Source organism: Pseudophryne corroboree, chromosome 8, assembly GCF_028390025.1.
Source record: "Pseudophryne corroboree isolate aPseCor3 chromosome 8, aPseCor3.hap2, whole genome shotgun sequence".
Lineage (NCBI taxonomy): Eukaryota > Metazoa > Chordata > Amphibia > Anura > Myobatrachidae > Pseudophryne > Pseudophryne corroboree.
The window spans coordinates 246,675,026-246,747,114 of NC_086451.1; the positions used below are offsets into that span (position 1 = coordinate 246,675,026).

The 72,089-nt window shown below is 46.9% G+C and overlaps 1 protein-coding gene across 1 annotated transcript; it reads right to left on the reverse strand.

Annotated features, from left to right (window-relative positions):
- Positions 1 to 39,630: 39,630 nt before the first annotated feature.
- Positions 39,631 to 51,645, reverse strand: LOC134947673 (cis-aconitate decarboxylase-like). Its single transcript, XM_063935644.1, has 6 exons — positions 51,625 to 51,645; positions 47,758 to 47,812; positions 43,100 to 43,287; positions 41,253 to 41,357; positions 40,964 to 41,169; positions 39,631 to 40,552 (listed from the first exon to the last, which is right to left on the reverse strand). Exons 1-6 carry the CDS (start codon positions 51,643 to 51,645, stop codon positions 39,631 to 39,633), a joined length of 1,497 nt encoding a protein of 498 aa, XP_063791714.1.
- Positions 51,646 to 72,089: the final 20,444 nt, after the last annotated feature.

Below are 72,089 nucleotides of genomic sequence, written 5' to 3' on the forward strand. Positions count from 1 at the left end.
GTCGCCGCCATTTTCACTCGTGCATTGAGATTGATAGGGAGAGGACGTGTCTGGCGTCCTCTCCATTAGAATAGAGATAGATAGATTAGATAGAGAGAGATTGTGCAGAGTCGCAGACAGAGTTAGTTTACCACAGTCAGTGACCAGTGCAGTTGCTAGTTAACTTTTATTTAATATAATATATCCGTTCACTTCTCTCTGCTATATCCGTTCTCTGCCTGAAAAAAAAAACGATACACAGCACAGTCAGTCACACAGTGTGACTCAGTCTGTGTGCACTCAGCTCAGCCCAGTGTGCTGCACAGTCATCAATGTATAAATTAAAAGCTTATAATTAATTGTGGGGGAGACTGGGGAGCACTGCAGGTTGTTAGCAGGAGCCAGGAGTACAATTATATTAATTAACAGTGCACACTTTTGCTGCAGGAGTGGTGACCAGTGCCTGACCACCAGTATAGTATTGTTGTATACTACTAATATCTCTTTAAATATCAACCAGTCTATATTAGCAGCAGACACAGTACAGTGCGGTAGTTCACGGCTGTGGCTACCTCTGTGTCGGCACACGGCAGGCAGTCCGTCCGACCAGAATTGTATTATTTATTATTATATACCTACCACCTAACCGTGGTTTTTTTTTCATTCTTTATACCGTCATAGTGTCATCCTAATTGTTACGAGTATACTACTATCTCTTTATCAACCAGTGTACAGTGCGGTAGTTCACGGCTGTGGCTACCTCTGTGTCGGCACACGGCAGGCAGTCCGTCCGACCAGAATTGTATTATTTATTATTATATACCTACCACCTAACCGTGGTTTTTTTTTCATTCTTTATACCGTCATAGTGTCATCCTAATTGTTACGAGTATACTACTATCTCTTTATCAGCCAGTGTACAGTGCGGTAGTTCACGGCTGTGGCTACCTCTGTGTCGGCACACGGCAGGCAGTCCGTCCGACCAGAATTGTATTATTTATTATTATATACCTACCACCTAACCGTGGTTTTTTTTTCATTCTTTATACCGTCATAGTGTCATCCTAATTGTTACGAGTATACTACTATCTCTTTATCAACCAGTGTACAGTGCGGTAGTTCACGGCTGTGGCTACCTCTGTGTCGGCACACGGCAGGCAGTCCGTCCGACCAGAATTGTATTATTTATTATTATATACCTACCACCTAACCGTGGTTTTTTTTTCATTCTTTATACCGTCATAGTGTCATCCTAATTGTTACGAGTATACTACTATCTCTTTATCAACCAGTGTACAGTGCGGTAGTTCACGGCTGTGGCTACCTCTGTGTCGGCACACGGCAGGCAGTCCGTCCGACCAGAATTGTATTATTTATTATTATATACCTACCACCTAACCGTGGTTTTTTTTTCATTCTTTATACCGTCATAGTGTCATCCTAATTGTTACGAGTATACTACTATCTCTTTATCAACCAGTGTACAGTGCGGTAGTTCACGGCTGTGGCTACCTCTGTGTCGGCAGTCGGCAGGCAGTCCGTCCATCCATAATTGTATTATTATTATAATATATACCACCTAACCGTGGTTTTTTTTTCATTCTTTATACCGTCATAGTGTCATACTAGTTGTTACGAGTATACTACTATCTCTTTATCAACCAGTGTACAGTGCGGTAGTTCACGGCTGTGGCTACCTCTGTGTCGGCAGTCGGCAGGCAGTCCGTCCATCCATAATTGTATTATTATTATAATATATACCACCTAACTGTGGTTTTTTTTGCATTCTTTATACCGTCGTCATAGTGTCATACTAGTTGTTACGAGTATACTACTATCTCTTTATCAACCAGTGTACAGTGCGGTAGTTCACGGCTGTGGCTACCTCTGTGTCGGCAGTCGGCAGGCAGTCCGTCCATCCATAATTGTATTATTATTATAATATATACCACCTAACCGTGGTTTTTTTTTCATTCTTTATACCGTCGTCATAGTGTCATACTAGTTGTTACGAGTATACTACTATCTCTTTATCAACCAGTGTACAGTGCGGTAGTTCACGGCTGTGGCTACCTCTGTGTCGGCAGTCGGCAGGCAGTCCGTCCATCCATAATTGTATTATTATTATAATATATACCACCTAACCGTGGTTTTTTTTTCATTCTTTATACCGTCGTCATAGTGTCATACTAGTTGTTACGAGTATACTACTATCTCTTTATCAACCAGTGTACAGTGCGGTAGTTCACGGCTGTGGCTACCTCTGTGTCGGCAGTCGGCAGGCAGTCCGTCCATCCATAATTGTATTATTATTATAATATATACCACCTAACCGTGGTTTTTTTTTCATTCTTTATACCGTCGTCATAGTGTCATACTAGTTGTTACGAGTATACTACTATCTCTTTATCAACCAGTGTACAGTGCGGTAGTTCACGGCTGTGGCTACCTCTGTGTCGGCAGTCGGCAGGCAGTCCGTCCATCCATAATTGTATTATTATTATAATATATACCACCTAACCGTGGTTTTTTTTTCATTCTTTATACCGTCGTCATAGTGTCATACTAGTTGTTACGAGTATACTACTATCTCTTTATCAACCAGTGTACAGTGCGGTAGTTCACGGCTGTGGCTACCTCTGTGTCGGCAGTCGGCAGGCAGTCCGTCCATCCATAATTGTATTATTATTATAATATATACCACCTAACCGTGGTTTTTTTATACCACCTAACCGTGGCAGTCCGTCCATAATTGTATACTAGTATCCAATCCATCCATCTCCATTGTTTACCTGAGGTGCCTTTTAGTTCTGCCTATAAAATATGGAGAACAAAAAAGTTGAGGTTCCAAAATTAGGGAAAGATCAAGATCCACTTCCACCTCGTGCTGAAGCTGCTGCCACTAGTCATGGCCGAGACGATGAAATGCCAGCAACGTCGTCTGCCAAGGCCGATGCCCAATGTCATAGTACAGAGCATGTCAAATCCAAAACACCAAATATCAGAAAAAAAAGGACTCCAAAACCTAAAATAAAATTGTCGGAGGAGAAGCGTAAACTTGCCAATATGCCATTTACCACACGGAGTGGCAAGGAACGGCTGAGGCCCTGGCCTATGTTCATGGCTAGTGGTTCAGCTTCACATGAGGATGGAAGCACTCAGCCTCTCGCTAGAAAAATGAAAAGACTCAAGCTGGCAAAAGCACCGCAAAGAACTGTGCGTTCTTTGAAATCCCAAATCCACAAGGAGAGTCCAATTGTGTCGTTTGCGATGCCTGACCTTCCCAACACTGGACGTGAAGAGCATGCGCCTTCCACTATTTGCATGCCCCCTGCAAGTGCTGGAAGGAGCACCCGCAGTCCAGTTCCTGATAGTCAGATTGAAGATGTCAGTGTTGAAGTACACCAGGATGAGGAGGATATGGGTGTTGCTGGCGCTGGGGAGGAAATTGACCAGGAGGATTCTGATGGTGAGGTGGTTTGTTTAAGTCAGGCACCCGAGGAGACACCTGTTGTCCGTGGGAGGAATATGGCCGTTGACATGCCAGGTGAAAATACCAAAAAAATCAGCTCTTCGGTGTGGAGGTATTTCACCAGAAATGCGGACAACAGGTGTCAAGCCGTGTGTTCCCTTTGTCAAGCTGTAATAAGTAGGGGTAAGGACGTTAACCACCTCGGAACATCCTCCCTTATACGTCACCTGCAGCGCATTCATAATAAGTCAGTGACAAGTTCAAAAACTTTGGGTGACAGCGGAAGCAGTCCACTGACCAGTAAATCCCTTCCTCTTGTAACCAAGCTCACGCAAACCACCCCACCAACTCCCTCAGTGTCAATTTCCTCCTTCCCCAGGAATGCCAATAGTCCTGCAGGCCATGTCACTGGCAAGTCTGACGAGTCCTCTCCTGCCTGGGATTCCTCCGATGCATCCTTGCGTGTAACGCCTACTGCTGCTGGCGCTGCTGTTGTTGCCGCTGGGAGTCGATGGTCATCCCAGAGGGGAAGTCGTAAGCCCACTTGTACTACTTCCAGTAAGCAATTGACTGTTCAACAGTCCTTTGCGAGGAAGATGAAATATCACAGCAGTCATCCTACTGCAAAGCGGATAACTGAGTCCTTGACAACTATGTTGGTGTTAGACGTGCGTCCGGTATCCGCCGTTAGTTCACAGGGAACTAGACAATTTATTGAGGCAGTGTGCCCCCGTTACCAAATACCATCTAGGTTCCACTTCTCTAGGCAGGCGATACCGAGAATGTACACGGACGTCAGAAAAAGACTCACCAGTGTCCTAAAAAATGCAGTTGTACCCAATGTCCACTTAACCACGGACATGTGGACAAGTGGAGCAGGGCAGGGTCAGGACTATATGACTGTGACAGCCCACTGGGTAGATGTATGGACTCCCGCCGCAAGAACAGCAGCGGCGGCACCAGTAGCAGCATCTCGCAAACGCCAACTCTTTCCTAGGCAGGCTACGCTTTGTATCACCGCTTTCCAGAATACGCACACAGCTGAAAACCTCTTACGGCAACTGAGGAAGATCATCGCGGAATGGCTTACCCCAATTGGACTCTCCTGTGGATTTGTGGCATCGGACAACGCCAGCAATATTGTGTGTGCATTAAATATGGGCAAATTCCAGCACGTCCCATGTTTTGCACATACCTTGAATTTGGTGGTGCAGAATTTTTTAAAAAACGACAGGGGCGTGCAAGAGATGCTGTCGGTGGCCAGAAAAATTGCGGGACACTTTCGGCGTACAGGCACCACGTACAGAAAACTGGAGCACCACCAAAAACTACTGAACCTGCCCTGCCATCATCTGAAGCAAGAAGTGGTAACGAGGTGGAATTCAACCCTCTATATGCTTCAGAGGTTGGAGGAGCAGCAAAAGGCCATTCAAGCCTATACAATTGAGCACGATATAGGAGATGGAATGCACCTGTCTCAAGTGCAGTGGAGAATGATTTCAACGTTGTGCAAGGTTCTGATGCCCTTTGAACTTGCCACACGTGAAGTCAGTTCAGACACTGCCAGCCTGAGTCAGGTCATTCCCCTCATCAGGCTTTTGCAGAAGAAGCTGGAGGCATTGAAGAAGGAGCTAACATGGAGCGATTCCGCTAGGCATGTGGGACTTGTGGATGCAGCCCTTAATTCGCTTAACAAGGATTCACGGGTGGTCAATCTGTTGAAATCAGAGCACTACATTTTGGCCACCGTGCTCGATCCTAGATTTAAAGCCTACCTTGGATCTCTCTTTCCGGCAGACACAGGTCTGCTGGGGTTGAAAGACCTGCTGGTGACAAAATTGTCAAGTCAAGCGGAACGCGACCTGTCAACATCTCCTCCTTCACATTCTCCCGCAACTGGGGGTGCGAGGAAAAGGCTCAGAATTCCGAGCCCACCCGCTGGCGGTGATGCAGGGCAGTCTGGAGCGACTGCTGATGCTGACATCTGGTCCGGACTGAAGGACCTGACAACGATTACGGACATGTCGTCTACTGTCACTGCATATGATTCTCTCAACATTGATAGAATGGTGGAGGATTATATGAGTGACCGCATCCAAGTAGGCACGTCACACAGTCCGTACTTATACTGGCAGGAAAAAGAGGCAATTTGGAGGCCCTTGCACAAACTGGCTTTATTCTACCTAAGTTGCCCTCCCACAAGTGTGTACTCCGAAAGAGTGTTTAGTGCCGCCGCTCACCTTGTCAGCAATCGGCGTACGAGGTTACATCCAGAAAATGTGGAGAAGATGATGTTCATTAAAATGAATTATAATCAATTCCTCCGCGGAGACATTGACCAGCAGCAATTGCCTCCACAAAGTACACAGGGAGCTGAGATGGTGGATTCCAGTGGGGACGAATTGATAATCTGTGAGGAGGGGGATGTACACGGTGATATATCGGAGGGTGAAGATGAGGTGGACATCTTGCCTCTGTAGAGCCAGTTTGTGCAAGGAGAGATTAATTGCTTCTTTTTTGGGGGGGGTCCAAACCAACCCGTCATATCAGTCACAGTCGTGTGGCAGACCCTGTCACTGAAATGATGGGTTGGTTAAAGTGTGCATGTCCTGTTTTGTTTATACAACATAAGGGTGGGTGGGAGGGCCCAAGGATAATTCCATCTTGCACCTCTTTTTTCTTTTCTTTTTCTTTGCATCATGTGCTGATTGGGGAGGGTTTTTTGGAAGGGACATCCTGCGTGACACTGCAATGCCACTCCTAGATGGGCCCGGTGTTTGTGTCGGCCACTAGGGTCGCTAATCTTACTCACACAGCTACCTCATTGCGCCTCTTTTTTTCTTTGCGTCATGTGCTGTTTGGGGAGGGTTTTTTGGAAGGGACATCCTGCGTGACACTGCAGTGCCACTCCTAGATGTGCCCGGTGTTTGTGTCGGCCACTAGGGTCGCTAATCTTACTCACACAGTCAGCTACCTCATTGCGCCTCTTTTTTTCTTTGCGTCATGTGCTGTTTGGGGAGGGTTTTTTGGAAGGGCCATCCTGCGTGACACTGCAGTGCCACTCCTAGATGGGCCCGGTGTTTGTGTCGGCCACTAGGGTCGCTTATCTTACTCACACAGCGACCTCGGTGCAAATTTTAGGACTAAAAATAATATTGTGAGGTGTGATGTGTTCAGAATAGGCTGAAAATGAGTGTAAATTATGTTTTTTGAGGTTAATAATACTTTGGGATCAAAATTACCCCCAAATTCTATGATTTAAGCTGTTTTTTAGGGTTTTTTTAAAAAAACACCCGAATCCAAAACACACCCGAATCCGACAAAAAAAATTCGGTGAGGTTTTGCCAAAACGCGGTCGAACCCAAAACACGGCCGCGGAACCGAACCCAAAACCAAAACACAAAACCCGAAAAATTTCCGGCGCTCATCTCTAGTTTCTGAGCAGCTCCAGACCTACTCCTAGCTTGCGATCACTTCAGACTATTTAGTTCCTGTTTTGACGTCATGAACACGCCCTGCGTTTGGCCAGCCACGCCTGCATTTCCCCAACCACGCCTGCGTTTTTCCACACACTCCCTGAAAACGGTCAGTTGACACCCAGAAACGCCCACTTCCTGTCAATCACTCTGCGGCAAGCAGTGCAACTGAAAAGCTTTGCTAGACCTTGTGTGAAACTACTTTGGCTGTTGTGAAAGTATGTCGCCCATGCGCATTGCGGCTCTTACGCATGCGCAGAAGTGCCGCTTTTTTTACTAAATGCTGCGCTGCAAACGAAAACAGCTAGCGAACAACTCGGAATGACCACCATTGTCTCATATAGCTCCCAAAAAATAATGGAGAACAAAAATTTTGTGGAGAAAATAGGGAAAGATCATCAAGAACCACTTCCTCCTAGTGCTGTAGCTGCTGCCACTAGCCATGACATATACAATGAAATGCCATCAACGTCGTCTGCCAAGGCTGATGCCCAAAGTGATAGTAGAGGGCATGTAAAATCCAAAAAGCCAAAGTTCAGTAAAAAGAAACAAAAAAAGAAATTTAAATCGTCTGAGGAGAAACGTAAACTTGCCAATATGCCATTTACGACACGGAGTGGCATGGAACGGCTGAGGTCCTGGCCTGTGTTCATGACTAGTGGTTCAGGTTCACATGACGATGGAAGTTCTCATAACTGAGGCCTTGACACTTAAGTTGGTGTTAGACGTGCGTCCGGTATCCACCATTAGTGCTGGGATTTAGGCAATTGATGGAGGTATTGTGTCCCCGGTAACAAATCCCATGTGGATTCCACTTCACTAGGCAGGCGATAGCGAGAGTTTGCCATTTAATTCCAGTGATTTGGACGTATAATTACAGTGATTTTGGCAATTAATTTCAGTGATTTATAATTATTAATTACAGTAATCTTGCCAATTAATTCCAGTGATTTAGAAGTATAATTCCAGTTGGAATTGTTTGTGTCGCTTGGCTTAGTCATACAGCTACCTCATTGCACCTCTTCGACATCTTAGCATGAGGTGCTGTTTGGGGCCTAGTTTTTGAAAAGTGCTATCCTGTGTGACACTGCCATATGAGTCCAGGGGTACTGCTGTATTAGTCCTGGGGTACTGCCGTAGGTATAAGTCCACCAATTGCATATTTTTTTTAAAGTGACTGGAGCATGCTGGAGATGCTGTCAGTGGACTGAACAATTGCGGCCCACTCTCGACATTCAGCCACTGCGTGACACTACTAGATGGGCCAGGTGGTTGTGTCGCTTAGCTTAGGCCTACAGCAACCTCGGTGCACCTTTTTTTCTTCTTTGCATCATGTGCTGGGGCCTTAGTTTTGATATCTGCCCTCCTGTCTGCCACTGCAGTGCCACGCCTAGATGGGCCAATTGTTTGTGTCGCTTAGCTTAGTCATACAACTACCTCATTGCAATTCTTTTTCTTCTTTGCATGATGTGCTGTTTGGGGCCTTTTTTTTTTATATCTGCCTTCCTGTCTGACACTGCAGTGCCACTCCTAGATGGGCCAGGTGTTTGTGTTTTCCACTTGTGTCGTTTAGCTTAGTCATCCAGCAACCTCAGTGCAACCTTTGGCCTAAAAACAATATTGGCCCTCATTCCGAGTTGTTCGCTCACTAGCTGCTTTTAGCAGCATTGCACACGCTAGGCTGCCGCCCTCTGGGAGTGTGTCTTAGCTTAGCAGAATAGCGAACGAAAGAGTAGCAGAATTGCTACTAAATATTTTCTTGCAGTTTCTGAGTAGCTCCAGACCTACTCCTAGATTGCGATCAGCTCGGTCCGTTTAGTTCCTGGTTTGACGTCACAAACACGCCCTGCGTTCGGCCAGCCACTCCCCCGTTTCTCCAGACACTCCCGCGTTTTCCCTGACACGCCTGCGTTTTTTAGCACACTCTCAAAAAACGCTCAGTTACCACCCAGAAACGCCCCTTTCCTGTCAATCACTCACCGATCAGCAGTGCGACTGAAAAGCGCCGCACGAACAACAGTAAAACTGCTAAGTTTTTAGTTAAATAACTAAGCGCATGCAAGCTGCATACCATGCGCATGCGCATTTAGCAACAAATCGCAGCATAGTGAAAATCGGCAACGAGCGAACGACTCGGAATGACCACCATTGTGAGGTGTGAGGTGTTCAGAATAGACTGGAAATTAGTGGAAATGATTTGTTATTGAGGCTAATAATACCGTAGGAGCAAAATTACCCCCAAATTCTGTGATTTTACTTGTTTTAATTTTTTTGTTCAAAAATCATCCAGATCCAAAACCAAAACCAAAACACGAAAGGGTGGTTTTGGCAAACCCAAGGCAAAACCAAAACACGAAAGTGGAATTAGAAACAAAACCAAAACACAAAATACGAATAGTACCCGCCGCACATCTCTACTTTCTGCATTGTACATGTGACTGTGTGTGTGCCAATAGCTGCTGTGTGACTTCCATTCTGTGTATTTCACAGAATATCCCTATATTCTGTACCCTGAGAGGGGCTCTGTGCGTCAGGGTTTTCATATAATATAGTGGTTATCACAGGATATACTCTTTTGGTATTTTCTCTGTGTATTACAGTCACCATATACGTCTGTAGTCACACTATCCGGGGGGATTTTTGTTATGTACTTTGTCTGCTTCCATCCTAAGGTAAAGTTTTCTTATAATGTCAGCTCAACAGGGTGAGGGTTCTGTGGCTGACCCTGCGTCCTGCAGTGTTCATGCCATGGATGTCTCTGAGGAAAATATTGCATCTGAGGGTTCAGGTGCTGGGGGCTTTGTACCCCTCAGTCAGTCTACTACAACGAGGGCAACTACTGACCTGCCGTGGGCTACATTTTCTAATTTACTGACTACGTTGGTAACTAGACTTGCGCCCCCTGTGGGACCTCCTGTCCCATTACAGCCACATATTGTCTCTGCTGTTAATCCACCATGGGCGCATACTCTGTCCTCACAGTTACAGCATTTAAATCAGTCTTTGGCCAAGCAAATTCCTAACCCTCGCCCACCTAAGACCAAGGGGTAAGCAGGCCATTACGTCCTCACAACCACACATGTTACAGACACTTCTTCTGATGAAGATGGCGCATATACTGATTCCTCAGACACTGATGCAGATGCTTCTGATGGGGAATCCTTGACCCGAGTGGATGTTCCTGACATCTTAGAGGCTATAAGGCTGATTCTTCAAATTGATGACGGCGAAGAACCTCCGGCTCCCTCTAAGAAAACAGATAAATTCAAGCGTCAGAAGGTTACTAAGTTAGTTTTATCACATTCTGACCATTTAGTTGACATACGTCAGGAATCCTGGGAATATCCAGGAAGGAAATTCTCTCTGTCTAAGAAGATGCTAGCTCGCTATCCCCTCGCTACAGAGTTAAGCAAATATTGGGAAATGCTGTCACCGATGGATTCACAGGTCGCATGTCTGGTGGTATCATCTGCTCTGCCTGTCACTACCGTCACCTCTCTGAAGGAACCGATGGATAAGCGTGTTGAGGGTTGTTTGAAGTCCACTTACACTCTTGCCTTCGTCTGGACTCCCTCAAGGTTCATATTTCTGCCTTGTCGATTTGGTTTCAGAGGAAAATTGCGACTCTGCCTGATGTTCATACCTTCACTCAGGGTGTTTTACGGATTCAACCTCCCTATGTCCCGCTTGTGGCTCCTTTGGATTTGTCGGTTGTTCTGGGTGCCTTACAAGAGTCTCTATTTGAGCCTCTTGAGTCTGTAGACCTTAAATGGCTTACTCTTAAGGTCTTGTTTTTGCTGGCTATTGACTCTGCTAGACGGGTTTCAGACTTGGGTGCCTTGTCCTGTCAGTCACCCTTTCTGATTTTTTACCATGACCGCGCGTTTCTTAGAACTCGCCCTGGTTATCTCCCTAAGGTAGTGTCCTCTTTCCACCCTTTACCTCTCCAGGTTTATCCTCCAAAGAGTGGTCTTTGGATGTGGTACGGGCTCTCCATATTTATGTGAAGAGGACAGCTTCTCTTCGGAGATCTGATTCTCTCTTTGTCCTTTTTGGTTTTCACAAACGTGACTGGCCTGCTAACAAGCAGACCTTGGCCAGATGGATTAAAATGGTGATTGCACATGCTTATGTACAGGCTAGCCTTCCAGCTCCTGCTACCATCAAAACCCATTCTACTCTGTCTGTTGGACCTTCTTGGGCGGCCCGCTGTGGTGCAACCCTGGAACAATTGTGCAAGGCGGCTACGTGGTCTTCAGTGAACACGTTCATAAGGTTCTATGCCTTCGATACTTCCGCCTCCCAAGATGCCTCCTTTGGACGCCGGGTTCTTGTGCCCGCTACAGTGCGTCCCCTCCCATGAGGAACTGCTTTAGGACATCCCCGATGTTATTCCTGTGGAACCCCAGTGTACCCCGCTGCAGAAAAGGAGATTTATGGTAAGAACTTACCTTTGTTAAATCTCTTTCTGCGAGGTACACTGGGTTCCACAGGGTGCCCACCCTGACGCACTTAGCTTCTTTGGGTTTGTATGGCATTAGCCGCCGATAGCTTCTCCAGTCGTGTGAATGTGGTGTATGTGGCTACTAACTGTTGTCGTCTCTTTTACCTGCTACTGCATTGGACTGGTTAACAAAACTGAGCTCGTGTGCATGGAGGCGGGGTTATAGAGGAGGCGGCACTGTGCATCTTGGCAACAGTCAAAGCTTTTATTCTGTTGGTGCCTCGGATCATGGGGGTCATTCCGAGTTGTTCGCTCGTTATTTTTTTCTCGCAACGGAGCGATTAGTCGCTAATGCGCATGCGCAATGTCCGCAGTGCAACTGCGCCAAGTAAATTTGCTATGCAGTTAGGTTTTTTACTCACGGCATTACGAGGTTTTTTCTTCGTTCTGGTGATCATAATGTGATTGACAGGAAGTGGGTGTTTCTGGGTGGAAACTGGCCGTTTTATGGGTGTGTGCGAAAAAACGCTACCGTTTCTGGGAAAAACGCGGGAGTGGCTGGAGAAACGGAGGAGTGTCTGGGCGAACGCTGGGTGTGTTTGTGACGTCAAACCAGGAACGACAAGCACTGAACTGATCGCAGATGCCGAGTAAGTCTGGAGCTACTCAGAAACTGCTAAGAAGTGTCTATTCGCAATTCTGCTAATCTTTCGTTCGCAATTTTGATAAGCTAAGATTCACTCCCAGTAGGCGGCGGCTTAGCGTGTGCAAAGCTGCTAAAAGCAGCTTGCGAGCGAACAACTCGGAATGACCCCCCAAGATCCAACTCTACACCCCAATGTTATCCCTGTGGAACCCAGTGTACCTCGCAGGAAGAGATTTAACAAAGGTAAGTTCTTACCATAAATCTCCTTTTTCTCCTTCCCCCTCTCCACCCCTATTATACTTTATACAGCCCTCTTTTCTACTCTCTCTTTTAGTCCCACTAATTCTTTCTTGTCCCTCCCCCCAGGCACCTAGTTTAAAAACTCCTCCAACCTTCTAACCATCCTTCCCCCCAGCACTGCTGCCCCCTCCTCATTCAGGTGCTATCCATCGTGACAAAAAAAGATGGCGCCTGACTGAGAAGTCCGCCCAGTGTTCCAAGAACACAAACACCTCTTTCACAAAGTGCTGAAGTGAGCGAACTGCTAGATTGAGCCTGCATAAACCTCACACGTCAGATGCTTCCACGCGCCACTCAAGCACACTTATCTTATGAAATAAAGACACCACAACTGTAGTTGGCGTGAAAAGGGGTCAGCTTTTATTTTCTGACTGAGAGGGAGGCCTATTGAATACTAAAACTAAAATGCAGACTTCCCTCTCTAACTAAAGGTGGCGAGGAGAAGAACGGTTAAACATAATAAATGTAACATGGGTGATAAACATTATAATACATAAAAAACAAGCAGTAAAAAACATATGTGTTAGGGAGCCTCCTGCCCCAGATGTTCCGGGATCGGCCTGCTGCCTCCATCCCAGACATCGAAAATCAAAAATCCAAGGACAGGGGTCGACCTTCTGCCACTACCCCTGTCCCCCAACGGTTGCAGGGACGGAGGTACGCTCCGCCCCTACGGGATAAAAGTTGGGCCACCGGCCCCGACATCCACATATGTTTTATACTAATTATATGGACCCACTTGTCAAAATGATGCCCGTAAACTAATTCTAAAAGATATAAATTACCTATAAATACACCCAAACTGACTAACTGTGAACTCATCATTAAACTTAAGTAACCGTTCAGAAAACCGGCCACCGAAAGCCGACACAAAGAACCCCATAGTAAAACCAAAACCAACTCTGTTTCGGTTTTTTTGGGGCGGGAGGGCGGGCTGCGTGAAGACACTGAAAGAGGCAGGAAATGGTGGATTAGCCACCTATATCCAGGCTGTACAGCCCCTATCCACAATCCGGCCAATGGCCTACCAGTTCCTCACTCAACGTTCCTCCCACTACAAAAACATTAACCCCTTGCAGGCCAAAGTGATGCACCAAGCGGCGCTCTGCAAGCACGGACGGCGTGTTTATGCTGCTGCTGTCATATTATATTCCTTACGCAGTCTTAAACCTCACACGTCAGATGCTTCCACGCGCCACTCAAGCACACTTATCTTATGAAATAAAGACACCACAACTGTAGTTGGTGTGAAAAGGGGTCAGCTTTTATTTTCTGACTGAGAGGGAGGCCTATTGAATACTAAAACTAAAATGCAGACTTCCCTCTCTAACTAAAGGTGGCGAGGAGAAGAACGGTTAAACATAATAAATGTAACATGGGTGATAAACATTATAATACATAAAAAACAAGCAGTAAAAAACATATGTGTTAGGGAGCCTCCTGCCCCAGATGTTCCGGGATTGGCCTGCTGCCTCCATCCCAGACATCGAAAATCAAAAATCCAAGGACAGGGGTCGACCTTCTGCCACTACCCCTGTCCCCCAACGGTTGCAGGGACGGAGGTACGCTCCGCCCCTACGGGATAAAAGTTGGGCCACCGGCCCCGACATCCACATATGTTTTATACTAATTATATGGACCCACTTGTCAAAATGATGCCCGTAAACTAATTCTAAAAGATATAAATTACCTATAAATACACCCAAACTGACTAACTGTGAACTCATCATTAAACTAGAGATGAGCGGGTTCGGTTTCTTTGAATCCGAACCCGCACGAACTTCACTTTTTTTTCCACGGGTCCGAGCGACTCGGATCTTCCCGCCTTGCTCGGTTAACCCGAGCGCGCCCGAACGTCATCATGACGCTGTCGGATTCTCGCGAGGCTCGGATTCTATCGCGAGACTCGGATTCTATATAAGGAGCCGCGCGTCGCCGCCATTTTCACTCGTGCATTGAGATTGATAGGGAGAGGACGTGTCTGGCGTCCTCTCCATTAGAATAGAGATAGATAGATTAGATAGAGAGAGATTGTGCAGAGTCGCAGACAGAGTTAGTTTACCACAGTCAGTGACCAGTGCAGTTGCTAGTTAACTTTTATTTAATATAATATATCCGTTCACTTCTCTCTGCTATATCCGTTCTCTGCCTGAAAAAAAAAACGATACACAGCACAGTCAGTCACACAGTGTGACTCAGTCTGTGTGCACTCAGCTCAGCCCAGTGTGCTGCACAGTCATCAATGTATAAATTAAAAGCTTATAATTAATTGTGGGGGAGACTGGGGAGCACTGCAGGTTGTTAGCAGGAGCCAGGAGTACAATTATATTAATTAACAGTGCACACTTTTGCTGCAGGAGTGGTGACCAGTGCCTGACCACCAGTATAGTATTGTTGTATACTACTAATATCTCTTTAAATATCAACCAGTCTATATTAGCAGCAGACACAGTACAGTGCGGTAGTTCACGGCTGTGGCTACCTCTGTGTCGGCACACGGCAGGCAGTCCGTCCGACCAGAATTGTATTATTTATTATTATATACCTACCACCTAACCGTGGTTTTTTTTTCATTCTTTATACCGTCATAGTGTCATCCTAATTGTTACGAGTATACTACTATCTCTTTATCAACCAGTGTACAGTGCGGTAGTTCACGGCTGTGGCTACCTCTGTGTCGGCACACGGCAGGCAGTCCGTCCGACCAGAATTGTATTATTTATTATTATATACCTACCACCTAACCGTGGTTTTTTTTTCATTCTTTATACCGTCATAGTGTCATCCTAATTGTTACGAGTATACTACTATCTCTTTATCAACCAGTGTACAGTGCGGTAGTTCACGGCTGTGGCTACCTCTGTGTCGGCACACGGCAGGCAGTCCGTCCGACCAGAATTGTATTATTTATTATTATATACCTACCACCTAACCGTGGTTTTTTTTTCATTCTTTATACCGTCATAGTGTCATCCTAATTGTTACGAGTATACTACTATCTCTTTATCAACCAGTGTACAGTGCGGTAGTTCACGGCTGTGGCTACCTCTGTGTCGGCACACGGCAGGCAGTCCGTCCGACCAGAATTGTATTATTTATTATTATATACCTACCACCTAACCGTGGTTTTTTTTTCATTCTTTATACCGTCATAGTGTCATCCTAATTGTTACGAGTATACTACTATCTCTTTATCAACCAGTGTACAGTGCGGTAGTTCACGGCTGTGGCTACCTCTGTGTCGGCACACGGCAGGCAGTCCGTCCGACCAGAATTGTATTATTTATTATTATATACCTACCACCTAACCGTGGTTTTTTTTTCATTCTTTATACCGTCATAGTGTCATCCTAATTGTTACGAGTATACTACTATCTCTTTATCAACCAGTGTACAGTGCGGTAGTTCACGGCTGTGGCTACCTCTGTGTCGGCAGTCGGCAGGCAGTCCGTCCATCCATAATTGTATTATTATTATAATATATACCACCTAACCGTGGTTTTTTTTTCATTCTTTATACCGTCATAGTGTCATACTAGTTGTTACGAGTATACTACTATCTCTTTATCAACCAGTGTACAGTGCGGTAGTTCACGGCTGTGGCTACCTCTGTGTCGGCAGTCGGCAGGCAGTCCGTCCATCCATAATTGTATTATTATTATAATATATACCACCTAACTGTGGTTTTTTTGCATTCTTTATACCGTCGTCATAGTGTCATACTAGTTGTTACGAGTATACTACTATCTCTTTATCAACCAGTGTACAGTGCGGTAGTTCACGGCTGTGGCTACCTCTGTGTCGGCAGTCGGCAGGCAGTCCGTCCATCCATAATTGTATTATTATTATAATATATACCACCTAACCGTGGTTTTTTTTTCATTCTTTATACCGTCGTCATAGTGTCATACTAGTTGTTACGAGTATACTACTATCTCTTTATCAACCAGTGTACAGTGCGGTAGTTCACGGCTGTGGCTACCTCTGTGTCGGCAGTCGGCAGGCAGTCCGTCCATCCATAATTGTATTATTATTATAATATATACCACCTAACCGTGGTTTTTTTTTCATTCTTTATACCGTCGTCATAGTGTCATACTAGTTGTTACGAGTATACTACTATCTCTTTATCAACCAGTGTACAGTGCGGTAGTTCACGGCTGTGGCTACCTCTGTGTCGGCAGTCGGCAGGCAGTCCGTCCATCCATAATTGTATTATTATTATAATATATACCACCTAACCGTGGTTTTTTTATACCACCTAACCGTGGCAGTCCGTCCATAATTGTATACTAGTATCCAATCCATCCATCTCCATTGTTTACCTGAGGTGCCTTTTAGTTCTGCCTATAAAATATGGAGAACAAAAAAGTTGAGGTTCCAAAATTAGGGAAAGATCAAGATCCACTTCCACCTCGTGCTGAAGCTGCTGCCACTAGTCATGGCCGAGACGATGAAATGCCAGCAACGTCGTCTGCCAAGGCCGATGCCCAATGTCATAGTACAGAGCATGTCAAATCCAAAACACCAAATATCAGAAAAAAAAGGACTCCAAAACCTAAAATAAAATTGTCGGAGGAGAAGCGTAAACTTGCCAATATGCCATTTACCACACGGAGTGGCAAGGAATGGCTGAGGCCCTGGCCTATGTTCATGGCTAGTGGTTCAGCTTCACATGAGGATGGAAGCACTCAGCCTCTCGCTAGAAAACTGAAAAGACTCAAGCTGGCAAAAGCACCGCAAAGAACTGTGCGTTCTTTGAAATCCCAAATCCACAAGGAGAGTCCAATTGTGTCGTTTGCGATGCCTGACCTTCCCAACACTGGACGTGAAGAGCATGCGCCTTCCACTATTTGCATGCCCCCTGCAAGTGCTGGAAGGAGCACCCGCAGTCCAGTTCCTGATAGTCAGATTGAAGATGTCAGTGTTGAAGTACACCAGGATGAGGAGGATATGGGTGTTGCTGGCGCTGGGGAGGAAATTGACCAGGAGGATTCTGATGGTGAGGTGGTTTGTTTAAGTCAGGCACCCGGGGAGACACCTGTTGTCCGTGGGAGGAATATGGCCGTTGACATGCCAGGTGAAAATACCAAAAAAATCAGCTCTTCGGTGTGGAGGTATTTCACCAGAAATGCGGACAACAGGTGTCAAGCCGTGTGTTCCCTTTGTCAAGCTGTAATAAGTAGGGGTAAGGACGTTAACCACCTCGGAACATCCTCCCTTATACGTCACCTGCAGCGCATTCATAATAAGTCAGTGACAAGTTCAAAAACTTTGGGTGACAGCGGAAGCAGTCCACTGACCAGTAAATCCCTTCCTCTTGTAACCAAGCTCACGCAAACCACCCCACCAACTCCCTCAGTGTCAATTTCCTCCTTCCCCAGGAATGCCAATAGTCCTGCAGGCCATGTCACTGGCAAGTCTGACGAGTCCTCTCCTGCCTGGGATTCCTCCGATGCATCCTTGCGTGTAACGCCTACTGCTGCTGGCGCTGCTGTTGTTGCCGCTGGGAGTCGATGGTCATCCCAGAGGGGAAGTCGTAAGCCCACTTGTACTACTTCCAGTAAGCAATTGACTGTTCAACAGTCCTTTGCGAGGAAGATGAAATATCACAGCAGTCATCCTACTGCAAAGCGGATAACTGAGTCCTTGACAACTATGTTGGTGTTAGACGTGCGTCCGGTATCCGCCGTTAGTTCACAGGGAACTAGACAATTTATTGAGGCAGTGTGCCCCCGTTACCAAATACCATCTAGGTTCCACTTCTCTAGGCGGACGATAGCGAGAATGTACACGGACGTCAGAAAAAGACTCACCAGTGTCCTAAAAAATGCAGTTGTACCCAATGTCCACTTAACCACGGACATGTGGACAAGTGGAGCAGGGCAGGGTCAGGACTATATGACTGTGACAGCCCACTGGGTAGATGTATGGACTCCCGCCGCAAGAACAGCAGCGGCGGCACCAGTAGCAGCATCTCGCAAACGCCAACTCTTTCCTAGGCAGGCTACGCTTTGTATCACCGCTTTCCAGAATACGCACACAGCTGAAAACCTCTTACGGCAACTGAGGAAGATCATCGCGGAATGGCTTACCCCAATTGGACTCTCCTGTGGATTTGTGGCATCGGACAACGCCAGCAATATTGTGTGTGCATTAAATATGGGCAAATTCCAGCACGTCCCATGTTTTGCACATACCTTGAATTTGGTGGTGCAGAATTTTTTAAAAAACGACAGGGGCGTGCAAGAGATGCTGTCGGTGGCCAGAAAAATTGCGGGACACTTTCGGCGTACAGGCACCACGTACAGAAGACTGGAGCACCACCAAAAACTACTGAACCTGCCCTGCCATCATCTGAAGCAAGAAGTGGTAACGAGGTGGAATTCAACCCTCTATATGCTTCAGAGGTTGGAGGAGCAGCAAAAGGCCATTCAAGCCTATACAATTGAGCACGATATAGGAGATGGAATGCACCTGTCTCAAGTGCAGTGGAGAATGATTTCAACGTTGTGCAAGGTTCTGATGCCCTTTGAACTTGCCACACGTGAAGTCAGTTCAGACACTGCCAGCCTGAGTCAGGTCATTCCCCTCATCAGGCTTTTGCAGAAGAAGCTGGAGGCATTGAAGAAGGAGCTAACACGGAGCGATTCCGCTAGGCATGTGGGACTTGTGGATGCAGCCCTTAATTCGCTTAACAAGGATTCACGGGTGGTCAATCTGTTGAAATCAGAGCACTACATTTTGGCCACCGTGCTCGATCCTAGATTTAAAGCCTACCTTGGATCTCTCTTTCCGGCAGACACAGGTCTGCTGGGGTTGAAAGACCTGCTGGTGACAAAATTGTCAAGTCAAGCGGAACGCGACCTGTCAACATCTCCTCCTTCACATTCTCCCGCAACTGGGGGTGCGAGGAAAAGGCTCAGAATTCCGAGCCCACCCGCTGGCGGTGATGCAGGGCAGTCTGGAGCGACTGCTGATGCTGACATCTGGTCCGGACTGAAGGACCTGACAACGATTACGGACATGTCGTCTACTGTCACTGCATATGATTCTCTCAACATTGATAGAATGGTGGAGGATTATATGAGTGACCGCATCCAAGTAGGCACGTCACACAGTCCGTACTTATACTGGCAGGAAAAAGAGGCAATTTGGAGGCCCTTGCACAAACTGGCTTTATTCTACCTAAGTTGCCCTCCCACAAGTGTGTACTCCGAAAGAGTGTTTAGTGCCGCCGCTCACCTTGTCAGCAATCGGCGTACGAGGTTACATCCAGAAAATGTGGAGAAGATGATGTTCATTAAAATGAATTATAATCAATTCCTCCGCGGAGACATTGACCAGCAGCAATTGCCTCCACAAAGTACACAGGGAGCTGAGATGGTGGATTCCAGTGGGGACGAATTGATAATCTGTGAGGAGGGGGATGTACACGGTGATATATCGGAGGGTGAAGATGAGGTGGACATCTTGCCTCTGTAGAGCCAGTTTGTGCAAGGAGAGATTAATTGCTTCTTTTTTGGGGGGGGTCCAAACCAACCCGTCATATCAGTCACAGTCGTGTGGCAGACCCTGTCACTGAAATGATGGGTTGGTTAAAGTGTGCATGTCCTGTTTTGTTTATACAACATAAGGGTGGGTGGGAGGGCCCAAGGATAATTCCATCTTGCACCTCTTTTTTCTTTTCTTTTTCTTTGCATCATGTGCTGATTGGGGAGGGTTTTTTGGAAGGGACATCCTGCGTGACACTGCAGTGCCACTCCTAGATGGGCCCGGTGTTTGTGTCGGCCACTAGGGTCGCTAATCTTACTCACACAGCTACCTCATTGCGCCTCTTTTTTTCTTTGCGTCATGTGCTGTTTGGGGAGGGTTTTTTGGAAGGGACATCCTGCGTGACACTGCAGTGCCACTCCTAGATGTGCCCGGTGTTTGTGTCGGCCACTAGGGTCGCTAATCTTACTCACACAGTCAGCTACCTCATTGCGCCTCTTTTTTTCTTTGCGTCATGTGCTGTTTGGGGAGGGTTTTTTGGAAGGGCCATCCTGCGTGACACTGCAGTGCCACTCCTAGATGGGCCCGGTGTTTGTGTCGGCCACTAGGGTCGCTTATCTTACTCACACAGCGACCTCGGTGCAAATTTTAGGACTAAAAATAATATTGTGAGGTGTGATGTGTTCAGAATAGGCTGAAAATGAGTGTAAATTATGTTTTTTGAGGTTAATAATACTTTGGGATCAAAATTACCCCCAAATTCTATGATTTAAGCTGTTTTTTAGGGTTTTTTTAAAAAAACACCCGAATCCAAAACACACCCGAATCCGACAAAAAAAATTCGGTGAGGTTTTGCCAAAACGCGGTCGAACCCAAAACACGGCCGCGGAACCGAACCCAAAACCAAAACACAAAACCCGAAAAATTTCCGGCGCTCATCTCTACATTAAACTTAAGTAACCGTTCAGAAAACCGGCCAACTGCCAGGTTACCAACCTGCCACCGCCACCGAACTAAAAAACCCACACAACAAAAACAGAAAAACTAACTAGAGAGACTTAAGAAAGCACAAAAGAAAACCAAATGAACTATCAAAAGGAAAGAGCTATCTAGAGGGACCTAAGAATGTAAATAATGTCCTCCAGGAAGATCAGCATGCCAGCCGGGGACAAATGCACCCCGTCAGACCGGTATTGTGTCGGATCACGGTAGGAAATACCACCGTGCGGCACAACCAGCCCGCCATGCTGGAGGACAGCACGACCAACGACCGAATTGACCCTCCTCCGAACCAGGTCAATCGCCCCGGGGTTAAAGGCTCCGCGCCAAGACCGCCGAGGAACGATGTCCGACCAGAGGATGAGGCAAAACGGCCAGTCAGCCATGAGTTCCAGTAGCTGGCACCTGATTTCGAGGCGAATGTCGAGCCCAGTGCGGCGTACCAGATCATTGCCCCCCAGATGCAAGACCAAAATCAGGGGGTACCCAAATCGGCCAACTGCCGCCCGAAGCCAGTCCCGCAGGCCATCCCAGCGGAGGCCTCTACGCCCCAACCAGCGCACAGCCTGCAGCTCCGGAAACCGGGCGGTGTCGCAGGCCAGAGCTGACACGGACAGCCAGTAGATGTAGGAATGGCCGACAAACCATAGAAAGTGCGGATCTAACCGCCGCCCTGCAAAATAAGGTGTGACTAAGGTTAGGAATGAAATAAATAAGGTATGTAAATGAGAAACCTGACTGCAGCCCTAACGGGGAGGGAGTGTGGGGGGGGGGGGCCGCCCAATTTGACTTGAGGCAAAAACGAAACTTCGTTAGCCGGCAAAAGCCGAAATTAAAACCAACGATAAAACAAAAATTCCTCAAGGCCCCCGCAATCACAAAGTGCAACTGCGACGAGCGGCTAGTCCTCAAAGGGGCGCACTGGGAGGAAAAGGCCTGATATAGCGTCTGACTGCACCAGACCTCCACCTACCCAGTGCCCGGACTTCGACCTCGGACCAACCCGCCGCAGCGGCAGCTGAAGCAGCGCCGATGCGGAAAGAGTGAGTCCCATAGTCGGCCGGAGATAGACCCAGGTACAAAATACAACGCCCCAAAACCGACCGGAATTGATATCTGGTCAACGGGGAGCCGTCACAATGGACGAGCCACCCGGTGGGCGTTGGAGGCCGTATGGACGAATATGCCCGGGCCGCGGAAACTGGACAAATGCCCCGCGCACGAGCCGGACCCATTCGAACCCACTGCCCCCTGCCGGTTACGTCAGTCTTGGAGCGCTGAATTCTGCACCATAAACCGTCGGGGCGGATGACGACGTGGGCCTCCAGCATGGGCGAGACCGAAGCCCGAGAGACGGACACCAGCTCACCCACCCTGAACGCACCGTGGAAGGCCATAGTAAAGGCCGCCCGGAAGAGGCGAACCTCGTATCCCGAAAAGCAAATGCTCTGTAGGGATCCCAAAATCCGCCTCAGCAAAGCACCGGTGATCGGCTGGCGGGTATCCGGGAGGGGCGGGGTGGCCCGAGCCCAACCTTTCAACACCCGCCGGAGGAAAAAGGACTTCGTAAAATCCGCTTCCCCCCGCAGCTGCAGAAAGTAAGAGATACCTGCCAGAACCCTGTTAACAGACGCCCGCGAAATCCCGTCGGAGTACAGAACCCAGATGTAATCTAAAAGTAAATCATGAGAGGTCTTACCACACTGGCCTCTCTCCCGGATGAAGCGACACCACCGCTCCCAGGCGGCCCGATAGGCCGCAAAAGTTGCAGGGGCCAATGACCTGTGGGCTAACGCCTCCATTCCGGGTGGATGACCTGCCACACAGAAGCAGGACATAATTCCCCATGGAGGAGAGCTGCAGGAGCCAAGCGCCTAAATCGCTGCAAATCGCCGCGTGACAGGGCATCTGCAATTTCGTTACGCACGCCAGGGACATGTTTGGCTCGCAACGTAATGTTGTTGACCAAACATAACAAGACTATCTGCGCAATGACCCGCAATACCGGCAAGGACGTGGATTTTTGGCGGTTGATGGCAAAAACCACGCCCAGATTGTCGCACCAGAAGACAACATGTTTATTACGCAGGGCATCGCGCCATAAGTCTAAAGCGACCAGAATAGGAAAAATTTCCAGCAACAGCATGTTCGTAGTGAGGCCCATGCGAAGCCAGGCATGCGGCCAAGGAGAGGCACACCAACGACCCGCAAAGTAAGCGCCAAACCCGAAAGCGCCGGAGGCGTCCGTGAAAAGCTCCAGGGTCGGGCTAGACACGATCGCCTCCTGCCAAATACAGGTGCCGTTGAAACGAACAAGAAATTCGTCCCAAATGCTTAGATCCCGACGGATTTCGAGGGACAACCTGAGGAAATGATGCGGGCGTCTAACCCCCACGGTAGCCTGTTCCAATTTTCTACAGAAAACCCTGCCCATGGGGATCACTTTGCAAGCAAAGTTAAACAGGCCCGATAGGGATTGGGCCTGTTTGAGAGTGAGCTTGCCCGCGGACAGCGCATATATGATACCGTCACGTAAACGCAACACCTTGTCCGAAGGAAGCCTACAGAGACCCCTGACCGTATCAATCTGGATCCCGAGGTAAACCAAGGAGGCGGAGGGTCCCTCCGTCTTTTCTGGTGCAACCGGAACCCCGAAGCGCGCAAAGAGGGCCAGAGCCCCCTGCAGCAGGTTGACGCAGCGAGGGGAGTCTGAGGGGCCGATAAAAAGAAAATCGTCCAAGTAGTGGGAAATTCCCCGTTCGCCCGTTGCCTGCTGGAGACACCAGTGGAGGAAGGAACTGAATCTCTCAAAGTAGGCGCAAGAGATAGAACAACCCATAGGGAGGCACCGATCTATGTAGTAGCCATCGTCCAGCTTAAAACCCATAAACCTGAAGGCGGAAGGGTGCAGCGGAAGGAGACGAAACGCAGACTGGATGTCCAACTTACACATAACTGCCCCTGGGCCAAAAGACCGTACGGTGTCAATGGCCGAATCAAAGGACAGGTAAACGACCCTACACTGGTCAGCAGGGATAGCGTCATTAACCGAGGACCCCACAGGACAGGAAAGGTGTTGGATGAGGCGAAATTTGCCCGCTGTCTTTTTGGGCACTACGCCTACGGGGGACAAGACCAAGTCTGGCAAGGGGGGTTCCCGGAAAGGGCCTATCATCCTCCCTAAGCCACCTCCGCCTCTACCTTGTGCCGGAGCACGTCCGGAAACTCCCGAGCCGAACGCGGGTTAGTACCCGCCCCAGGACCCACCCGTCCATGTATCGGCAAGGGGAAACCCGACGCGAAACCTAAGTGTAAAAATTGGGCGTCCCCCGACCGCGGGTATCGTCGCAGCCAGGGAATGAGCGCGCAAAGTCTAATTGGGGTGGGAGCTGTGGCTAGCGCCGGTGGCCGCGGGAGCGCGACTCTGTCGGGGCTGCGAGCCAAAAGCACTCCCGGTCCCAGGACTGGGGCAATCCTTAATGCCGTGGTCCCCGCCACATCTGATACAGGAGTGGCGAAAACGACATCGCCCCCCCAAGTCGCATTGTGCATTATTAAAAGCGAAGCATTTCCCATGCCCCGCGCGCCCTGCGCCTCCGCGAAAGCCGGCAGAACGAGAGGCAGGTTTTTTTGCCCATCGTCTTGCCGTGCCGCCGTCATCAGTGGCGGCCGAACCTTGTGTCAGTTCAGAGCACAATTCCACGTCTTTTTTACCAAAGTTATAGATCTGCCGGCCATGTTGTTTGCGTCGGAAATCCTCGTCGTAGCGCCGCCAGGCAGACCCTTTGTACTTATGGTACAGAACGTGTATGAGAAATTGATAGCGCACCACGTTCATATGTTCATCCGGGCGCGTCTCTAGGTAACACGCCGCAAAGATCAACATGCAGCGGACCCAATTCTGGTAGGACCGCAAAGCGTCCTCGCTACCCTGCCCCTTTTTCTTAGCCGAAAGCAAGGCTTTGCGATCGTCGCTGGTAAGGGCAAAAATGTTCACATATTGGCCCTTACGGATACGGTCCCGGACCCGGGGCCTGAGTCCACGTTGTACCGCCGTATTGGCGCAGTGCACGGTGTCTGATTCCACCGATACTTGGGACGCAGACGAGGTGGAATACCGCCGCTTGCGTCGTCTACGACGCTTCACCCTGTGCAAGCCGCCATCTGAGGAGGACAGACCCTCCGAGGAAGTAGAGGCAAGGGAGGAATCTGTGCCCTGACGCCTGCGCCTACTGCGCTTGCCGGAAATCCTACCTGCGCTGCTACCTATGCTAGAGGCGCTGGAGCGAGTACCCGAACCCAAGCCGCTAGCGCTCCCCTTGGACCAGTCAGGGTCCGAGGAAGACTCACCTGCTCGAGAGGGAACGCCATCCGCGCCTCCGGCCACCGAATGACTCGTGGATACACCGGCGGACTCCATTGCCGACCCGACTACCGTGGCTGGGGAGACAAAAGAGACATTGTTCCCCTGCTCCGCCACCGGTCCCGCAGCCACCGGGAGCGGGGCAAAAGGGGGGGTAGTTGCGCCAGGAGACAGAAGTGGAATAAGGGATTGCGCAATGCTATCCGCCAAGGAAGCGGTGGGCCGCCCCAGTCCCCCGGGTACGGAGGATAACAAGGGAGCCACCGCTGACACTACAGCGGCACAAATGGCGGACAAGACAGAGGCGTCCACCAAGGGTGCAGTCGCAGGGGCAGGTGAAGTAAGGACGGACCTCCTCCGCGAGTCACGCGCCCGACGTGAGGTACGCAAACCTCCCGTCGGGAGCAAGGATCCGGAGGATCCCTCACTGTCGGGAATCATGGCACCACCGTCTGGCTGCGCCAGACCGCGTATAGACCGCCGACCCCTCGACTGTCTACCGACCCGAGCGTCAGCCACAGGAGGAGAAGCCGGAGAGTCGTCACCACTAGAAGGGAGGAGTGCGACGTCGGACTGAGAGCTGACCGCGGAAGCGTCGGCGGTTGAAAATTGGATGCGGGGAGGGGGTGCTGGGTCGTGATCCGCCTGCGCATGCCGCCCCCTAGTGGGGTGATTAGCTGGCAGGCGCGACCCCGGCCGCTGTCTGCCAGGAGGCGCGCGGCTGCGGGCGGCGGCCGAACCACTTGCCAAGGCGGGCGTCCTGGATGGGCCCGACGCCCCGGGCCCCACCACGAAAGGGGAGGTCGGACGGGCAGGCACACCGCGGGCGGGCGCGGGCCGCCCCCGCGCGACAGGCCCCGCACTGTCTGCAATAGATAATGTCCCCCCCGCTGGCGCGGAGCGGGGGCGACGCCCCACCCCAACGCGGGAGGGCGCTGACCGCACGGGTAAGGGGGGTAGTGGCACAGAGGGGGTAAGCCTCATATGGGCCCCCCTGCTGTGCGGCATGTTTGCAGCACGCGCAGGCAGCAGTCCGGCTGCCGCGCGACCCCCCACCCGCCCACTAACAGAGGCAGCCGTGTGTACTGGTGAGAGCCGCTGGGCCGCCGGGTGGGAGCTCCGCCCCCGCCCCACGTGACCCGCGCGGCCACCCGCTGTAAGAAGCGGCGGGGCCAGGGGTGGTAAAACACCGTCCCTGGCAAGCCGCCTGAGGCTTCTCCTGCTCCCCGGCGCTCCGTCCCCCGCCGCTGATTGCAGCGGGGAAGGAGACGGGGAGGACGCACGTGGGGGAGCGCGGGCGGGCGGCCGAGCTCGGCCGCGCACAGCCCTCGTCTCCCTCACAGCCACAGCAGCCGCAGCAGCAGGGCTTCCCCGACCCGGCGGAACATCAGGGGAATCTAAAAGCCGGGCGGGGAGGCCAGCGCTGCGTGCAGGACGGGAAGGGGGGTTTCGTAACCCCGACATGTCGTAAGGAGAGGAAAGGGTACCCGAGGAGTCACCGCAGGCAAAGGGGGGGGGAATACCCAGCAATAACCTCTAAGAGAGGAGGAGAAGTATGAATAAAAGAGTTAAGGAATAGGATGAATGTAGAAGTAGGAATATAGGAAAGATAAGATATGGAAAAAAGAGAAGAAAATTAAAAGTATAAATTACTGAATGAATGAATAATACTTGCACTGCCTGCGTGAAGACACTGAAAGAGGCAGGAAATGGTGGATTAGCCACCTATATCCAGGCTGTACAGCCCCTATCCACAATCCGGCCAATGGCCTACCAGTTCCTCACTCAACGTTCCTCCCACTACAAAAACATTAACCCCTTGCAGGCCAAAGTGATGCACCAAGCGGCGCTCTGCAAGCACGGACGGCGTGTTTATGCTGCTGCTGTCATATTATATTCCTTACGCAGTCTTGCAGGCTCAATCTAGGACAGGACTGACGATAGCAATGTGCGGCCCTATCGATGGGGGGCATACACACGAGAGATCCGTGCTTAACTTCTAAGCAATCTGGTCAGATTGCTTAGATAGTAAACACGGATCTCTCCATGTGTACCCCCCTGAACTCCCTGTTACCTTCAGAAAACAATATAAAAAATGCAATACAATATGGTACTAAAGCCTTCTGTGGAGAGAAACAAGATTAAACAAAAAAACAGTAATATTATAAATACAATGTGTAAAAGTACATCAATGCAAAACATTCAATCCAGTAATGCTAATGATACTTGCAAGTCTGGACCTCCTGCTGCACACTCGCTCCCTACATCATCTCAGTGTGCGTTGTTGACAATCTGGAGTGCCCCTGCACTTGGCTGCAGCACCCGTCCTGCTCCAGCTTCCCTCGCTCGCAGCGTCTCATCCCTGGCGCCTGGCTCCAGCTCCCGTCCCGCTGCGGTTCCCCGCTCATGGCAGCTTTTTCCCCTGGCACCAGGCACCGGCTCTGTCCGTGCACGCATCACTTCCGCTTCCGGGTCACAGCGGTGTGTCAGATCGCGTCCAGTCAGTCTCCTCACAGTGCGTCCAGTCATCAATGTACCGCTTGCCTCTAGACTGTAAGTACTCACCAGGGGCAAACGCAGGATTTTTAAGGGGGGGGGGGGGTTTCCGCGCCCGTGTGGTGGTGTTTATGTATGTGTATATATATATATATATATATCCCCCAAATAATAGAGTCACTCCTGGACTACCAACTTGGTGAAAATTCAAGGTGCTTTAATCTTCAACGTTTCGTGGTACTGCCCCCCGTCATCAGGACACACATAACACTCAGTGCAAAACAAACAGTGCTTAAATACATAAACTTACAGGTCCCCAGGTCTCGTTTACGCCTCTCATCATGTGTCTCGGCGTTTGTCGTCCTACTTCCGGTCCCGACTGTGTGACGTCACAGTCGGGACCGGAAGTAGGACGACAAACGCCGAGACACACGATGAGAGGTGGTAAACGAGACCTGGGGACCTGTAAGTTTATGTATTTAAGCACTGTTTGTTTTGCACTGAGTGTTATGTGTGTCCTGATGACCGGAGGCAGTACCCCGAAACGTTGAAGATTAAAGCACCTTGAATTTTCACCAAGTTGGTAGTCCAGGAGTGACTCTATTATTTGGAGGATATTACTGAGGTTGGCGGGCCTCTAGAGAGCACCCGGGCAGGTTATTGGTATTTTTCCGTGGAGTGCCGGCTGTTCGAGTTGTGCATATATATATATATTTATATATAGTTCAATAAATACAGTGGCACTCAAGCAGACTTGTATTCCAGAAGATAACTATATATACATATACAAATACATGCATATATATACAGTATATGTGTGTGACATACACACACACATTGCATGACACACAGCATACTTATAAACATACACAGAACATGCTTACATACGCATACACACACATAGCATACCCACATAAATACAGTACATACATACACACACAAATAGTATACATACAAATAGCATACTTACTCACACACTACAGATTGCAGCATGCCCTTCGAGCTGCGGATCTCCTCTGTGACCCCAAAGTGCCGTGCCGCGGTTCAAATCCTCCTCCCTCTCACTCCCCTTCTGGAAGCCGAGCGCTGCCTATTATTGCTGCGCACTGTGGCTGTGCGGTAAATAGCTGGGTCAGCAGTCAGTCAGCACTTCTGTAGAAGCACTGACAACTGAGCTGAACAGGCAGCGGCTGGCCGGGCAGCACTACTCGCAGGTGTCCCGCGGGTGCTGCAGAGATAGGGACAAGACTGTCCCCGTCTGCTGAAAAAACAGTTTTGGGCCGTAAGGGGGGTTTCTGGGTACTCACTGGCAGGTCCCCACACCTTCTGTATCACATCTGCATCTCCCCATCTTTTCTTTTTGCACACTGTTCATTCTATGTACAATCTCTATTAGTATGATGTTTATATGGTCTGTATGATGTGCACATGCCCTGTTACCTGTACATGCCTATGGTTTTACACACAGCATGCATGGCGTACATTTGTATTTATTCACTGTATTTAACTGTATGTTGCTCGTCCGGCCCTGTTAAACCACAGCACCGGGAAAACGCTCCGATCTAAAAAATAGCGGCAGACCTCTTGCATACACAGCCTAGCTGAGGCTGCAGGGGGTCATCCACATTTGATGTGACCGCATTTAAATTGTGGTTGCAGCTGTTGGGCAGGCCATTCTGCATGGTGGGCAGCATTGCCCTGCAATGGGCGGCCCCCAGCATGCGGTAGAACGGTTTGCAGATTCTGCTTTTAAGCAGAATCTGCAATCCATACTGAATAACCCCCTAAGGCCGCTGTGTGTGAATTTAAATAAATATATAATTTTTCCTCTTTGCCAGACAGATTTGTGTATGTATACATAACACTGAAGGCCTTAGATGAGTCAGTATTGAGCAATGCAGTTGGTGGCATAGAATTAACTTCATACAGTGTGTACAGGAATTGCTGTAGTTGGATTTTCTGGGATGTGGTTATGTAACCGGCAGTCAAGAGACCGCTGATCACAATACCGACGACGGGAACCCACCCTCTCACAATACCGACAGTCTCCATGTTGACTAACAGGGACTATTCCCACTCGTGGGTGTCCACGACCCCCATAGAGTGGGAATAGAACCTGTGGCGAGGGCAGCACCCAGCCCGTAAGTGGCTTCTTTGTGCTCGCTCCCTCACTGGGCATCTAAAAGTCGGGATCACAAACCCATCCAGGATTTTCCTACCTTCTGTTTCACCATTTCTGCTCCCAAGAACAAATGACTCACTCATTGATTACAGAACAAGATATGTAAATGTATGCCAAGTGCACGCCTATGGCATTTTCTTAGAGACATATCTGACTAATGTCTGGAAGTATTACAATTCCTAGAGGTTCTGCACAGTCCTGGCAGAGTCCTTGGCTCTGCAATCCAGAGCTCTGTAACAGCTGTTTTACTGCCTACACCTATAATAATGGGCTGCATAGATGACATTATATAGACCATAAAGAAGAGCACAAGGAGCCATGCCAGACAACCAATCCCCACTCAGAAAAATTATGTTTGTCATTTACTGGGCATGTTTGAGATGTACTTGGCTCGGCATATTCACACCTGGCCTAAATGTGGTGCATGTGCTGCCAATACTGAGCTGGATATGGGTGAGAATACACCACTATTGCAGACACTTTGTTATTGTATTTTCTTTGCAGCCAGCTCTGCATCAGAGCAGAATGTGCTTGGGAAACATAGAAACATAGAATTTGTCGGCAGATAAGAACCACTTGGCCCATCTAGTCTGCCCCTTTTTTTTTTTTTTTTTACATTATTTTTATCTCTAACCTTATTTGATCCTTATTTCTTTGTAAGGATATCCTTATGTCTATCCCATGCATGTTTAAATTGATCTACTGTCTTAGCCTCTATCACCTCTGATGGGAGGCTATTCCACTTGTCCACTACCCTTTCTGTGAAATAATTTTTCCGCAAATTTCCCCTGAACCTCCCCCCCTCCAGCCTCAGTGCATGTCCTCGTGTCCTATTGCTCCTCTTCATTTGGAGAATGTTTCCCTCCTGGACTTTGTTAAAACCCTTGATATATCTGAAAGTTTCTATCATGTCCCCCCTTTCCCTTCTCTGCTCCAAACTATACATATTGAGATTTCTTAGTCTTTCTGGGTATGTTTTGTGATGTAGGCCATGCACCATTTTAGTTGCCCTCCTTTGTACAGTTTCTAATGTATTAATTAATATCCTTTTGAAGATATGGCCTCCAGAACTGAATACAGTATTCTAGAAGCGGCAGTAGAATCATTATAGCGCATAATGGTAAGTGTAGAAAACAAATGATCAATATCAGGATATAAGTGTGGTTAGAAAAATAGCTGCTTAGTGCCCATTTTGTCCCTCTACTTGTGTGGTCCCATAGGCTGATGATCCTGTAACTTGATTATTTGGCTGGGCAGCAGAAGCAGTTTGGTCATCTAAAGGGGGGTACACATGGAGCGATGTTCACCTAATTTCTAAGCAAACTGACTAGATTGCTTAGAAGTTAGAAACGCATCGCTCCGAGTGTAGGGGTGCCTGCGATAGCGATGTATGGTTCCGCGTGTCGCTATCGCTGCTGCTAGATTGGCACTGGGTGAAATGAGTGTCCCCCGTGTACATCTGTGCTAGATTGCTCAGCACACATCTCCCTCCACATCTCCCAGTATGTACGGCCAATCTATCATCTATCTAAATTCACATTTGGAAATACCATTAATAGATAATAACATAATGACAGCTTTATAAACCGTATAAATAAATGATACATTAACTGTTTAACTCCAAGTTAAACACTTTAGTAAACACAATAAATAAATGGTCAATGTTATTTTTCAAACACAATTTAATGTACAAACATATAAAGTATCTGTATCATAGGAAATGCAGTCAGCAGCTTTGATTAATATTCTGTATATTTACTGTACATATGTAAGTAATGCAACATCTGCATTTCATATGTGGACACTTCTAAACCGGCACCTATAAGTACACTAAAATATAAATCTCTAAATCTATAAATAATCTAAAATATTCTTAACCAAAAAAAATAGAGATGAGCGGGTTCGGTTCCTCTGAATCCGAACCCGCCCGAACTTCAGGTTTTTTACACGGGTCCGAGCAGGCTCGGATCTTCCCGCCTTGCTTGGCTAACCCGAGCGCGCCCGAACGTCATCATCACGCTGTCGGATTCTCGCGAGGCTCGGATTCTATCGCGAGACTCGGATTCTATATAAGGAGCCGCGCGTCGCCGCCATTTTCACACGTGCATTGAGAGTCATAGGGAGAGGACGTGGCTGGCGTCCTCTCCGTTTAGAGAAGAGAGAGACACAGTATTTTGGGGAGCATTATTAGGAGGAGTACTACTATACTGTATACTACTATACTACTTGCTGCTGAAGTGATATTTTATACTAGATTAGATAATAGATAGTGTGACTGTAAGTGTATTATCTAACTTGTAGGGGAGACACTGACAGTGGGGAGCAGTTAGAGTCTGAGAGCAGGACTCAGGAGTACATATAACGTACAGTGCACACTTTTGCTGCCAGAGTCAGTGCCACACTGCCATTGTTGTGACCACACTGACCACCAGTATAATAATATATTTTGTGATTGTCTGCTTAGGCCTCGGAGTACTAGTTGCAAGTTGCAACGTGACCTGAAGTGACCACCAGTTTAATAATCAATCACCACCAGTTTAATATATATATATATATATATATATATAATTGTATATAATATATATATATATAATATTGTATACCACCTACCCGTGGTTTTTTTTTTGTTTCCTTCTTCTTTATACATACTACTATAGTAGCTTACTGTAGCAGTCTGCGGTGCTGTGCTGACCTGACAGTGTCCAGAAGGTCCGTCATCAGTCATTACATAATAAATATATATAGTACCTGTCCGGCTGCAGTACTAGTGATATTATATTGATTTCATCTCATTATCAATAATTTATCATCCAGTCTAGACTCTATATTAGCAGCAGACACAGTACGTTAGTCCACGGCTGTAGCTACCTCTGTGTCGGCACTCGGCAGTCCATCCATAATTGTATACCACCTACCCGTGGTTTTTTTTTTCTTTCTTCTTTGTACATACTACTATAGTATAGTAGCTTACTGTAGCAGTCTGCGGTGCTGCTGAGCTGACAGTGTCCAGCAGGTCCGTCATCAGTCATCATTACCTAATAAATATATTATCTACCTGTCCGGCTGCAGTACTAGTGATATTATATATACATACATATATATATATTGATTTCATCTCATTATCAATCATCCAGTCTATATTAGCAGCAGACACAGTACGTTAGTCCACGGCTGTAGCTACCTCTGTGTCGGCACTCGGCAGTCCATCCATAATTGTATACCACCTACCCGTGGTTTTTTTTTTCTTTCTTCTTTGTACATACTACTATAGTATAGTAGCTTACTGTAGCAGTCTGCGGTGCTGCTGAGCTGACAGTGTCCAGCAGGTCCGTCATCAGTCATCATTACCTAATAAATATATTATCTACCTGTCCGGCTGCAGTACTAGTGATATTATATATACATACATACATATATATATATTGATTTCATCTCATTATCAATCATCCAGTCTATATTAGCAGCAGACACAGTACGGTAGTCCACGGCTGTAGCTACCTCTGTGTCGGCACTCGGCAGTCCATCCATAATTGTATACCACCTACCCGTGGTTTTTTTTTTTCTTTCTTCTTTGTACATACTACTAGTATAGTATAGTAGCTTACTGTAGCAGTCTGCGGTGCTGCTGAGCTGACAGTGTCCAGCAGGTCCGTCATCAGTCATCATTACCTAATAAATATATTATCTACCTGTCCGGCTGCAGTACTAGTGATATTATATATACATACATATATATATATTGATTTCATCTCATTATCAATCATCCAGTCTATATTAGCAGCAGACACAGTACGTTAGTCCACGGCTGTAGCTACCTCTGTGTCGGCACTCGGCAGTCCATCCATAATTGTATACCACCTACCCGTGTTTTTTTTTCTTTCTTCTTTATACATACTACTATAGTATAGTAGCTTACTGTAGCAGTCTGCGGTGCTGCTGAGCTGACAGTGTCCAGCAGGTCCGTCATCAGTCATCATTACCTAATAAATATATTATCTACCTGTCCGGCTGCAGTACTAGTGATATTATATATACATACATATATATATATATATATTGATTTCATCTCATTATCATCCAGTCTATATTAGCAGCAGACACAGTACGGTAGTCCACGGCTGTAGCTACCTCTGTGTCGGCACTCGGCAGTCCATCCATAAGTATACTAGTATCCATCCATCTCCATTGTTTACCTGAGGTGCCTTTTAGTTGTGCCTATTAAAATATTGAGAACAAAAATGTTGAGGTTCCAAAATTAGGGAAAGATCAAGATCCACTTCCACCTCGTGCTGAAGCTGCTGCCACTAGTCATGGCCGAGACGATGAAATGCCAGCAACGTCGTCTGCCAAGGCCGATGCCCAATGTCATAGTACAGAGCATGTCAAATCCAAAACACCAAATATCAGTAAAAAAAGGACTCCAAAACCTAAAATAAAATTGTCGGAGGAGAAGCGTAAACTTGCCAATATGCCATTTACCACACGGAGTGGCAAGGAACGGCTGAGGCCCTGGCCTATGTTCATGGCTAGTGGTTCAGCTTCACATGAGGATGGAAGCACTCAGCCTCTCGCTAGAAAACTGAAAAGACTCAAGCTGGCAAAAGCACCGCAAAGAACTGTGCGTTCTTCGAAATCCCAAATCCACAAGTAGAGTCCAATTGTGTCGGTTGCGATGCCTGACCTTCCCAACACTGGACGTGAAGAGCATGCGCCTTCCACCATTTGCACGCCCCCTGCAAGTGCTGGAAGGAGCACCCGCAGTCCAGTTCCTGATAGTCAGATTGAAGATGTCAGTGTTGAAGTACACCAGGATGAGGAGGATATGGGTGTTGCTGGCGCTGGGGAGGAAATTGACCAGGAGGATTCTGATGGTGAGGTGGTTTGTTTAAGTCAGGCACCCGGGGAGACACCTGTTGTCCGGGGAGGAATATGGCCGTTGACATGCCTGGTAAAAATACCAAAAAAATCAGCTCTTCAGTGTGGAGGTATTTCAACAGAAAAGCGGACAACAGGTGTCAAGCCGTGTGTTGCCTTTGTCAAGCTGTAATAAGTAGGGGTAAGGACGTTAACCACCTCGGAACATCCTCCCTTATACGTCACCTGCAGCGCATTCATAATAAGTCAGTGACAAGTTCAAAAACTTTGGGCGACAGCGGAAGCAGTCCACTGACCAGTAAATCCCTTCCTCTTGTAACCAAGCTCACGCAAACCACCCCACCAACTCCCTCAGTGTCAAATTCCTCCTTCCCCAGGAATGCCAATAGTCCTGCAGGCCATGTCACTGGCAATTCTTACGAGTCCTCTCCTGCCTGGGATTCCTCCGATGCATCCTTGCGTGTAACGCCTACTGCTGCTGGCGCTGCTGTTGTTGCTGCTGGGAGTCGATGGTCATCCCAGAGGGGAAGTCGTAAGCCCACTTGTACTACTTCCAGTAAGCAATTGACTGTCCAACAGTCCTTTGCGAGGAAGATGAAATATCACAGCAGTCATCCTGCTGCAAAGCGGATAACTGAGGCCTTGACAACTATGTTGGTGTTAGACGTGCGTCCGGTATCCGCCGTTAGTTCACAGGGAACTAGACAATTTATTGAGGCAGTGTGCCCCCGTTACCAAATACCATCTAGGTTCCACTTCTCTAGGCAGGCGATACCGAGAATGTACACGGACGTCAGAAAAAGACTCACCAGTGTCCTAAAAAATGCAGTTGTACCCAATGTCCACTTAACCACGGACATGTGGACAAGTGGAGCAGGGCAGGGTCAGGACTATATGACTGTGACAGCCCACTGGGTAGATGTATGGACTCCCGCCGCAAGAACAGCAGCGGCGGCACCAGTAGCAGCATCTCGCAAACGCCAACTCTTTCCTAGGCAGGCTACGCTTTGTATCACCGCTTTCCAGAATACGCACACAGCTGAAAACCTCTTACGGCAACTGAGGAAGATCATCGCGGAATGGCTTACCCCAATTGGACTCTCCTGTGGATTTGTGGCATCGGACAACGCCAGCAATATTGTGTGTGCATTAAATATGGGCAAATTCCAGCACGTCCCATGTTTTGCACATACCTTGAATTTGGTGGTGCAGAATTTTTAAAAAAACGACAGGGGCGTTCAAGAGATGCTGTCGGTGGCCAGAAGAATTGCGGGACACTTTCGGCGTACAGGCACCATGTACAGAAGACTGGAGCACCACCAAAAACTACTGAACCTGCCCTGCCATCATCTGAAGCAAGAAGTGGTAACGAGGTGGAATTCAACCCTCTATATGCTTCAGAGGTTGGAGGAGCAGCAAAAGGCCATTCAAGCCTATACAATTGAGCACGATATAGGAGGTGGAATGCACCTGTCTCAAGCGCAGTGGAGAATGATTTCAACGTTGTGCAAGGTTCTGATGCCCTTTGAACTTGCCACACGTGAAGTCAGTTCAGACACTGCCAGCCTGAGTCAGGTCATTCCCCTCATCAGGCTTTTGCAGAAGAAGCTGGAGACATTGAAGGAGGAGCTAACACGGAGCGATTCCGCTAGGCATGTGGGACTTGTGGATGGAGCCCTTAATTCGCTTAACAAGGATTCACGGGTGGTCAATCTGTTGAAATCAGAGCACTACATTTTGGCCACCGTGCTCGATCCTAGATTTAAAGCCTACCTTGGATCTCTCTTTCCGGCAGACACAAGTCTGCTGGGGTTGAAAGACCTGCTGGTGACAAAATTGTCAAGTCAAGCGGAACGCGACCTGTCAACATCTCCTCCTTCACATTCTCCCGCAACTGGGGGTGCGAGGAAAAGGCTCAGAATTCCGAGCCCACCCGCTGGCGGTGATGCAGGGCAGTCTGGAGCGACTGCTGATGCTGACATCTGGTCCGGACTGAAGGACCTGACAACGATTACGGACATGTCGTCTACTGTCACTGCATATGATTCTCTCACCATTGAAAGAATGGTGGAGGATTATATGAGTGACCGCATCCAAGTAGGCACGTCACACAGTCCGTACTTATACTGGCAGGAAAAAGAGGCAATTTGGAGGCCCTTGCACAAACTGGCTTTATTCTACCTAAGTTGCCCTCCGAAAGTGTGTACTCCGAAAGAGTGTTTAGTGCCGCCGCTCACCTTGTCAGCAATCGGCGTACGAGGTTACATCCAGAAAATGTGGAGAAGATGATGTTCATTAAAATGAATTATAATCAATTCCTCCGTGGAGACATTGACCAGCAGCAATTGCCTCCACAAAGTACACAGGGAGCTGAGATGGTGGATTCCAGTGGGGACGAATTGATAATCTGTGAGGAGGGGGATGTACACGGTGATATATCGGAGGATGATGATGAGGTGGACATCTTGCCTCTGTAGAGCCAGTTTGTGCAAGGAGAGATTAATTGCTTCTTTTTTGGTGGGGGTCCAAACCAACCCGTCATTTCAGTCACAGTCGTGTGGCAGACCCTGTCACTGAAATGATGGGTTGGTTAAAGTGTGCATGTCCTGTTTATACAACATAAGGGTGGGTGGGAGGGCCCAAGGACAATTCCATCTTGCACCTCTTTTTTCTTTAATTTTTCTTTGCGTCATGTGCTGTTTGTGGAATGTTTTTTGGAAGGGCCATCCTGCGTGACACTGCAGTGCCACTCCTAGATGGGCCCGGTGTTTGTGTCGGCCACTAGGGTCGCTTATCTTACTCACACAGCTACCTCATTGCACCTCTTTTTTTCTTTGCGTCATGTGCTGTTTGGGGAGGGTTTTTTGGAAGGGCCATCCTGCGTGACACTGCAGTGCCACTCCTAGATGGGCACGGTGTTTGTGTCGGCCACTAGGGTCGCTTATCTTACTCACACAGCTACCTCATTGCGCCTCTTTTTTTCTTTGCGTCATGTGCTGTTTGGGGAGGGTTTTTTGGAAGGGCCATCCTGCGTGACACTGCAGTGCCACTCCTAGATGGGCACGGTGTTTGTGTCGGCCACTAGGGTCGCTTATCTTACTCACACAGCTACCTCATTGCGCCTCTTTTTTTCTTTGTGTCATGTGCTGTTTGGGGAGGGTTTTTTGGAAGGGCCATCCTGCGTGACACTGCAGTGCCACTCCTAGATGGGCACGGTGTTTGTGTCGGCCACTAGGGTCGCTTATCTTACTCACACAGCTACCTCATTGCGCCTCTTTTTTTCTTTGCATCATGTGCTGTTTGGGGAGGGTTTTTTGGAAGGGCCATCCTGCGTGACACTGCAGTGCCACTCCTAGATGGGCACGGTGTTTGTGTCGGCCACTAGGGTCGCTTATCTTACTCACACAGCTACCTCATTGCGCCTCTTTTTTTCTTTGCGTCATGTGCTGTTTGGGGAGGGTTTTTTGGAAGGGCCATCCTGCGTGACACTGCAGTGCCACTCCTAGATGGGCACGGTGTTTGTGTCGGCCACTAGGGTCACTTATCTTACTCACACAGCTACCTCATTGCGCCTCTTTTTTTCTTTGCGTCATGTGCTGTTTGGGGAGGGTTTTTTGGAAGGGCCATCCTGCGTGACACTGCAGTGCCACTCCTAGATGGGCCCGGTGTTTGTGTCGGCCACTAGGGTCGCTTATCTTACTCACACAGCTACCTCATTGCGCCTCTTTTTTTCTTTGCGTCATGTGCTGTTTGGGGAGTGTTTTTTGGAAGGGCCATCCTGCGTGACACTGCAGTGCCACTCCTAGATGGGCACGGTGTTTGTGTCGGCCACTAGGGTCGCTTAGCTTAGTCATCCAGCGACCTAGGTGCAAATTTTAGGACTAAAAATAATATTGTGAGGTGTGAGGTATTCAGAATAGACTGAAAATGAGTGGAAATTATGGTTTTTGAGGTTAATAATACTTTGGGATCAAAATGACCCCCAAATTCTATGATTTAAGCTGTTTTTTAGTGTTTTTTAAAAAAAACACCCGAATCCAAAACACACCCGAATCCGACAAAAAAAATTCGGTGAGGATTTGCCAAAACGCGGTCGAACCCAAAACACGGCCGCGGAACCGAACCCAAAACCAAAACACAAAACCCGAAAAATTTCAAGTGCACATCTCTAAAAAAAAAACCAAAACAGTTTAATAAACTATATGTGCTAAAAAGTAAAATAAATCAGTATTTAACAAGTATATAATAGGGTGCCTGTAAATGGTCAGGAGAAACAGTATAACCCACCATTTGTCATCCTACACTCAGTAGAGACAATCATTAAGTCAGCCTAAGCAATATTCAGATTATTAATCCATTAGGATCCAGTAAAATAAGTGAGGCACGTGACACATGGTGTCTCATGCTTTATTGATGTCATGAAATGATCACACCTAATAGTACATCTTAATGCACAATGTATTCTAGCACACTTATATAACTGAGCAACTGAGGGAGGGTATGTCACATGTGCACTAGGGTGTCTGATGGGAAAGGACTTTGCTTCACCATGAAATGTAAGTCCTCAATATCATTATTATGCCCATAATATATGGAGCTTGTGGTCAATCTAGAAGTTGCCAAACCTCACCAGACACATCGGACTATTATAGACTAGAGATTTAGGGAATGATGATGTCCATCTTTAAAAATATTTTAGCAAAGTAACAATGATGCTCTATCAATATATAACTATTTTATTTTTGAGATGTATATTACATATTGCAGCTCTTTTAGCAGCATATTTTTTTAATACATCCGATAAGAAATATCTATCATAAATACCATACACTGATTAATAAATATCACCATAAAGTCCCGCATTTGGATTGTTGTAAACAGAGTAAGAGTAATTCTTATGTGAGTTACTGAAGTAGCAATGGCAGTAGGGAGCTGTCTTTTACACTCTCTAGATTGTCTAGTATCTGTATTACACCTTGCACCTGGTTCTCCTGCAGGACATGTCTGGCATTGGAGGAGAATTTCTTCAGTAGTGATTCCCGGCTGAGTGGTTTTCTCCAATGCCCATAAAAAGTGTCACAATTCCCGGTCACCAGATCCCCATTTCTCAGCAGCAGAGCCACCTCTGCATACATCTTGTCAAAGTTGGCTTCATTATCTTGAGGATGTTCCACCACCACTTTGCTCAGGAGATTCTCGAGTTCTGTACGAAACATGGTATCTTCATGGAAGGAGCGGATGTTGACTTCACCATCCAGGAGTGCGGTGCAGGCATTGAACTGGAAAGAGTGGCGAGCCTGGTGCTCTGAGTCTGGGTAGGGCCTGTTAATGTATTTGGATACTGGGACTCTAAGAACAATAGACTGAATAGCGGATGGGTCAAATGAGCCATATTGTTGGACAACTCTATTCCTAACTGAGACAGCAGCATCAGCGACCCAGTGCATTCCTAGATGTGCAGGAAAAGACTTGAATGCAATGTCTTGCTTTTCAAGGAGAAATTCATAATGTTCTCCTGGTGAAGATAATGACGTAGGCTGGTAATCGCCATAAAATGCACTAAACCCAGCGCAGCCAGGCACATCATCAAGTATGAGAGTATTGGCCTCCATTCCCTTAGCAGCCAGGATAGCAGCTTCCAGACCTAACCTTGTGGCATTGCCAATGTGCAGGGGCTTAGCCAGGGTGGCAGCATTTGCCATTGGAGCACCAGCAAGGGACGCTGCAATCGCCAGGGCATGAGTGCATTGATCTTTATCTAATGAGAGGAGTTTGGCTGATGCTGCAGCACTTCCCATGGTGCCAACCACGGACGGTGGATGAAATCTGTATTGAGAAAATATGATTACATTATTTATTTGTATGGCAATAACATGTACACATTATCTGGTATAATAGCGTTTACAGTATTCTTTAGTAAGATGTTTATGCCTTACAGTGTCCAAGCTCTATAAAGACTAATATTTCTGAGCTGGATGGAGCAGTCCCCTGAGGAGGGCATGATGCTATAATACTGTAATCTATAGAGACAGATGGGGTCTTTATATCCACAGTGATGTCTATATATCCAGTATGCAATTAAAATCTATGTGAACATTTACAAACATTTGCAGTATATGTATTTATGCTTAATAAATTAAAACATTTTAATAAATATGTAGCTCTGTGTACCCTAGTAAATAATATTGGTACATTATGGGAAATTGTTTTCATCTACCATTGGGACTAACTACTCACTTTTTAGGAATGCTCTTTGCTTCGCTGGAGAAACCCATAAGTCTTCCTTGTATTTCAATCCCCACATTGAAAGCCGTCAGCAGTTCCTCACCACTGATCTCTCTGCCTTGTGAAAGTATCTGTGACAGTGCCAGGATGGCAGGAAGCACGGCACCAGAAGGGTGTGTGGCAGGGTGCCACGTGTCATCAAAGTCCATGGAGTGAGCCTGAGGTGACAGGGAAATGATTAGATGGACCTGCAGCTGTATAATCATTTTATTATTTTTTATTTATAGTAACATCTACTTACAGCAACTCCATTGGCATAGGCAGCCAGGGTTGGAGAGAGCTTTAAACCTTTCTGTCCATAGACTGAACAAAGGGCAGAATTTCCAGATGTTGAAAAGTATAGATCCTGAAACAAGAAAACAATATGATGTCAATATTTAAATAATTGTAAACAATGGAAATATAATTAATATTAGATACAGATCTTATGACAGGGCCGGATTAAGCCTTTGCTGGGTCTGAGACTCTTAAACCAGGGTTCCCTGCACATCTTGTCAGTACTGCCCCCATGTGTCATACTTTCTGCCCCCACTATGGGACTGCACAGTGCAGCAGGGTGCTCCGTGGAAAGGAAAGGGGGAGTGGGGTATATATTAGATTGTGTATATCAAGTGTAAATTATGTATGTTTGATTTAAACTAATGGTTTAACCACTTAACTTAAAATTTTTCCCAAAAAACGCTCAGACTGTTTTTTTTTTATGAGTTAATTAGTTGAAGAACATGAATTTAAACTTATCCAAAATGATTTTAGTTAACAAAAGTGAAAAAATATATATTTTTATATGTTTTTAAAAAAATATTTATTTCCCCAAACATCGAAACATCAGTCAGCACCATCGGGACATCAGAAACATTGTGACCATTGAGACTTCTGTCTTAACAGCGAGGACAGCTGCCAGGTACACAGGGGGACTTGGGGAGCTTGATTTACACTTCCCAGTGGCTGCTATGATCTGCAACCGCCGGGTGGAGGCTCCTGCCGTGCTGACCAATCATCAATGATCGTCAGCATGGCAAACACTGGCTTGAGGGTGTGGGAAGGATCTCTTCTGTTACCTCTGAGAGCAGCAGCAGAGGTATGTTTCTCTTTCCTGCAGCTGTAAACACATTATCTGACTGGTTGCATCCTTTGCAACCAGATCAGATTAAGCTCTTGCTGGTGTGGTCGCATTTGATGCGACCATGCCAGGCAAGTGGTTAATAAGGCCTGGGTACACATAGAAAAATAAAATATATCCTCTTGTTACATGCAAGAATAGCAGCAGCCTCTGTACTAATCTACAATTAAGATTTCAGTTTGTAACACACCCTACCCAAATCTAAAGGGGGGCACTCACGGAGCGATCGCTGCTTAAAATCTAAGCAATCTGACTAGATTGCTTAGATTTTAAGCAATGATCTCTCCGTGTGTACCCCTCATAGCGATGCGCAGCACCGCGCATCGCTATCGCTGGTGCTAGATTGGCCAATCTAGCGGGTCGCTCACTTCACCCGCTGGTTGAAATGAGCGCCCGCTCCCCCTGCGTGCTCAGCACACATCGCGCTGTGCTGAGCGGGGGAAGAGATGTGTGCTGAGCGAACCGCTCAGCACACATCTCTCCCCACATCTGCCAGTGAGTACTGGCCTTACCTCTCTCTGCCTGCTGTACGGAGAGGGGGTCAAGGTGAGATTCCTGTGTCACTTACAGCCCTCTCCCCCTCCTATCTCTTCTTTGGTCTGGAAGTTCTCTGTACTATCCAGCTTGCATTCTGGCTGCCTGGCTCTTTCTTCAGCTGCTGCAGAAGAAGGAGTCTGGTGATGGTAGTGTGCTCCAGCAGGGTGGCCCCTTTCAAATTTGTATTTACTTCTTTGTAAATCACTATATTTTACTAGTTTATTGTTAGTGATTACTGATCTGGGGATGAAAGTGAATGTGTCTATGAACTGTAACAAATAATACTACAGAATTTTAATATAATTTATATAACTATATAAAAAGGTGATAGAAAATAGGTTTATTCAGTGTCTATTATAGTCCATAGTTCTGTAACCGCATCCCACCACCCCAGATGATATACAATATCACAGATCATCCCCATGTATTACCTGGCAGTATTTCACCACGATATTGAAGACATGAGTTGTGCTGCCAACCAGTCCGACCCCAATGCTGTCCAGGATCATGCGCTTACTTCTGTGCCGCACAATATCAGAGAGGTGATCGGAGCGGATCTCATGGATGAATGAGGCAAAACTGTTGGAGACGGATTCTTCTAACTGGTTTTCCACAGCCACTGATAAGAGACAGATCACATTAATATTCCTTCTGACCTTCCTGGTTTAGACTTCTTTTTTTCACCTTTTCATTTTAATTAATCTTATGAAAACTGTTTTGTTATCTGTCTGACATAAATGCTTCATAATAATATCTACTCTGTGTTACTACTAGATACTAAAGCTTTGCAGTAATTATACAAGCGGGTAACAGCCCGATGGCTAATGTCTCATTGGCACCATAACTGTGTCACCCACATTCAGTGCCGTTTCTAGCGGCGAGCGAACCGGGCCACTGCATGGGGCACCCACCGCGGCACTTTTCCCTTGTCCTGACAGCTCCCCCTCCTCCACATCATTGTACTCCACTCAGGGGGCAGAGTTTTGCAGAATGACGCGTTTGACATTATGACACAACACGTCATTTTGCGAAACTCCGCCACCCTGAACGGAGTATTATGACAGCAGTCTGGGTATGCTAGCTGCCCCTAACAAATATGGCCAGGCAGAAAGCTGCTGTGCATGCCTGGCCGCAGCAGCTTATCCTCCCATGGTCCTTTGCAGAGTCAGTCAGACTCCGGGCACTACACCACGACTGAGCCTCATCCTCCTATCTCCCACCACAGAGCGTGTGTGTATATTATATAATATATATATATGTCCACAGAAAAGAGATGTGTACAGGTGCGCTGGTGATTAGTTAGTCTCAGTCCACAGGTAAAAGCACAACACTGGGCTGTAGCACTGGAGTATATTCACAACACAGCAGTTCTCCTCATATAGCTCTGACTCTCAAGAGCAAAGTATCTGGAAATAGCAAAAGAAGGAGAATGCGCTCATAGTGCAAATCAATTTAATTCATAAACCACATATATACACAGGATAGGTCAAATTAATAGCAGTGGACTTGTACCCTGGTAGCCCACAATGCATTTGAATATTTGGTAACCACACCCCCACCACATGACTTCCTGTTAGGGGGTATAAATAATGGTACCAGTGCCCTCATTACACACCTTGAAAAAGACTTCTACAGTCGAAACGCGTTGGTGTGAGGGCCAGGACCACCAGGGACTGATTTGGGACGGTACCTACTAAGGTGAGAACAATCCGGATATTAACATCTTTTCACCCGTGTATACCCCCCACTCTTACCTGGAGTCCATTGGCTGTTTTTTTATATTGTTTTAAAAGTTTTTTGTATAATAAATTATTTTACGTGTCACTCCATGACACTATGCTTCGTTTCTCCTCATGTATCATACGAGAGGAACGGGCCCTTAAAATAAGGAACACCTAGAACCTGCAGGACCATTCTAAAGATACCCTTATACACAAGTCCTCTCATTGTGCAGTGTGAGTCGGGTACGCCCATTTTTTCTCTTATCCACCTAAACTTGCGTGAATGTGACCGTGTACGACAACATATCAAGCTAAAGATACCTTTATGTGTTTTCCACACCCCTTTATGGATGTGAGTACGGTACGCACTCCCCCATTGTAAATCTTGAATTTAGAAGAGTGAATTGCCTTCTAGCATTTATACACTCCAACTTACTACACTATCACCTGTTCCTTTCTCACTCCCGAGGACAAGAGCCATAAGGGATCCTGTCTGGAGAAGGAGGAGAAAAACCATAAGAACACTAAAGATACCTTTATGCGAGGGGTACATCACGTCTATCACGTGAGTACTGGTATGCAATCAGCAGTCACTATCTTGTTAAAGATTTTCATAATAAGACACCTCCACCTTTTTAATACGTCTACTACACTATCAGCGGCCTTTTTTTCCTGTCTCTTTGTCTCCAACTATTGAGGATAAGAACTATCCCGATACCCTGGACGCAAATACAGGAGAAAACCCGGAGAACGACGATTTGGGACACCTCTAAGGAGAAATATACCTCGGAGTGGACGCGACCAAGGACATTGATTTATTCAAATCATAGAAAGAAAGGTCCTCACGTCTCAACGACATCACGTGACACAATTATTCAACCTACTCTAAAAACTATATTTTATATATTGTGCACTTTTAACTTCATCTTTATCAGTTTTACATCTCGACGAGCGCAGACGTGATCTCTCAATTTTTTTGTGTATTTCCATGTTTTGGGGAGTTGAGTGACTCCCTGTAGATATCACCACTGCGGCTCTCAGGGGCGCGGCAGTCCTTCAAACAGCCCTTCTACACTCGAGTGTTGGTTTAGCAGTATAGCAGTATGCTTCAGGTCATTGTCCTGCTGGAAGGTGAACCTTCGTCCCAGTCTCAAATCACAGGCAGACTGAAACAGGTTCTGCTCAAAAATATCCCTGTATTTAACACCATCCATCTTTCCCTTGACTGAAAACAATTTCCCAGTCCCTGCTGCTGAAAAACATCCCCACAGCATGAAGCTGCCACCACGATGTTTCACTGTGGGGATAGTGTTCTTGGGGTGATGGGATGTGTTGGGTTTGCGCCAGACATAGCATTTTCCTTGGTGGCCGAAAAGTTCAGTTTTAGTTTCATCTGACCAGAGCACCTTCCTCCATACATTTGGGGTGTCATCCACATGCCTTTTGGCAAACTCAAAATGTGCCTTCTTATTTTTAACACTAAGCAATGGCTTTTTTTCTGGCCACTCTTCCATAAAGCCCAGCTCTATGGAGTGTACAGCTTATTGTGGTCACATGCGCAGATACATCAGTCTCTGCTATGGAACTCTGCAGCTCCTTTAGGGTTACCTTTGGTCTCTGTGCTGCCTCTCTGATTAATGCCCTCCTTGCCCGGTCTGTGAGTTTTGGTGGCCGGCCCTCTCTTGGCAGGTTTGATGTGGTACCATGTTCTTTCCATTTGAAGTTGATGGATTTGATGGTGCTCTGGGGGATCATCAAAGATTTGGATATTTTTTTATAACCTAACCCTGACTTGTACTTCTCAAAAACGTTGTCCCCGACTTGTTTTGAGAGCTCCTTGGTCTTCATGGTGTGATGCCTCTTGCTTAGTGGTGTTGCAGCCTCTGGGGCCTTTCAGAAAAGGTGTGCTTATACTGAGAGATCATGAGCAGGGCCGTTTCTTGGGGCAGGCGAGCAGTGCAACTGCACTGGGCGCCCGCCACGGCACTAACTGTGGCTCCCTGCTTCCCCCTCCTATTTCTACCTGAGTAACCCGCTCGGGGGGCGGATTTTCACGGAATGATCCCCCCCCCCGAGCGGAGTACAGAGGGGGATCCAAGTTAGGAAGAGGGAAAGGCCGGCGCGAGGAGCGACTGGTGAGGCAGGCCGAAGAGCGGTAATCGCCTCTGTAAGTATTCTCTCTCAATGTGTAAAATGGGGACACCTGCCGTAATGTGTGAAATGGGGACTCTTGCCTGCCGTAGTGTGGGGATTTAATGTATCAAGGGCATTGCGGTGTGTGGCATAATATGGTGCAGGGGGCATTACTGTGTGGGGCTTAATAAGGGCGCATTTTTAAATCTCGCACTGGGAGCCAAATTGGCTAGAAACAGCCCTGCCCATAATCCTTTGGGATGGATAGTCTTTTCAGACGAGGCCATGCCCATTTAAATGAGGCCACACCCATTTAGATGAGGCCACGTCCCCTTTCCGGGTGCGTGCGCAAGTTTTTTTTTAATCTAGGTGTGTGTGTGGGGGGGGCACATTTTTTTATGTCTGGGGAGGGCGCATTTTTAAATCTCGCACTGGGAGCCAAATTGGCTAGAAACAGCCCTGATCATGAGACACTTAGATTGCACACAGATGGACTTCATTTCACCAATTATGTGACTTCTGAAGGTAATTGGTTGCACCAGAACTTTTGAGGGGCTTCATAGCAAAGGGGGTGAATACATATGCACATGCCAATTTTCAAATTTTTATTTATAAAAAATATTTTTTATTTAAATTTTTTTCATTTCACTTCACAATCTTAGACTATTTTGTGCAGATCCATCACATAAAATTCAGACTAAAAAAAATAATGACAGGTTGTAATGTAACAAAATAGGTAAAAAGGGGGGTGAATACTGTGTTTATATATATGTATGTATTGCTTGCCGGTGATACCTAGGAGGCCTTAATATGGCGGAATTTATTTTTTTCCCTGTGATGACCGAGGCCTGTTGGTGCAGGGTCAAAAACTAGGGTGTAAGGTAGTCTTTTCCTGCGAGGCCACACCCATTTTAGTGAGGCCGTGCCCATTTTAGTGAGGACATGTCCCCTCATTTTATTGAGGCCATGCCCATTTTAGTGAGGACACACCCCCTCATTGGGAGCACATGCGCAAATTTGTATTTTATTATATCTAATTGGGGGGTCGCATTTTTTTATGTCAATGGGGGGTGGGGGGGCCATTTTTAATTCTCGCACTGGGAGCCAAATTGTCTAGAAACAGCCCTGCTCACATTGTACTGATAAATTGATTGCAGTAGGACACTTGCCAATTTCCCTTCAAACCCAGAATTATTATAGTAGAAACATTAAACATTATATTTTTAGATAATTACCTTTTGCAGTTGACTTGTGAATGTGCCTTGATAGTTGGTGAAGGCTCTTTGTGCTCTAAGAATGATAGAAATATTGTATGTAATTTAATTATTTATTGTAGCATACATTTTAACACCGATCAGGGGTTATCAATTGATGTTGAATCCTTTCCGACGGAAAGGACCCGACATTACAGTATTCAATTATTTGGCCGTTCTTGACAATGTCAATCCAACTCTTTTTTAAAGTCGGATTGACATTGTCGGAAACGGGGCTAAAACCTGTCGGATTTGGCCGCAAATCCATGAAAACATGGTTAATCCGACGATCCACGTGTTTTTTTACAAGAATTGCTGACCTGTCAGAAAAATTGCAGCCCAATTGAAGAGGTTGGAACACTATCCGACCTAAAAAAGTCGGAAACCGCCGTCTTTCCGACAAGACGGCAGTTCCAACTTGAATTGAATACCCCGCTATGTGATGGTTATATAAATTATCTAATTGTCTACCAAACGTTTCTATATTTTAAGTAATATGTGAATATATCATACTTTAATGTATTATATGTGCTGTGAAATCCATAGACAGCTCTACTTTAATCAATGCACAGTCTTATCCTAGTCCTGGTCACTGTAACAATGTCCTATGGAGCTTATTACAATGGGGGTCATTCCGAGTTGTTCGCTCGTTGCCAATTTTCGCTATGCTGCAATTTGTTGCAAACTGCGCATGCGCAAGGCACGCAGGGCGCATGCGCTTATTTAACTAAAAACTTAGCAGATTTGCTGTGGATTCAGCGTTGTCCCGACGTTTGCAAAAAAACGCAGGCATGTCAGGGAAAAACGCGGGAGTGTCTGGAGAAACGCAGGGCGTGTTTGTGACGTCAAACCAGGAACTAAACGGACTGAGCTGATCACAATCTGTGAGTAGGTCCGGAGCTACTCAGAAACTGCAAAGAATTATTTAGTAGCAGTTCTGCTAATCTTTCGTTCGCAATTCTGCTAAGCTAAGATATACTCCCAGAGGGCGGCGGCCTAGCATGTGCAATGCTGCTAAAAGCAGCCAGCGAGTGAACAACTCGGAATGAGGGCCAATGGGTGTAATTCAGAGTTGATCGAAGCAGCAAATTTGTTAGCAGCTGGGCAAAACCATGGGGGTAATACAGAGTTGATCACAGCAGCAAATTTGTTAGCAGTTGAGCAAAACCATGGCCCTCATTCCGAGTTGTTCGCTCGGTATTTTTCATCGCATCGCAGTGAAAATCCGCTTAGTACGCATGCGCAATGTTCGCACTGCGACTGCGCCAAGTAACTTTACTATGAAGAAAGTATTTTTACTCACGGCTTTTTCTTCGCTCCGGCGATCGTAATGTGATTGACAGGAAATGGGTGTTACTGGGCGGAAACACGGCGTTTCAGGGGCGTGTGGCTGAAAACGCTACCGTTTCCGGAAAAAACGCAGGAGTGGCCGGAGAAACGGTGGGAGTGCCTGGGCGAACGCTGGGTGTGTTTGTGACGTCAACCAGGAACGACAAGCACTGAAATGATCGCACAGGCAGAGTAAGTCTGGAGCTACTCTGAAACTGCTAAGTAGTTAGTAATCGCATTATTGCGAATACATCGGTCGCAATTTTAAGAAGCTAAGATTCACTCCCAGTAGGCGGCGGCTTAGCGTGTGTAACTCTGCTAAATTCGCCTTGCGACCGATCAACTCGGAATGAGGGCCACGTGCACTGCAGGGTGCGCAAATATAACATGTGCAGACAGAGTTAGATTTGGGCGGAGTGTGTTCAAACTGAAATCCAAATTGTAGTGTAAAAATAATTCAGCCAGTATTTACCCTGCACAGAAACAAAATATCCCACCCAAATCAGAATGAAAAATGTCGCTCGAGCTTGGGTAAAACTACAAAGTTTTGCATGAAAGTACTTAGCGCATGCGTGCTGCGTACCATGCGCAGAATTGCCATTTTTTCACTTGATCGCTGCGCTGCGAAAATCGTCAGTGAGTGATCAACCCGGAAAGAGGGCCATGGTTTTGCCCAACTGCTAACAAATTTGCTGCTGCGATCAACTCTGAATTACCCCCCATGTGTACTGCAGGTGGAGGGGGGGGGGGGGGGGGGGGCAGATATAACATGTGCAGAGAGAGTTAGATTTGGGTGGGGTGTGTTCAAACTGAAATCTAAATTGCAGTGTAAACATAAATCAGCCAGTATTTACCCTGCACAGAAACAAAATAACCCACCCAAATCTAACTCTCTCTGCACGTTATATCTGCCACACCTGCAGTGCACATAGGTGGTCATTCCAAGTTGTTCGCTCGCTAGCAGTTTTTAGCAGCTGTGCAAACGCTATGCCACCTCCCACTGGGAGTGTATTTTAGTTTAGCAGAAGTGCGAACGAAAGAATCGCAGAGCGGCTACAAATTTTTTTTTTACAGTTTCTGAGTAGCTCTAAACCTACTCAGCGCTTGCGAACACTTCAAACTGTTCAGTTCCTGTTTTGACGTCACAAACACGTCCTGCGTTCGCCCAGCCATGCCTGCGTTTTTCCGAACACTCACTGAAAACGGTCAGTTGACACCCATAAACGCCCTCTTCCTGTCAATCACTCTGCGGCCAGCAGTGCGACTGAAAAGCTTAGCTAGACCCAATGTCAAACTACATCGGCTGTTGTAATAATACGACGCAGGTGCGCATTGCGCAGCATGCGCAGAAGTGCCTTTTTTTGCCTCATCGCTGCACAGCGAACGAATGCAGCTAGGAATGACCCCCATGGTTTTGCCCAACTGCTAACAAATTTGCTGCTGCGATCAACTCTGAATTATCCCCCTTGTACAGTTTGTTAATCCACTAGAGGCTGCTACCCTTTACAATATGTGTAGGACATAAACTTTCACACTTTAAAGTACATTGTTTTAGTAAGAGAATATTGATCCCATCAAGTTAATTTGAATAGTACTAATTGTACAGGTAGGTGTGTTTAGAAGAACTGTTACAGTTAACAGAATAAAAATAATACTATAGATTATACATTGTTTTAGCTCTTTTAAATTGCCTTCTTACTCCATGTTATTTATATAGACCTTTCAAGTTTTGTACCTGTACATTGTTGCCCATCTCTTGTCAACATTATACATATTTATAAAATATATTCATATGTAAATATCTAATAGCTTTTGCTGTTTTTTTGTCAGTTTACATAAAATTTTAATATAAGGGATTTTTTGTACTATGTCCCTCTTACAAATCTAAAACATTTCCAAATGCAAGCACACTTACACAGCTTCATGGGCAAATTTAGGGGTCTATTTACTAATCCTTGGATGGAGATAAAGTACCAGCCAATCAGCTCATAACTGTCAATTTCAAACACAGCCTTTGACATGGCAGTTAGGAGCTGATTGGCTGGTACTTTATCTCCAGCCAAGGCTTAGTAACTAGACCCCTTAGTCTTATATCTGTGTCCATATGAACTTATTTTTCCATTGCACTGTTTTAGGGTTAGATAATAAAAGTAAAAATGATTTTGTACAGTGATACGATGCAGTCAGTTGGCAGCAGAATACTGAATTACTGTATGGAAATAGATCATGTTGGGAAGTTTGTTATACATGTAAATATTTTTATATATACAACGTTTAAATTGTTAAATTATACATAAAACAGTAAATATAATAGAAATAAAAACAATTAAACAAAAGTAAAAAATAGCAATTTCCATATTTGCAGAATAATACTGGTTATACAGTACCTTTAAACATATTTCCTTACCAATCTCATATTATGTAGCATGCTAATCTAGCAAACGTTTTACCAAAGCGCAGTTCTTATACACTATCTGTTTTTACCATATTTACATATACAGCTTTGAAAACTCTACTTACTTTAACAGCTGTAGAAATCATCTTCACTTCTGATCTCTTATAAATGATGTGAACTGTTTTCTTCAGAGATGTCTTACTCTGTGTTGGATGAGAGGATGTTCATGTGAATGTCCAGATATATGCATCCTTATATTCTGGTGCAGACACTGTGCATGTGGGCGTTACATGAGCAGCTTCCACCCAGGAAACGGGTGCAGGTTTTGTGCTGGGAATTTCCTAGGAAATAAAGAGCAGTAACCTCATAGGTTGCCACTAATAAGATGTCATCACTGTGAGGATGACGTAACCTCTAAGGAATTTTAATGGCAATTTTTTTTTTTTTTTATTAACACTATTGTTTGTATATTTTATTTGGATTCCATCACAAATCCCAGGGCTGACTCTGGAAACAGGAACCTGTGACTAAATAACACCTATGAAGAAATCCTTCTCAGTTATCATTACAGATAAGCATTATGTAACTTACTTCTGAGTCTTAATCATACCGCTTTGTGCATATCTTAGAAACATGTTAATATATATTACTCTATGAGGTCCATGTCTTCTCTTCACTATTCCTAGATCTCTTAAATGATTTGGCAATAACCAACTCAATGAAAAGACAGGCAGCCACCCACCCACCATTCCACAGGGGAAATGTACAAAAATCTGGAGATATGTCCAAGGATTCTTTTAAGTATTGTAGAATACTGATTTTTTTTCTTCTTTGAACTGTTCATGAAAAAATTGTGCTGTGTATGGTGAAAATATAGGCTATTTTATTAAAGATTCATATTTGTTTCACATACTGTATCTAGCGCCTTTATTCTACCAGCACTTTATATATATTTGTGCATATACTGTAGATGAGTGTCTGTGTGGCTGATTCTGAGTCACACACAAAGTGACTATAGTTGTCGTCAGCTGCGGAAGCCAGGTTTGCTACTTTATACCAATGCAACACTCAGCTTATGAAAAGGACCCATGCATCCGCAAGCAGAGCCGGCCCTAGACATAGGCAAACTAGGCAAATGCTTAGGGCATTTGATAAGCCTAGCAGCACAAGCATCTTCTGCTGATTAAAATGATATGTGGCATGCCTATATTCTGTGTGCAACTGTGGCTGTATCTGCATACAAAATGTTACGTTACAGTGTATGCCTGGAAATCACTATAACGTAGCGTGTCATATGCAGATACAGCCACAGTTGCACACAGAATATGTGCATGTCGCATATCATTTTAATCAGCAGAAGCTGCTTGTGCGTCCTGGTCACATAGTAATGCAAATAAGATGCATTTTTGTCATAAAAAGGCGCCCGATGTTAGAAGAGCTGCCAGCTGACTCATGCCAGGCATCTCCTGCTGCATGGCGTATTGTGGCAAGATGTATGAGGACACATCTGTGTTCGAGCAGAGGCAGAGATCACAATGTTAGTGGCCATGTGAGTGCTCTGTGTGGGTGGGAAAGTAACGTGGTACTACTGTGTGATGTAACATGAATAAGTGACACTATCGCATGATATAATGGGAATAAAGTTGCACTACTGTGTGGCTTAATTTGAATTGGGGGTACTATTGTGTGGTCATGCCCCTTCCCAGCAAGAACACACCCCTTTTTGAGCTGTGCACCAGACGTGCACACTGTTCCTATTTAAAATATAGGTGGTAGAAACACCAAAATGAGATCTGCTATGATCGTGCTGGGAAAGGGGTGCAGGGTCAGAGGCAGAACTAGCAGCGGTGCAAAAGATCCATCGCTTCCCCTTATGCATGACTGCTTTTGATACATGCCCACAAACCCCTCTCATGATGCCCCCACAAGTCAGCGTAGTTCCATACAATCACGTGTCACTGCCCAGTTGACACCCTGTAAAATCCCAATGTCACCAAAACACAGATCTATCTAAGTGCTGCCTGACTCAGAATAGGACAGACATTCGCAAAAAACATGATGAACTGTAATAAATTGATTTAATGCCTATCTGCTGTTAATTAATTATTAATGTCTGAATAATCTACACAAATGAATAAGCACTAACTTTAACTGCAATTGAGTACAATGATACCCCTTTTCCACTTGTAGCACGGGTCGCAGCCGGGAGCCTGACACGGCTGCAACCCGTGTTACAGCCCCTTCTACACTAGCTCCACCAACCCGGCATATTGCCGGGTTGGTGACGCTGCTGCTGACGCAGCTGGGGCGGCGCTGGGAGATCACATGATCTCCCAGCGCCACCCTTCCATTCACTGTGAACGGGAGCCGTGTCGCCTCGACACGGCTTCCGTCTACACTACACAGCTTTAACGGGTTGAACACGTGTTCAAACCCGGCAAGCTATCTGGGTAGGATTCCCGGGAATTTGCAGGGGGACCCTTTTCCACTAGGAAAAAACACGGGTAAATGCGCACCTCCGTGTTTTTAGAGCTAGTGGAAAAGGGATATGGGAGAGAGGCATTAACAGCCACTGAATGTCTATAGGAATCATGTGTGCTGTGGCATGGAGAGGAGATGAACAGCCAGGATCAAGGAAGGACACAACTACAGTATAACTAGATTGGTACATTTGTACACAACAGGTAAAGCGAGAACAGCCATGTAAGGAGGGCATTGGGAATTTCCTGCCTTCCTGATACCTTGAAGATAATACAGAAAGGAACCCCTGAAGACGTGGATAACTGGAAGCTGGAGTGTTTGATGAACACTGGTGACTATGGAAAATGCTTTTTTTGTTATTATTTAAATTCTGCCCAATAGCACATTTGACAAATTTGTATGATGTCATGTCCAGTCCAGACGTCAGTGATAACAGTTACTGTAAGTGACTTTATGGAGAGTCCACCCTTGTTAGTACTAAGATGCTTGTATGTAAATGGTTCAATTAAATGTACAAAGCCAAGCCCCTGAGCTATTGTGACAAAGAAAAAAAAGTGGTGTCCCTTCAGAAGTGTTGTGCAAGTGGGTTAAAAGGTCTTATTTCTATTGTACCTCTGAATGACAGAAAAGATCAGTATGTACAGTAATTACATTTTACAATCCCCTGGAAGGGGCTGGGAATATGAAAGAAATGGTACTTTGTGTTAATAAAAACATGCATAAAGAAGGTAAATTTAACATTTATCTATTTTTAAACATTATTTTATAAACAATTTAACAATCTATTTTATTATTTTAAAAAGAATAAATGCTAGATTACTAAAACAATATACTCATAGGGGGTAATTCCAAGTTGATCGCAGCAGGAATTTTGTTAGCAGTTGGGCAAAACCATGGCCATCATTCCGAGTTGATCGGTCGCAAGGCGAATTTAGCAGAGTTACACACGCTAAGCCTACGCCTACTGGGAGTGTATCTTAGCATCTTAAAATTGCGACCGATGTATTCGCAATATTGCGCTCACAAACTACTTAGCAGTTTTAGAGTAGCTCCAGACTTACTCTGCCTGTGCGATCAGTTCAGTGCTTGTCGTTCCTGGTTTGACGTCACAAACACACCCAGCGTTCGCCCAACCACTCCCCCGTTTCTCCGGCCACTCCTGCGTTTTTTCCGGAAACGGTAGCGTTTTCAGCCACACTCCCATAAAACGGCCTGTTTCCGCCCAGTAACACCCATTTCCTGTCAATCACATTACGATCACCGGAGCGATGAAAAAGCCGTGAGTAAAAATACTATCTTCATAGCAAAGATACTTGGCGCAGTCGCAGTGCGAATATTGCGCATGCGCACTAAGCGGAATTTCACTGCGATGAAAAATACCGAGCGAACGACTCGGAATGAGGGCCCATGTGCACTGCAGGTGTGGCAGATATAACATTTGCAGAGAGAGTTAGATTTGGGTGGGTTATATTGTTTCTGTGCAGGGTAAATACTGGCTGCTTTATTTTTACACTGCAAATTAGATTGCAGATTGAACACACCACACCCAAATCTAACTCTCTCTGCACATGTTATATCTGCCTCCCCTGCAGTGCACATGGTTTTGCCCAATTGCTAAAAAAATTCCTGCTGCGATCAACTTGGAATTACCCCCATAGTATTCAAAAGTGGGAATTCAATTTTTTTATTCGATTCCGATCTCCTGTCTGGGAGTGGAGGGAGATCATAGAGTGATATTCAATTGTCCCCCACATCAGTCGGGTTTAGCCACATAAATAGGCAAAACCCAGTTAAACGAATGGGCGCAATGCGAACAGTCCCGAAAAACGGGTCACTTTTCGAGCTTTTCAGCTAGCCATGCTCGGGGTAGCGAGCTGAAATGAAGTTCTCACACCTGTTAGCAGCAACATTTGAATAACTGTCGGCGGCCGCTCATGGGTGTGAGAACCCGCATAAAGAATTGATTATCACCTACATGGTCTATTGGACATATTTATCAATAATCGCAGCAATTAGAAATTAAATACTGGCCAAATGTATAACTGTATAACCACAGGGACGGGCGCTATGAAAGGAGTAGCTCCCTATGATATGTTTGGAATGAAGAATCACTTCACTCCATTATCGGGATCTTGCGCATTTGCAGTCCATGTGCGGGTAGCATTCCAGAGGTAGTTTGTGTAAAATGTAGCTCATAGTCTACAGCGGCTAACGAAATCTTCAGATGGCATTAGCTGCTGGGGCCAAATGAGGTAAATCTAACAGCTTTGAAGCCACCATATAAATCTATAGATGCTGCAGATGCTGACAAAAATGGAGGAACTGTCGTGGTAGACATGGAGATATCTGCTGCAGTCCCTTTATGGTAAATTCGGGGGATACCTAATATTTGCGGATATCCCCCAAAAATGGCTGTTTTCAGGGAATATCCTGCAAATATTATTTGATGAATGACTAAATATTGTGTACAATTTTGCAGAAATGTTCCAGCTGAAGTTGTGCAAGGTTCGGTATGCATGACCGGAATACCGACGCCGGCATCCCAGCTTGCAGATGGCCGGGGGGGTAGGGGGGGAGGGAAGGTTTGGAGCGGAATGAAGCCCCTTGCGGGCTCGGTGGCGAGCTGCGCTCTTCACAGGTTATATTCCCACTCTATTCCCATGAGTAGGAATAGTCCCTGTTAGTTGGCTTGCCGACTGTCGGGACTGTAAGGGGGTGGGATTCCGGCATCGGTCACGTAACTGCCTCTCGAGGTGCAGAGTGGACAGACATAGATCAACCAGAGAACCCATCCACCTGTCTAATGTGTAAATTATTTTATGTACTGTGACACAGCAGAGCTGACCCCACCATAGGGTACTTTGGACAGGTAGGAGGCAACAAAACCACACATCCCACATGATAATGATTAATATCATTAACCTTGGTGCATGCCTTTCCTCTGCCTTAGTACACAGAACTGTTAGTATTTCTGCTTCCTGTTTACATTATGGCATAGGCTATTATAAATACGTACTTATATGTACATAAACTGGTAGATACAAGCAGGGGTGTATCTAGGGGTCCAAGCGCCCATAGCAAAGTAAAGGACTGGCGCCCCCCCATATTTGAAATAGGGAAGGCGCGTGTGCCAAAAAGTGGCATGGCCACTCAATAGTACCCCAATTCAAATGACACTACACAGTAGTGCTCCTTACTCACATTACACAGTACAGTAATGTCTGTTATTCACATTATGCTACACAGTAGTACCCCTTATACACATTATGCCACACAGTAGTGCCCATATATATAGGAAGGCATGCGCACTCATGGGAAAGTGGATGTGGCCTAACAATTTTGTATTATGATATCAAACTATAAGTATATTATCACACACCCCTACACACACACAATTAGCAGCCTTAGTGCTCCGTAAACATAATATTCCCAGTATAGAGTCAGATACACATAACATTCCAGTATAGTGCCAGATGCACATAATGTATCCAGTATAGTGCCAGGCATACATAATAAACCCAGTATATTGCCAGATACACATAATGCCCCAGTATATTGACAGATATACATAATGCCCCCAGTATAGTGCCAGATGCATGTAATGTCCCCAGTATAGTGTTAGATACACTTAATGTCCCTGTATAGTGTCACATAGACATAATGTCCCCAGTATAGTGACAGATCCACTTAGTGTCCTCAGTATAGTGCCAGACACACATATGCCCTCACAGTGCCAGACACACATACTTCCCCACAGTGCCAGATACACATACTGTCCCCACAATGCCAGACACACATATGCCCCCCCCACAGTGTCAGATACACATGAGCCCCCACAGTGCCAGATACACATAATGTCCCCACAGTGACAGATACACATACTGCACCCACAGTGACAGATACACATGCTGTCCCAACAGTGCCAGAAACACACATTGCCCCCACAGTGTCAGATACACACATTGCCCACACAATGTCAGATAAACAAACTGCCCCCACAGTGTCAGATAAACACAATGCCCTCACAGTGCCAGATACACATATGCCCCCACAGTGTCAGATACACACATGTCCCCACAGTGCCAGATACACACATGCCCCCACATTGATTTAACTTTTAGAGGCAGCAGCTTTCCCCCCACCCCCATGTAGTTCCTCACCAGCAGGGATGCCCAGTTATGATCACAGCATGCAGCAGTGGCAGCCACTGTAATTTGTGCTGGGGTCCGGCAACTCACCACACTACAATCATGAAACTCTACATAAACTACAGCTCCCAGCAGCCCTTGCAGTCAGGAGCTGACTGCAGCAAGGGCTGCTGGTAAGGGGAAGTTTATGTAGAGTTTCTTGATTGTAGTCCGGAGCGGTGCCGGACCCCGGCGCCAATTACAGTGGCTGCCGCTGCTGCATGCTGTGATTGTTACTGGGCATCTCTGCTGGTGAGGAACTACACAGGGTGGGAGGGTATCTGCTGCCTCTAATCTGCCTACTGGCTGCGGGTGGCACAGCTGGATGGCACCCCTCCTCGGCTGGCGCCCCTGTCGAGTGCCATCCTGGCCAATAGGTAGATACATCCCTGGCTACAAGGTATGAAGTCTCGACAAGAAATCCTTCGATCTACCTGATCTCATGATCAGTGTTCTTAGTGGAATATGAAATATCTAGTATACTCTCATAGGCATTATTGTTATATACATGTAGATAGTGTTACAGTAGTGTGTATCTTACTGCTACTATTTAAAAATGTATGTGAAACTATTTAAAAAATAAATAAAAGTGTACCATGTAAATTACTCATGTAATAGCAAATTTATAACTTTACAGTCTAATTTTCTTTGCAAAGCTGCAAAGAGATAAAATATATTTTACACACCTGTGATACTAGCTGTCAGTGATGGATTACATATGTTTTACCTGTGGCCGGCTATCATGATCTCTACAGCGGAATCCTGGCCACCAGTATGCGTGCAGCAGGGCAAGTGCTAGAAAGCCCCTTGCAGGCTCGCTTCGCTCACCACGCTGGGGGTACAGTGTCTCACTGCACTCGCCACAGGTTGCATACTCCCTCTATGGGTGTCATGGACACCTATAAATGGAGAAAAGCCTGTGGTGCCGGTATTCCGGCCAGGGCCGTAATTACGTGTGTGCCAGCAGCCGCCCTGAGGGCGCAACTGTCAGTGGCACTGTAATGAGTCAAACTGACTCATTACAAGCCACCTGTGTGCTACCTCCGGAGCGAGGAGAGGAGGAGTTCAGGGGGCAGCAGGGAAGGAGGAGGAGGGAGGGGGAGGAGAGCTGCAGCAGCGCACAGTAACTGGTGGCGGCACCGCTGTAGCTGTCCCTCTCCTTCTTCATTGGCTGGCCACCGCTGGGGAGCCGAGGGAGAGGAGACACCCCACCCAGCAGCACATCTGCCAGAGACCCTGCGCTCCCCTGCACTGGCCGCATGAGTCCCTCACTTTCCTCCCGTCCTCCATAGGAAAGGGTCTGTGCGGGGACGCAATGCCATTTACCTGCCCGCCCTGTACCTCCTGCAAGCGACCTCTCCGCTCTCCGTACAGCATTCACCTATACATGTGGAAGTGACAGAGAAAACACACCAGCAGCTCTCCCACCAGTACTGTATAGGTGTACGCAGTGACCATACCAGGGCCCCGGGGGAATCGAACTGAATGGAGGTGTGGCACGGTGCAGGAGCTGGCGCCTCATGTCAGAACTGTGGAGTAGCTTTACCTAACATGAGGGAGAGAGCAGGCCTGAGTGATCTGAGGTCTCGAAGCGGCTGGTGAGGAGGTAGATCGGCAGGCTTCAGCTGGCAGGTCCTGTGAGACAGCGGACTGAGGGAATCAGCACAGCAGCCTTTTTACTGGGCAGAGTGGGAGCCGGTGCTGTACTGAAGGAGGACTGTCTCAGGTGACTGAGCAGTACAGCTGCACAAGGGAGTAAACTTGTAGTGCTATGTGTGGAGGGGAGGGGGTTGATGTGAGCTATGTAATGAGGACTGGTGTGAGTCTGAGCTGGGTAATGGTGAGGGGTTGATGTGAGTTGGCTAATGGTGAGGGAGTGGATGTAAGCGGGGTAATGGTGAGAGGATTGGATGTGAGCAGGGTAATGGTGAGGGAGTGAATGTCAGCTGGGTAATAGTGGGGAGGTGGATGTGAGCAGGGTATTGGTGAACGGTTGTTCTGAGCTAGGTAATGGTGACGGGTTGGTGTGAGCTGGGTAATGGTAAGGGTTGTTGTGAGCTAGGTAATGACAAGGGTGGCATGAGCTGGACAATGTCAAGGGTTTTTGTGAGCTGGGTAATGACAAAAGTTGGATCCAACTAGGACGGGCCCCAAACCGGCATCTTGTCTAGGGCCCCATGGGGTCTTAATATGGCTCCGGGTGTACGCTGTACGGGGAGTGGAGAGGTCGCCTGCAGGGGGTACAGGGTGGTGGGAGAGCTGCTGGCGTGTTTTCTCTATCACTTCCACATGTACTGTATAGGTGGATGCTGTTCGGGGGCAGAGAGGTCGTCTGCAGGTGGTACAGGGTGGGCAGGTAAAGGGCAGATGAGATGTGCCGGGGTATCTGTTAACATAAGCATTGTACCTCTGCTGCTCAGTTGTGTGTGTCCATGTTTGCAGATTAGTAACTGTAATAAAACTTTGTCAGGTCAGTGGCTGGTAGCGTGTGTGTCATTTTGTACCCGGGGTGTGCAGGGCGCCCTCTGCTACTCTGCTTCCTCTCACTGGTGACAAATGTGGTCTGCCGTAATGTGTAAAAAGGGGACTCTACCTGCTGTAATGTGTAAAAAGGGGACTCTACCTGCTGTAATGTGTAAAAAGGGGGACTCTGCCTGCCATAATGTGTGAAAAGGGGGATTCTGCCTGCCGTAATGTATAAAAGGGGACTGTACCTGACATAATGTGTAAAAGGGGCTCTACCTGGTGTAGTGGCGCTACTGTGCTGCGTAATTTTAATAATGGAGACTACTGTGCACCGTAATATGAATTGGTATTATTCTGTTGTCACACCCCCTTCCCCCTATATTTTTGGCGTGTAATGGCCCTATTTTAAATAAGAGGGGGGGCGCCAATGCCGTTTCTTGCACACAGCGCTAAAATGTCTAGTTACGCCACTGATTCCGGCAGTAACATTTCACCACCTGTCAGGATTCTGGTGGAGTATTGTGACCGCTGGAATCAAGACAGGCGGTCTCGTGATTGCCTCCCATCAGTGATCCCTGTCGTGGCTGTCTGCAACACTGCTTGATACTTTATTTCCTGCAGCAAGTTGCTGCAGTAATGTAAAAAGTAACACAGAAACACAGAATTTGATGTTAGATAAGAACCACTTGGTACTTCTAGTCTCCCCATGTACCTGAACACACTAGGGTTAGGTTTTGTTGGGAGCCAAATAACCTACCAATATATAATTGGCAGGGGCGTATCTACCCATTGGCCAGGATGGCACTCACCAGCAAGGGCTGCTGAGAGCTTCAGTTTATGTAGTTTTCTGATGTTAGTGCATTGCAGTGCCGGACACCAGCTCCGGAATGGTGGCACAGGTATCCCTTACTCATCTCTCCGTTCTCTCATCAGTACGGAGCGGTAACGTGACACTGCAATGTCTTTGGATAACAGGGAACGATAACTGCACTGGTAGCAGACAGCAGAAACAGCTCTAATCTATCTCACTCTGTGCTTACCCTTTAACCCTCTCATCAACCATTAACTGCAAAACGCTGCACATGGAGTACAGTAGAGGTTGAGGGGAAAGACTAGGGCCCTCATTCCGAGTTGTTCGCTCGCTAGCTGCTTTTAGCAGCATTGCACACGCTAAGCCGCCGCCCTCTGGGAGTGTATCTTAGCTTAGCAGAATTGCGAACGAAAGATTCGCAGAATTGCGAATAGAAATTTCTTAGCAGTTTCTGAGTAGCTTGAGACTTACTCCTACACTGCGATCAGTTCAGTCAGTTTCGTTCCTGGTTTGACGTCACAAACACACCCAGCGTTCGCCCAGACACTCCCCCGTTTCTACAGACACTCCCGCGTTTTTCCCAGAAACACAAGCGTTTTTTCGCACACGCCCAGAAAACGGCCAGTTTCCGCCCAGAAACACCCACTTCCTGTTAATCAGAGAACGATCACCAGAACGATGAATCCTCGTTATGCCGTGAGTAAAATACCTAACTTTTGAGTAAAATAACTAAGCGCATGCGCTCTGCGAACCTTGCGCATGGCTGTAAGCGACTAATCGCAATACAGCAAATATCGGCAACGAGCGAACAACTCGGAATGACCACCTAAGCACGGTCTCCAATTTTCATCCTACTCTGTGCTCTGAGTTGAAATAAAGAGATTTATGGTAAGAACTTACCGTTGTTAAATCTCTTCCTGTGAGGTACACTGGGCTCCACAAGGATTCACATCGGGGTGTAGAGTAGGATCTTGACCCGAGGCACCAACAGGCTCAAAGCTTTTGACTGTTCCCAAGATGCACAGCGCTGCCTCCTCTATAACCCCGCCTCCATGCCAGTAAGCTCAGTTTTGTTAACCAGCCTAATGCAGTAGCAGGTACCAGAGACGACAACCGCTCTTAGCCAATTACACCACACACTCACCACAGGAGAGGGTGTCAGCGGCTATGCCAATACCAACCCAAAGAAGCAAAGTGCGTCAGGGTGGGCACCTTGTGGAGCCCAGTGTACCTCGAAGAAAGAGATTTAACAACGGTAAGCTCTTACCATAAATCTCGTTTTCTGCTGCGGGGTACACTAGGCTCCACAAGGATTCACATTGGGGATGTCCTAAAGCAATTCCTAATGGGAGGGGATGCACTGTAGCGGGCACAAGAACCCGGCGTCCAAAGGAAGCATCCTGGGAAGCAGCGGTATCAAAGGCATAGAACCTAATGAACGTGTTCCCAGAGGACCACGTAGCCGCCTTGCACAATTGTTCAAGGGTCGCACCACGGTGGGCCAGCCCAAGAAGGTCCAACCGACCGAGCAGAATGGGCTTTGATGGTAGCAGGAACCGGACGACCAGCCTGTACATAAGCATGTGCAATCACCATTCTAATCCATCTGGCCAGAGTCTGCTTGGAAGCAGGCCAGCCACGTTTTTTGAAAACCAAACAACACAAAAAGAGAATCAGATTTCCTAATGGAGGAAGTTCTCTTCACATAGATACGGAGAGCCCATACCACATCCAAAGATCTCTCTTTGGAAGATAACTCAGGAGAATTAAAGGCCGGAACCACAATCTCCTGGTTAAGGTGGAAGGAAGACACCACCCTGGGTAAATAACCTGGGCGTGTTCGAAGTACCGCCCGGTCACGGTGAAAAATCAAAAAGGGAGGCTTATAGGATAAGGCACCCAAGAACCTTCTAGCTGAAGCAATAGCCAGCAAAAACAACACCTTAAGAGGAAGCCACAAGAGGCTCAAATGGAGACTCTTGTAAGGCCTCCAAGACCACCGACAGATCCCAGGGAGCCACAGGTGGCACATAAGGAGGCTGAATCCTCAACACACCTTGAGTGAATGTATGGACATCAGGTAGGGTAGCAATTTTTCTCTGAAACCAAACCGACAAGGCAGAGATGTGAACCTTGAGGGAGGCCAGACGCAGGCCTAAGTCCGGGCCCTGTTGTAGAAAAGCCAACAGTTTGGCTATACTAAACTTGAAAACGTCATGATTGTGAGACGCACACCAAGTAAAGTAAGCATTCCAGACCCTATGGTAGATCCGAGCAGAAGCCGGCTTACGGGCCTTCAACATAGTCTGAACGACCGCCTCAGAAAAACCCTTGGCCCTCAGGACGGAAGCCTCAAGGGCCATGCCGTCAAAGTCAGACGGGCTAAATCCTGGCAAACACAAGGGCCCTGAATGAGGAGGTCTGATCGTTGTGGAAGTAGAAGAAGACGATCCCGCGAGAGACCCAGTAGATCGGAGAACCAGTGCCATCTGGGCCACTCTGGAGTGACCAGAAGCAGGTTTCCTCCTTCTTGCTTGAACTTCCGTATTACTGTGGGCAAGAGTGACACTGGAGGGAACACGTATGGTAGCTGAAAGTTCCATGGAATCGCCAGAGTGTCCACGAACACAGCTTGAGGATCCCTTGTCCTTGCTCCAAAGACCTTGTGATTGTGTCAAGATGCCATCAGATCCACATCTGGAAGGCCCCACGTGTCCACGAGAAGTTGAAACACCTCCGGATGGAGGCTCCACTTTCCTGCGTGTACGTCCTGACGACTGAGATAGTCTGCTTCCCAGTTCAGGACACCCGGAATGAACACTGCTGATATGGCCGGCAGATAGAGTTCTGACCACTGAAGAATCCTTGATACTTCCTTCAGTGCCATGCGGCTTCGAGTGTCGCCTTGATGATTGATGTACGCCACCGTGGTGGTGTTGTCCAATTGTACTTGAAAAGGTCTGTTCTGTATGAGATGCTGGGCCATTGTCAACGCATTGAACACTGCCCACAGTTTCAGAATATTTATCTGGAGTAGAGACTCCTCCTTGGTCCACCAACCCTGAAGAGAGTGTTGTTTCAACACCGCGCCCCAACCTCTCAGACTGGCATCCGTTGTCAGGAGGACCCAGTCGGATATCCAGAATGGACGGCCCCTGCTCATTTGATGGTCCTGCAGCCACCAGCTCAGTGACAGGCGGACCTCCGGAGGCAATAAGATCACGTGAGATCTTATCCGGTGAGGCAGGCCGTCCCACTTGGTCAGAATTAACTTCTGCAGAGGGCGAGAGTGGAACTGAGCATACTCCACGATGTCGAAAGCCGACACTATGAGACCTAGCACTTGCATTGTCAAATGTATCGACACTTGCGGATGAGATAGGAAGCAACGAATCCTGTCCTGAAGCTTCAGGACTTTCTCCTGAGACAGAGAAAAACGTTGGTTGTGAGTGTCCAATAACGCACCCAGGTGAAACATGCTCCGAGCAGGAACCAGGGAGGATTTCTTCCAGTTGATCAGCCACCCGTGGGATGTCATGCACTGGACCGTCAGATCGAGATGACACAGGAGTTCTGGGGAATTTGCCAGGATCAACAAATCATCCAAATACGGTAGTATCCTGAACCCTTCACGGTGGAGCATAGCAGTCATGACCGCCATTACTTCGGTGAAAACTCGGGGAGCCGTTGTCAAACCAAAGGGTAATGCCTGAAATTGGTAATGAAGGTTGCCAACCGCAAACCGCAGGTAATGTTGATGAGATACCGCAATAGGGATATGCAGGTAGGCATCCTATATGTCCAGGGAGACCATATAGTCCCCAGGCTCCATGGCCAGAACAATATAGCGCAGAGTTTCCATACGAAACGTGGAGTCCTGCACATGATTGTTCATGGACTTCAGATTGAGAATGGGCCTCGAGGACCCGTTCGGTTTCGGGACTAGAAACAGCGGTGAATAGTACCCCTTGCCCCTTGCCTCTCTGAGCCAGAGGCACCTGTACCACCACTCCTGTGATCAGGAGGGAATGTACCACCGAGTGCAACATGTTTGCTTTTGCCGGATCCAGAGGCAAATCTGTCAGGCAAAATCGATGAGGGGGGCGATTCTTAAAGGGTATGGTGTAACCTCGAGCAACGACTTCCCTCACCAAGGTATCTGAAGTGGTCTTCAACCATTCCTGGGCAAAACCTAGAAGTCAGCCCCCCACCCTGGGATCATCCAGAGGGAGGCCCGCCCCATCATGTGACCAGCTGTCAGTTTTGGAAGCTGGCTGATGGGCGGCCCAGGCACGCTTCGGTCTGGGCTTGGCAGGTCTGGAAGCACGAGCTTGCTTTGGGTACGCCTGACCTTTTGCTTTACCTGGAGTATGAAAGGGCCGAGGGAAAGTACTTTTAGCCTTCTGTACAGAAGCAGCCGTACTAGGAATGTCTCCTTTGAAAGGAAGCACCTCCAGGGTTTTCTTGGAATCCAAATCCACCGACCAGGATCTCCACCAAAGGATATGTCTGGCCAAGACGGACGCAGTAGCAGCCTTGGCCGCAAGCACCCCGGCATCAGAGGCTGCCTCCTTAAGGTACAGAGAAGCCGTGGCAATATACGAGAGACATTGTCGAGCATGCTCAGATGCATCGGAAGGCAGTTCCGCCTCGAGTTCCTGAGCCCACGCCTCAACAGCTTCAGCAGCCCAAGTCGCTGCAATAGTTGGCCTTTGTACAGGCCCCGTAAGGGTATAAATCACTTTTAAACAGCCCTCCACACGACGATCAGTCGGTTCCTTCAGAGAGGTGACGGAGTTACTGGGAGGGCAGAGGAAACAACCATGTGTGCCACATGAGAATCTACAGGCAGTGGAGTTTTCCAATTTTTACACACTTCCGCAGAGAGAGGATAACGAGCCAACAGTCTCTTATTCGGTGTAAATATTGTCCCCGGATTTTCCCTGGATTCCTGATGTATGTCAACCAGGTGTTTAGAGTAGGGTAAAACTTGTTTAACCACCTTCTTACGCTTAAACCTATCCGGTTTCTTGGAGACAGGTTCAGGATCAGAATCATCAGACACTTGAAGAATGAGCCATATCGCCTCAATCAAATCTGAGACATCCACAGATGACTTCCATTCCCCATCTGAAACATCAGCGTCAGCGTCAGAGGGGTCAGTATATACACCATCCTCCTCAGAGGATGTGTCGGTTAAAGCCGTGGATTGGGAGGAGGTAATGTCCCATTTAGAAGATGACTTAGTCTTAGGCGGGCGAGAGTGACACTTAGATTTAGCCATAGATTGGTTCAAATGCTGTAACTGAGTGGAAAGCTGATCCGCCCATGGCGGGTTCACAGCAGGGACCATAAACTGTTGCAGTTGCACAGGTGGTCCCACAGGGGGCGTCAATTTAGTTAACAATGTGGAGAATGTAGCCCAAAGTGGTTCCTGTGATGCCCCAGGCGCTACCGACCCACTGGGGGGTAAGGAACCCCCTGAACCTGAACTCTTAGTTGTTAAATTATCCTCCATTACGTCTGCGGCCTCACTACCACGCAGTGTGGGAAAGGCCCCAATGTCGTTGCCACGCCTAGCAGACATAACTATGTGCACAATAATGGGCAACCCGGTACAAGGTGTAGCAGCACTATACCTAGCGAGAACTCTCAGAACAGAAGCCTAAGATGGCAGAGACCGGGAGTTCAATAGATATAGAATATATGGTGACTATAAATCACAAGTAAAAATACCCCGTCAGTATATCTTGTGATACAATCCTATATTAAGTATAGAAAAACCTGAAACACTTAGCCCCCTCAGGTATAGCAATATAGGAATAGCACGCTGAGTGAAATACCCTGCAATAAGGCAACCACGCAGCAGCTACATGTACACACACATATATAAGTGTACCATGCAGAAATTATGTACCATAAACTGCACTGGACTAGCAATACAAAGTAATACTCCGTATGGCTATATGTGATAACTATAGATATAACAAACACAGTAAGCACTGGAGGTATATCCAGTGTCGGACTGGGGCATGTAGGGCCCACCAGGGGAATACAGTAGTAGGGGCCCATGTTTAGAGGTGTAGCCAGTGTCTAGAGGGGGCGTGCCCGGCCACCAATTGGTTTGCCCAACCCTTTTGCAAGTGTTGGTCCCCTAGATAAATAGATACAGTAAATACTGTAGTGCATGCATGACAATGTACTAGATTAGTAACAGTACAGTCTGAAACCTGATCCCTAGAGGAGGGGGTGGGCCCCTAGGCAGTAGTGCCCACCAGTGGTTTTCCCTGTACCCCTGTGGGCCAGTCTAACCCTGTGTATATCACAGGGTGTTTGTACCACACAACCCTGAATGTATGCACTCGTTCTTAACTAACACTGTCCCACTGACAGGTAGAATACTCAAGTGTTCTGTAGGAAGCACAGCACTGGCAGTCAGGTGGTTCCACAGAGGAGGATTTGCCCCAGCAATCCCAGGAACAGCAATGCTCTATCTGTAATGGCTGCTGACTGGGAGTGAGGGAGAAGGAAGCAGCTCCAGGGCGGGAACATTGTAGAAATGGTGCCCTGGGGCTGGGGGGAGGGGCCTCAGGTCCGGCCTGCTCCCCCTGCTGGCATCCCCACCGGGTGTGCGGGCAGAAAACAAAACAGGGGAACTTGGTACAAAATCCCCCTGACCTGTGCCCAAAATATGACCCTGGTGGCTAGTGGAGCAGCTGCCCAGTACTCAGTGTCCACACCAGCGCGCGTGGCCCGCCTCCTACGGCCGCGCTGGATCACGGTAAAGTGCGGCACAGGAGCCCCTTACCTCCCCCTTGTTTGCGGCCCCCGCGATCCGGGAGACGGCGGCGTGTGTGACTCACTTTAGGAAGAAGCCGGCGCCTCCGCTGCAGTGACCCGGCAACCCCGGCGTGGGAGTATACAGCGCAGCTGGGGGTGATGGAGCTACACGCAGGAAAGTCTCTGAGACTTTGCCTGCAGCAGCCCTGTAGTCTTCTTACATATTCTTCTGTCAGTCTTTGTAAAATGAAGCTCTGAAAAGGCTGCTTAAGGCAGCCTCCTGTAAAGTGCCTGCATACTGCAAGGCACCAACTTACAAACTGAGCTCACTGGCATAGAGGAGGGGTTATAGTGGAGGCGGCGCAGTGCATCTTGGGAATAGTCAAAAGCTTTGAGCCTGTTGGTGCCTCGGATCTAGATCCAACTCTACACCCCGATGTGAATCCTTGTGGAGCCCAGTGCACCCCGCAGCAGAAATATTGCTATTACACACAGAATGTTTGATACATTGGATTGGTACATAGGGGGTAATTCTGAGTTGATCGCAGCAGGAACTTTGTTAGCAGTTGGGCAAAACCATGTGCACTGCAGGGGAGGCAGATATAACATGTGCAGAGAGATAGATAGATTTGGGTGTGGTGAGTTCAATCTGCAATCTAAATTGAAGTGTAAAAATAAAGCAGCCAGTATTTACCCTGCACAGAAACAAAATAACCCACCCAAATCTAACTCTCTCTGCAAATGTTATATCTGCCCCCCCCCCCCCCCCTGCAGTGCACATGGGCCCTCATTCCGAGTTGTTCGCTCGGTAAAAATCTTCGCATCGCAGCGATTTTCCGCTTAATGCGCATGCGCAATGTCCGCACTGCGACTGCGCCAAGTAAATTTGCTATGCAGTTAGGATTTTTACTCACGGCTTTTTCATCGTTCTGGCGATCGTAATGTGATTGACAGGAAATGGGTGTTACTGGGCGGAAACTGGCTGTTTTATGGGCGTGTGGGAAAAAACGCTACTGTTTCCGGAAAAAACGCAGGAGTGGCAGGAGAAACGGAGGAGTGTCTTGGCGAACGCTGGGTGTGTTTGTGACGTCAAACCAGGAACGACAAGCAGTGAAATGATCGCAGATGCCGAGTAAGTCTGGAGCTACTCAGAAACTGCTACGAGGTGTGTAATCGCAATATTGCGAATACATCGTTCGCAATTTTAAGATGCTAAGATTCACTCCCAGTAGGCGGCGGCTTAGCATGAGCAAATCTGCTAAAATCCGCTTGCGAGCGAACAACTCGGAATGAGGGCCATGGTTTTGCCCAACTGCTAAAAAATTTCCTGCTGCGATCAACTTGGAATTACCCCCATAATCTATACATTGTTGTGTCTAAGTGAATGGTAACAGCTGAATAGAAGAGATTTAGATACACAAAATCACTAATGTGTGTAGCATAGAACTGAAAATACCTGCTGGTTATTAGACAGAGATTAAGGTGTAGATCTGTGCTAAATTCAATATGTCAACGTGCAAATATACTTTATGTCTGAAATGCCAAATATACTATGCGGGTAGCATGATATATTGATCTGAGGATATGAGCATAAAGTACATTATGTTTATGTGAACCATACAAACGTAATTGAAGGTTTCTCTGATAGACAGCGGTGGTGAAGTTGAATACCATTGTGAATGAGAATAGTCAATTATCTTCTTATTTAAGGAGTGTTTAAATTGAGAACTACTAATCCACATGGTATGTGTCTTTAGAGACATTCCTGTCTGACATAGAGTATGATTGCCTCAGCCTTTACCATAATATTACTAGTGATGAGCGGGTTCGGTTTCTCGGAAACCGAACCCCCCCGAACTTCAGCCTTTTTACATGGGTCCGAGCCATGCTCGGATTCTCCCGTGTGGCTCGGGTAAACCGAGCGCGCCCGAACGTCATCATCCCGCTGTTGGATTCTCGCGAGAGTCGGATTCTATATAAGCAGCCGCGCGTCGCCGCCATTTTCACACGTGCATTGAGATTGATAGGGAGAGGACGTGGCTGGCGTCCTCTCCGTTATAGTAGAAAAGACACAGAGTGACTTAGTGTTATAATTGTGGGGAGGATTGGGGACGGGGAGCAGCTGTTAGGGAGTACAGTGCAGGGTTTTGATTATAATAGTAGTGCCCACCAGTTTAATCCGTTGGTTCTCTGCCTGAAAAAAACGCTCCACCATATCTGTGCTCAGTGTGCTGCACTGCTGCATGATATATCTGTGCTGAGTGCACTGCTCACACTGCCTAATTGTGGGGACTGGGGAGCAGTTATAGCAGGAGTACAGTGCACAGTTTTGCTGACAGTGACCACCAGTCCAGTATACGTTTGTCTGCCTGAAAAACACTCCTGTGGTGGCTTTTTTTTTCTTCATACTAGTTTAGCAGTCTGCTGACAGTGTCCACCAGGTCCGTTATTATTATACAGTATATATATATATATATATATATATAGCAGTACGGTAGGCCACGGCTGTACCTACCTCTGTGTCGTCAGTGCACTCGTCGTCCATAAGTAATATAATACTATACTATCCATCCATCTACATTGTATACCTGTGGTGGCTTTTTTTTTCTTCATACTAGTTTAGCAGTCTGCTGACAGTGTCCACCAGGTCCGTTATTATTATACAGTATATATATATATATATAGCAGTACGGTAGGCCACGGCTGTACCTACCTCTGTGTCGTCAGTGCACTCGTCGTCCATAAGTAATATAATAATACTATACTATCCATCCATCTACATTGTATACCTGTGGTGGCTTTTTTTTCCTTCATACTAGTTTAGCAGTCTGCTGACAGTGTCCACCAGGTCCGTTATTATTATACAGTATATATAGCAGTACGGTAGGCCACGGCTGTACCTACCTCTGTGTCGTCAGTGCACTCGTTGTCCATAAGTAATATAATAATACTATACTATCCATCCATCTACATAGTATACCTGTGGTGGTTTTTATTTTCCTTCATACTAGTTTAGCAGTCTGCTGACAGTGTCCACCAGGTCCGTTATTATTATACATTATATATATATATATATATATATATATAGCAGTACGGTAGGCCACGGCTGTACCTACCTCTGTGTCGTCAGTGCACTCGTCGTCCATAAGTAATATAATAATACTATACTATCCATCCATCTACATTGTATACCTGTGGTGGCTTTTTTTTTTTCATACTAGTTTAGCAGTCTACTGACAGTGTCCACCAGGTCCGTTATTATTATACATTATATATATATATATAGCAGTACGGTAGGCCACGGCTGTACCTACCTCTGTGTCGTCAGTGCACTCGTCGTCCATAAGTAATATAATAATACTATACTATCCATCCATCTACATTGTATACCTGTGGTGGCTTTTTTTTTCTTCATACTAGTTTAGCAGTCTGCTGACAGTGTCCACCATGTCCGTTATTATTATACAGTATATATATATATAGCAGTACGGTAGGCCACGGCTGTACCTACCTCTGTGTCGTCAGTGCACTCGTCGTCCATAAGTAATATAATACTATACTATCCATCCATCTACATTGTATACCTGTGGTGGCTTTTTTTTTCTTCATACTAGTTTAGCAGTCTGCTGACAGTGTCCACCAGGTCCGTTATTATTATACAGTATATATATATATATATAGCAGTACGGTAGGCCACGGTTGTACCTACCTCTGTGTCATCAGTGCACTCGTCGTCCATAAGTAATATAATAATACTATACTATCCATCCATCTACATTGTATACCTGTGGTGGCTTTTTTTTTCTTCATACTAGTTTAGCAGTCTGCTGACAGTGTCCACCAGGTCCGTTATTATTAAACAGTA

Coding starts and splice junctions, on each gene's coding strand:
- LOC134947673 (XM_063935644.1), bottom strand. CDS start 51,645: ATGATTTCTACAGCTGTTAAA. Junction 43,288..47,757: donor TCACAAGTCAACTGCAAAAG/GTAATTATCTAA, acceptor GTCTCTTATCAG/TGGCTGTGGAAAACCAGTTA. Junction 41,170..41,252: donor CCTATGCCAATGGAGTTGCT/GTAAGTAGATGT, acceptor CTGTCACCTCAG/GCTCACTCCATGGACTTTGA.